The sequence below is a fragment of the Quercus suber genome, unplaced genomic scaffold (assembly GCF_002906115.3).
Source record: "Quercus suber isolate HL8 unplaced genomic scaffold, Cork oak 2.0 scaffold_369, whole genome shotgun sequence".
NCBI classification, from domain to species: domain Eukaryota; kingdom Viridiplantae; phylum Streptophyta; class Magnoliopsida; order Fagales; family Fagaceae; genus Quercus; species Quercus suber.
The window spans coordinates 671,470-736,241 of record NW_027069821.1 but is presented as its reverse complement, the minus strand read 5'-3'; the positions used below and the strand labels follow the sequence as shown (position 1 = coordinate 736,241).

General features: G+C 36.4%; 5 protein-coding genes across 11 annotated transcripts in view; 3 read left to right on the top strand and 2 right to left on the bottom strand.

Moving 5' to 3' along the window:
• Nucleotides 1-5,422: 5,422 nt before the first annotated feature.
• Nucleotides 5,423-14,785, top strand: LOC112028221 (protein GAMETE EXPRESSED 2). 4 transcript variants are annotated; one of them, XM_065760490.1, is made up of 16 exons: nucleotides 5,423-5,541; nucleotides 5,867-6,205; nucleotides 6,714-7,040; nucleotides 7,301-7,507; nucleotides 7,605-7,690; nucleotides 7,768-7,909; nucleotides 8,212-8,520; nucleotides 8,787-8,911; nucleotides 9,509-9,726; nucleotides 9,828-10,055; nucleotides 10,300-10,529; nucleotides 11,390-11,628; nucleotides 12,592-12,748; nucleotides 13,473-13,636; nucleotides 13,947-14,041; nucleotides 14,525-14,785. In XM_065760490.1, the coding sequence occupies exons 1-16, from the start codon at nucleotides 5,520-5,522 to the stop codon at nucleotides 14,694-14,696; spliced, it is 3,060 nt and encodes a 1,019-aa protein (XP_065616562.1). In that variant the 5' UTR covers nucleotides 5,423-5,519; the 3' UTR covers nucleotides 14,697-14,785. The 4 variants fall into 4 exon arrangements, with proteins under 4 accessions (XP_065616562.1, XP_065616563.1, XP_065616561.1 ...); XM_065760491.1 differs by having other exon boundaries at nucleotides 13,467-13,636; nucleotides 14,564-14,785; XM_065760489.1 differs by having other exon boundaries at nucleotides 13,467-13,636.
• Nucleotides 14,786-32,603: 17,818 nt separating this feature from the next.
• Nucleotides 32,604-37,652, top strand: LOC112028238 (probable acylpyruvase FAHD1, mitochondrial). 2 transcript variants are annotated; one of them, XM_024060911.2, is made up of 6 exons: nucleotides 32,610-32,987; nucleotides 34,319-34,371; nucleotides 34,960-35,022; nucleotides 35,532-35,582; nucleotides 35,688-35,805; nucleotides 37,280-37,652. In XM_024060911.2, exons 1-6 carry the CDS (start codon nucleotides 32,714-32,716, stop codon nucleotides 37,393-37,395), a joined length of 675 nt encoding a protein of 224 aa, XP_023916679.1. In that variant the 5' UTR covers nucleotides 32,610-32,713; the 3' UTR covers nucleotides 37,396-37,652. The 2 variants fall into 2 exon arrangements, with proteins under 2 accessions (XP_065616546.1, XP_023916679.1); XM_065760474.1 differs by lacking the exon at nucleotides 35,532-35,582 and having other exon boundaries at nucleotides 32,604-32,987.
• Nucleotides 37,653-39,442: 1,790 nt separating this feature from the next.
• Nucleotides 39,443-42,952, bottom strand: LOC112028236 (uncharacterized). 2 transcript variants are annotated; one of them, XM_024060909.2, is made up of 3 exons: nucleotides 42,338-42,950; nucleotides 40,649-40,890; nucleotides 39,443-39,971 (listed from the first exon to the last, which is right to left on the bottom strand). In XM_024060909.2, exons 1-3 carry the CDS (start codon nucleotides 42,806-42,808, stop codon nucleotides 39,725-39,727), a joined length of 960 nt encoding a protein of 319 aa, XP_023916677.1. In that variant the 5' UTR covers nucleotides 42,809-42,950; the 3' UTR covers nucleotides 39,443-39,724. The 2 variants fall into 2 exon arrangements, with proteins under 2 accessions (XP_023916677.1, XP_065616544.1); XM_065760472.1 differs by having other exon boundaries at nucleotides 39,788-39,971; nucleotides 40,553-40,890; nucleotides 42,338-42,952.
• A 14,769-nt stretch (nucleotides 42,953-57,721) lies between these two features.
• Nucleotides 57,722-61,138, top strand: LOC112028219 (probable acylpyruvase FAHD1, mitochondrial). Its single transcript, XM_024060886.2, has 6 exons — nucleotides 57,722-57,770; nucleotides 57,856-57,908; nucleotides 58,498-58,560; nucleotides 59,057-59,107; nucleotides 59,213-59,330; nucleotides 60,814-61,138. The coding sequence occupies exons 1-6, from the start codon at nucleotides 57,722-57,724 to the stop codon at nucleotides 60,927-60,929; spliced, it is 450 nt and encodes a 149-aa protein (XP_023916654.1). The 3' UTR covers nucleotides 60,930-61,138.
• Nucleotides 61,139-61,571: 433 nt separating this feature from the next.
• Nucleotides 61,572-64,772, bottom strand: part of LOC112028237 (uncharacterized) — a 3,721-nt gene continuing 520 nt past the window's right edge. The window contains exons 1-4 of one of the 2 annotated variants that reach the window (XM_065760471.1): nucleotides 64,497-64,772; nucleotides 63,747-63,842; nucleotides 62,699-62,940; nucleotides 61,572-62,050 (exon numbers count right to left, since the gene is read on the bottom strand). The exon at nucleotides 64,497-64,772 is cut by the window's right edge and continues 520 nt beyond it. In XM_065760471.1, coding sequence (XP_065616543.1) covers nucleotides 61,804-62,050; nucleotides 62,699-62,940; nucleotides 63,747-63,842; nucleotides 64,497-64,772 — 861 coding nt within the window. In that variant the 3' untranslated portion in view covers nucleotides 61,572-61,803. The remainder of the gene's footprint in view (nucleotides 62,051-62,698; nucleotides 62,941-63,746; nucleotides 63,843-64,496) is intronic. The other variant, XM_024060910.2, reaches the window with a different exon arrangement.

Sequence of the window (64,772 nt, the reverse complement as noted above, 5' to 3'; positions counted from 1 at the left end):
AAGTCAATTGTGGGTGAAGCATTTGTTTCATTTGAAGATACAAATCATTACCATTATTATTATGGTTGCTTGCTTATCATTTAGTGTGGCATGACATGAATATGATTGCCTATGGTTACCCAACGTATTTCTGTTTTTTCATTAATTGGCTGGTAGTGTTAAGTTCTCTATTGAAGTTTTTGTGAGATGCTCCATTCTAGACTATTGATTGTCGAGTCTAGTAGGAGATTTAAGCTAATACCATGTATCAGAGATGTCTATAGTTTGGAGTGATGCTTCTATATCCTCGATACCATTCCACATGATAATGTATCAAAATAATTGCTACATGCTTCGGTTCTAATTAATCAGTAGTTGTCACTGGACTTTGATGTCTCAGATTTTTTGTATCAGATTCTATGTGACTATGGAGGTGGAACCTTATGAAAATGGAGGTGGAAGAGCAATGGAGGAGAGAGAAACATGTAGTGGATGAGAAATGGAGAGTAGAGAAAAAATATACATATTTTTGGAATTAGAGATAGGTATGAAATGTTATAAATAAGGATAATAAATGAGATCCTTATCAGAATATCAGCATTAGTGAGTGAATTTTTTTTACCGTTGGATTTAGTTAATCCAATGGTTAGAAAAAATGTAACTCTAAACTAGGTGTAACTTGAACCCATCTCTTAAAAAAAAAAAAAGGTATAAAATGACTTTTTCTTTCTTTAATAATTATTGTAAAACTTGTAAAAGGATTTGAGCTTTATTAATACATGGATTTGAAATGAGTAAGTGTAAGATATCATTTCAAATTAATCTATAATATTGTAAGTGTTTTTATTGGATAAAAAATTTCAAAATTAACATCATCATGTGATGTTAAATCTATATTTTCAAATCTCTTGATTTTAAATCCTCAAATCCAAACTTCTTCCTACAAAGTAATGTATCTAACATAAGCTTTGACAAACGTTCTTTGTACAAAGTAATAAATCGATAGAATTAGCTTGTATGCTAGCTTATGACATATGCATGGTTTTAAAAACTGGACCACCCAGTCTGACCAGTTCAACCGGGAATTAAATATCAATCTAGTCCAATAAAGATGCCCAAAATTCGTTAAAATCGGACAAAACTGAAAGCTAATTTGGTTTTACCCCAATCCGGTTTTTAAAACCATGGGTGTATGCCTACACAACTAGGCTTTATGATCAAAATAAAACTATAAATTCGTCCAAAAAAAGAAAAAGAAAAAGAAAATAAAACCATAAAAGGCAGAAAAAGGAGAACAGAGCCAAATTTGCTCAGAAGCTCAATTTTACTTCCGGATCTAGCCACAGTCTAAATCCCCAAAAAGTTGCTACCTTCGCTGTTGAAACTCGAGAGGGAGATTAGTGACCACGCACCAGAAGCTAGAAACATATACATTTGTCATCATATGACTAATGGGGGACACGCAATATCCACAGCTTAAAAAGGAGCTTGTCTGGTAGATGCCGATATAATTTACTCTTGAGTATGGGGGACAAGCGTTGACGAGGGCCAGGTTATCCTAATCATATAATCAGATTCAATTTAGCTTGCCTTTATTTTCATTACTCGTGGGGGGGAGTGTAATTTGAACGTGCACAATCATAATTACAGACTAATAAATGTAAGATGCATGAGTGCAATAATAATAATAATGATGATGATTTGCTATATTGCTTATAATGTCCTTAGGGTATTTGTTAATAGATTATTTTAAAGATATTTTAATACCATTTTAATGAGAAATATAAAAAGTTATAATTTTTTTTTTGTTAGAAATAAAGTCTGATTGGAATGTGTAAATTTTAGACAATAAAATGGTTACTTAAGATGTGTAAAGTCTATAGGGGATATATCCCCATAATTGTACACATTTTTGCAATCTTATCTCATAAACTCTACAAGCATCCTAAGGTTTATATATGTGCATGCGCATGTTTTGTGTGTGTGTGTGTGTGTGTGTGTGTGTGTGTGTTTTGGCTCTGTCTATCACTTCAATTTTTGTAAGAATGAGATATAATGGTGTGTGTAGTTTTACCATAAGTTTGGGTCCGAGGACCATGCAAGACCTTGGCTCTGTCTACCACTTCAATTTTTGTAGGAATGAGATATAATGGTGTGTGTAGTTTTACCATAAGTTTGGGTCCGAGGACCATGCAAGACCTTGGCTCTATCTACCACTTCAATTTTTGTAGGAATGAGATATAATGGTGTGTGTAGTTTTACCATAGGTTTGGGTCCGAGGACCATGCAAGACCTTGGCTCTGTCTACCACTTCAATTTTTGTAGGAATGAGATATAATGGTGTGTGTAGTTTTACCATAGGTTTGGGTCCGAGGACCATGCAAGACCTTGGCTCTGTCTACCACTTCAACTTTTGAAGGAATGAGATATAATGGTGTGTGTAGTTTTACCATAGGTTTAGGTCCGAGGACCATGCAAGACCTTGGCTCTGTCTACCACTTCAACTTTTGTAAGAATGAGATATAATGGTGTGTGTAGTTTTACCATAGGTTTGGGTTCGAGGACCATGCAAGACCTTGGCTCTGTCTACCACTTCAATTTTTCCTACAAGTATAGGTTTGTCCTCAGATTGCTTTATTGGAAATGATTCCTCTTTGCGTCAGATTATGATCTTTACACATGGCATTGACCTCGCCTCCAACTCGTGGCCCCATCTTTTTCATTTATGAAGCGCCCTTTGTCTGTTCGTATTTCGCGCTTGACGCTCCGGTGCGCGAAACGCGCCTTCATTAATGTCCTCGTAAATTGACACGAGTCCAACCGTCCGTGGTCTCCTTGGAAATTGGCGACTTCATTACTGACCCAGCTGATAATACTCTTTTCGAACTCTGCATGAATTAATTCTCACCAAACCCCCATCCCCTCTATAAATTGAGGAGATGGTTTCTCCACAACCCATGAACCTTTCAACACAAACAGAACAACACACTTTCTTCCAACTTCCCATGCCCTTTTAACATCCCCGCCGGAGTTGTTCCGGGACCGACAAAAACCGGTATGGCCGCAGCCCCCACTGGGCTTTCGGTGCGGCAGAGTCTAGGCGTAACCCTGATGGTGCCCTTCGAGGTATCCCAGAGGGATGTTGTTAGAGAACCTAATGTCTTTCCCCGGAACACACCCCCGACGAGGAAGACGGGCGAATTCACCTCATGGGCGGTGCTCGAGTGTTGCCGTCTCCGACGGCCAACACTTGAGAGGAACGGAGAGAATCGAGGGAACATCATGGGGAGGGTATCCCGGAGCCCCTGCGTCTGTTCCTCTCTTTGTTCCAGCTCCGCCTAGCCGAGGAGGGAGTGGTTGGGGGCCTGAGGGCATAATTGTCCTTCACCTCCTCCACCGCGTGTCAAGCTCTCCCATTCTCTTGGTGCCAAATAAAAGCACGAGTTAACACTTCCCTCCGGCTAGCTTCTCCTTAGGGCGGCTCCACCTGGGCCTCTGATTGTATGACTAGCAGGTGGCTATTAACTCGTAAACTTGCTTGTAGAACAGGCCTACCTGAGCCTCTGATTGTAATATGTAATTTTTCTATGCATGAAATAATAATAATATCAAGATTTTTCTTTGTTTATTTTTGTTTTCCCCTCTTTTTTTTTTTTTTTACTGCCAGATCTTTCATATACCTTCTCTGTTTTTTTTTTTTTTTTTTTTTTTTTTTTTTTTTTTTTAATTTACTCTAAAACGAATACTTAGAACTTAGAACACTTATCTTCTTCAACCTACTGTAAAACGAATACTTAGAACTTAGAACACTTATCTTTTTCAACCTATTGTAAAACGAATACTTAGAACTTAGAACACTTATCTGGTGCGCCGGCCAGCACCCTAATCCTCCCCACAGACGGCGCCAATTGTAAGGACTCAATTTGGATTGACCCTGAGTGATGGGTTTTCAGCCCAATAAGCCCAAACAATAAATTTATAGAGAGTGGGCTGAGAGGTTTAGGTGCTGGCCGTCGATCACCATGCATGAACTTTCTTATAAAGAAGAAGAATGCTAAGAGTTTCTTTTCCAATGGGGGGATGCTCCTCGGCCTATGGCCAAGGAGGCCTTATTGTTCTCTCGCTTTTTCCCTTTTTTTTTTCTTTCTTCTTTTTTCCCCCCCCCCCACCTCTCGTTTACTTTACTAACTTTCCTTTTATAGTTTTCATCTTCCTATCCCCTCTTTCCATCTGTTGATCATCTATTTGCCTTCTTTTCTGGCCGTCCGTCCCATCAGAGGCCTTATCGGTACTCAAGTGGTTCACTCTGATCAATGTTATCCTGCCAAAGGGTTACCTCCCCATTAATGCGGCCAGGAGGAGTTAGTTGAATGCATTAAATGTGAGAATGACAGCTTACTTTGGGGTTAGTCTCTCCCCAAAATCACCTTCGTCAGGCCGAGGATAAGGTGGTCCTCGGTGTGGATTGGAAAAAAAGGCTTTCCCTCACCCTGGCCCTGAATAGCCTGTGCTCCTCGGCCTGGGCCTCGGGCCTGCTACATGATAGGCCGAGGTCATCAGGCCCATGGGCCCCACACCAAACATACTCTTAGTGTATATATATATATATCTTTTTTTAATACTATTTTTAATATAGTATACAAGTAAAATAAGTAGCAGGAAATAATATCCTACACGGAAGCATGAAAAATCAAAGAATTCAATTCATGATCTTTTGGCATCTAACCGTACGTTACTGACCCAGAAGAAAGTGAAGAACCATTCTATCTATTTGGCTCTTCTCAAAAAAAAAAAATCTATATATTTGTACGACCCTGGTCACACACGTTGTCTGCATAATCTTTTTATCTCGCGCACGGGTTCTTTCCACTACTGTAGTCTGTAACACGGTTTAATATTCATCCGCCTGTAGATTATAGGTTTTCTTTTTTTGTCGTGTGTCGCAGTTAGAAATAACCGCTCCTAACTGCAACTAACCGCCTAGAGAACCCAACAACAATGCGCTTCATGGAACTGCACGTTACAAAATTTAGTCATTCTTTGAACTCTCACTTTGTCTCTCAATTATGGCATTCCAAATGTACTTGCGTTTTGTCATTTCAGTTCTGGCTTTATTTTTTATCACAGTCTCTGGTTCTCACCTTGCAACTTCAGGTACTTATTCATAACTTTATCTTTGTTTCTTCATTTCTTTTCTCTTTCTTTTCTTGTAACCGTTTTGGTTTCATTTGTGGCCTGCAGATAAAGCATCACTGCCTAAATTTGCTTTCAGTTGGTTGGATGATAAAGATGCTTTCAGGGCTGGTGATACCGCAACAATAAAGATCAAAGTACTGGAACATGCTGACAAGATTGACAAAAATGCTTTTAATCCCACTCTCACTGTGAATGGAAAGACAGGGAATAGTTCTTTTGTATCTGGGGTTGTTTCGGATTTCGGGGGTGATTTTAATGATTGGAGAATTTACTTCACCCCTATCACTGCTGGTTTATTCAATGTGATTATTGAAGAGGTCCATTATGAAGTGCTAGATTCATCCATGCATTTCAAAGTTGAACCAGGTTTTTATTTATTTATTTATTATTATTATTTGTAGTCAGTCTTGAGAGTTGAATTGTTATTTGTTAATGTTAATTCTACTGTCTCTGAGTCTCTGTGTGTTCCTTTTCTTGAATTGCTTGATGCTAAATACTCAATCCTGTATGAAATACATATCATAGATAGTTCTTTCAGAAATGTTGTAATGTAGGGCAATGAGGATCACTCAGTGCCTGGTGCACTATTCATATAAATATTTATCAGTATTGCTATGTATTAATTAGTAAACTCATGTAATTCCTGGTGGTGTACAAGTGCCTAAACCAATTTTCTCTTGTCTAATTGAAGGCCAAATGCACTTATCTGTATGCGTCGCTTCATGGATGAATCTCGTTAATGAGTTTGAAGCAGGGACAAAAGCAATAGTTCTAATACTTCCAAAAGATGCATTTGGGAATAATATCTCTTCCACCAGTGAAGAGCCAAATTCACATAATTTTACTATGTCAGCACTTTATGCAAATGGTTCCATTGCAAGTGTCCCCAACATCACTTTCATGGGTTGGAATGAATTTGGTTATATCGTCATTGAGTTTATTGCAGTGCAAGCTGGAGACCTATTATTGCGTGTAGAAGGTGACAACGAAACTCTAAATGGCTCTCCACTTCCATTTAAGGTTAACCCAGGTGACGTATTGTTGCTTTAGTTACAAGCTTGTAAGTTTTGTTGGGAGGCACCAATTGTACATGTAGGACTTTGGATTTTTCCTTCGTTACTAATTATTCTTGTAGTTCTTTGCATTTCAAGTCCATCGTGCTGATGAAACCATGTATTCTTCATTTCAAGGTTGATTGTTATGAGTATTTTGGATTCCCATTCTTCTTCTCTGTTCAATAGAAATGCTACTTCCATAAATTTTGAGATACTTGTCGAATGGAATACTCTTTTAGCAGGGAAGTAAGGTTTTCGTAGATGTGGACATTCCATAACCTGAAGAAAATGTTCCTTATTGATGCTGGTGGCTTATATCAGTGTGTTCCTGATGTAAAAAACCAAAAATAGCTCTAAGACCAATAATGCAAGTCTTGCTAATTCATATAAATTTACCAAGAAATTTGACTCTATATTTTAAGATTTATTTTTTGTGTCATTATTTTTCATTCTACTAATATATTTTGCACTGGCTTTTACCAGGACCTCTGGAGATTTCCAATTGCATGGCGAAATGGAACTTTGAGCCAAACGGGTGGCAGTTATACTCTAAGATGGAAATCTTTATACACCAGATGGATCAATATGGGAACCTTGTTCCAGGATTGTATGAATTTGATGCTGAAGTTGTTGAAAAAGAGACAAATTTGTCTATACCTGTTGCAGATTTGCACTTTGAAGAAGTCATGGCAGGAATTCAGTTGTTTTCTTTTAGCAATTCTGAACCAGGGAACTTTTCGCTCACAGTATATGATAGCAAGCATAACAAAAGCATTTCCAATATGCCATATGCTTATACTGTCTTTGTAGGTGTGTGTTATCTACTTGCTAAATTTTTTCATTGAAAATATTTAGGCGCCAGTGATTGTCACTTCTTTTATTTTATTACCATGATATGATCTTGTGAGTTGTTTTGGCCCTCTCCATTCTTGCTTCCTCTTTTTCTTTGGTGGGGCCTTGAATCATAGTGGTGGTCCTGGTGGAGATGTTTGTTATGCTTTCCTATGTCTGTAAATGTCATTCTTTTGTTAATCAAGTGCTGTTGCCATTGTATGTTGGAAAATGAATAGGTTACAGCGATGGGTTGAAAAGTGTTGTAAATGGTTCTGGTTTAAACAATTCGGTTGCTGGGAAAATGGCAGAGTTCTCAGTCTATTTGAACGATTTTTATCAATATCCCTCTCCAGTTGAAGTAGAAAGGCTTCAAGTACAGATTGTAAGGCAAATTGATTCCTATTATGTATTGCCAAGCATATCCCCTCTGCATATCATCAATGGTATATGCTATTCAGAAACTTCTTAGTTGTTTGCTTCTTTTTTATTTTTAAATGATATTCTATTAATTTTACAAATATTTGCGCATCATTGAGTTAGGCAGTGAACCCACTAGAACATTAAGATATGGTGCCACCAGCCAGATAGAAATTGCTCCTTCACCATCTGTGGACCTGAGTAACACTGTAAGAATAATAATCTTATATTTCTTTTAAGCAGCTGTGCTTAAATATTCTGATATGTATACTGTTTCTGGATTTAGTCTGTTGGAAGCTCAAAAGTTCAGGCCAGTTCCTTTAATGTAGCTTATACACCTGATAAAAGTGGGATTTATGAAATTCGTGTATTTTGTGGAAATTTTCTACTGAATGGTGGTCATTCAATCACCAAGGAAGTAATAGCAGGTACCATTATTCAGATAATATAATATTTTCCCAGTTGTGCTCTCTCTCTCTCTCATTGAATCCAAAAAGTATCTCATTATTAGTGTCTCATTAAATCCCAAGTATTTCTATTTGTACCAACCCATTAAAATCATACAATGTTAAGTATTTGAAGCAACTACTTTCTTTAACCTGAGAAGGATAAAAAAGGTTTGTTACATAACTTATTATTTCTTTATATTGTTGTAAATGATCATTGCATGTACTTGTGTAACCTTTTAGTTTTCCAGTTCATTTCTGATTAATGGGCTCCTCATCTGCAGGGGAAGTTAATGTGTCTCTCTCAGGAGTTCTGAGATTCGCTCCCAAGGCACCAAAGCTAATAAAGAATGAAGTGGTAGTGCAACTCATGGATTCATTTCATAACCCTGTTTTGTCAGAACAATCAAGGCTGAAATTAGAGATTGCTTCTGTCAACAATTCTGGTTTCTCAAGTTGGATGTTTGTGGATAACAATGATGGAACATACACTGTAAATTATCTGGCTAAGGATGTTGGAACTTATGAGATGTGTGCTTCTTTTGATGGAAATCGTTTTCTACCCTGTCCCTTTGGGGTCAATATATACAGTAGTAAGCGAAATAGTAGTATAGAACTTATCTTAATAGTAAATTCAATATATCCCCTTAATGTGCACACACGCATGCAAACACACACACATTATGGTTTATGTTCTAGTGGTATCTGGGTTATATAAATGAGAATGGGATTTATGCTCCGTGTATTAAATTTGAGTCTTTAGTTTAATAGTTAATAGAGACACATTTGCACCTTTGCAATTGATAAATACACAGATACAGTTCTTTCTTTTCTAATTTTAAGTTCTTGTCTTTTGCAGGTGAATATTTTCCCATGGCCTACAATGATACAATGCCTGTTTGGGAGGATGAGTCCATTGCTTTTGATGCCTTAGCAAATGACTACTTTGCTGGCCACAATGCAAGTATTGTTCAATACACAAAAGTAAGATAAGGAGCTGAAGCAGTTTTTGCCTTTTAGTTACAACCTTCCCACCACCTCTCAATTCTCTGAAGGGTATTTATAATTATCTTAATGGTAGCTAGCCTATTAGGGTAACAAACAGATACTCATCTGCCTTCCTGGACTAGAATTTTCTTTGGTCTTTCTTCTTCATCGATAGAATCTTTTGATCACTTTATAAGGGCATAGTTTATGGTTCAGTTGCATTATAAAAAAGCAGAATCCTCTGATTGAATATGGAATTTATTATTCTAAGAGGGCTTTGTGCATAGTGCAGACACGTGTGATGATGAATCCTGTATGTTGATAGTTGACGTGTATGATGCTATGAGTTCAATATCCCTTATTCAATTTAGAGATTATAATGATCAAGCATATATATATATATATATATATATATATTCTATAGAAGAAATTTCTTGGAAAGCTGATCTACTTCTGAATGTTATATTTGGTCAGCCAGGTCATGGTTTTAGAGATTATAATGATCAAGCATATATATATATATATATATATATATATTCTATAGAAGAAATTTCTTGGAAAGCTGATCTACTTCTGAATGTTATATTTGGTCAGCCAGGTCATGGTTCACTCCTAAAGTATGGAAGGCTTCTTAGATACACTCCTTACAAAGATTATTATGGGAATGATTCTTTTTCTTACACAATGTCTGATATAAATGGAAATCTTGCTACTGCTGCTGTAAACATTTCTGTTCTTAGTATCCCACCCCAGTTTGTTTCCTCTCCAAGCCTACTACAAGCAACTGAAGATGTGTTGAGTCCCAGGTTTGGGTAAGGAGCTTTTTGTCCTGTAAACTTTTATTGATATGTTTGTTATTGTAAAATTTATTTTGGTCAATTATGTCCCACAATTTTTTTCTTGCTCTTTGTAGGGGTTTCTCTGGGTTTGAGATAAGATATTCAGATCAGATGGAGAACATCTCTGTTAATCTCAGTGCACAATCTGGGATTATCTTTTTGTGTCCAATGCTGATGCAATTTTGGCAGCCAATTTGGAGTGGACTTTCTGTAAATAGAGGGGGTGAAGAAGCGAAGGACTTGATTTTAGAAGGTTCTTTGGAAGTAATCAATTCTGCACTTCAGGCAATTCAGTATCTTGGGTACTTTTATTTTTCACTTTAATATTCTTTTGGGTTGAAAATTTTGCTTTCAGCATTTCATAGTGTTTTTTGGGTATTCATGATGCACGTTTTTATTTATTTATTTTGCATATTTGACCTTTGTAGACATTCAGGTTGTTTGGATATGCAAATTCATTAACCACTTGCAAAAACTCTTTCTTCTGTGTGTGCTCAACAATCGCATTAGTAACCTGAATATTTTTTCTCATTTATCTCTAATCAGAAATCAGAACTTCAGTGGAAATGATACGATTCAAGTGTCTACTAGGAACAAGAATGGAAAAAATGATTTGGATGTTCCAGTTTTTGTGGAGCCTATTAACGATCCTCCATTTATTCATGTTCCTGAAATTATTATCCTGAAGGGTAATGAAGATGAGACTCTGATTTATAACAGAGAACATGACAAGTTTGAGTTCTATATTGGGGATCCAGATCTTCTTAACTTCCCTGGTATGGTTTAAATATTGATTGTTAAGTACCATATGAGATATCAAACTTGTGCCATATCTAAAAGCATCATACTACAAAAATCAGAATATTATTACTATATGCCACAGTGATTGTAGTGTTAGCATAATAGTTTTCACTTAAGATGTTTAGTTATGAGATGTTGGTTTCAGACGGTCATCCTCTTATAAATTGGTGCGTTTGGAAAGATAATTTTCATAGAATTCAAATTAAAAGACATGTTACACTCATATGCAAAAATAGATTTGAGTGAAAAAAAGAGCTCTTAAAGGAGCTAATTCAAGCATAAAACTTTTCATTTTAGATGAATAATCTAACATATAATTCTTGCCTTAACACGAGGAATTTGCATGAATAAAATGGCAGATCATTAAATATGGTCGCATCTCAAAGTTTTGGCTATTGATAAATTTGTCTAGGGCATTAATAGAAAGTTTCTTTAGGGGCTTTCTCCCATAACTTAAACAACACACAACCTAAGTTTTAGATTTTTTTCTTCTTCTGTCATGTTCAAGATAGGTGTGAATTATGTAAACGGTAATGTTTTCCTCCAAACCAATTTGGAGGAATCTCCTCCAGCCACTAGATTTATGAGACTATTCACGTGTATTATTTAATATAATCACATGACTCAATAAAAAGTTATGCGACTAAAAGTACACATTGATGGTCTTTTTAACGGCCACGTAGTGGGTTTCCAAACCGGTTTGGAAGTAAGTTTTTTCATTATGTAAAACTTTGAACTTATCCATTATTTTTTTGATGGAATTTTTGCGTCATAAATTTTTAGTGGACTGTGGACTTCTAATAGCTGGACATTGTGCTGACGGTTTATGTTTCAGGTGGTGAGATGAACTTTATTGTCACATTTTCTGTGGAAGTTAGTGATGGATTTTTGGTCACTAGTTTACCAGCTGAGCTCATCAATACAACTGAACTGAAGCTAAAGAATATTTATCTTTGGCAACCTCTTCAGACGTATGTCACTATCTCAAAACATTTTACAGTCAAAGCTAATGGTATTAGATTCCGGGGCACAGTGAATGACTGCAACAATATTTTGAAACAGCTGTTCTATCATGTGAGTGAGCTTCTTGTTCTTTGGAGTTGGAAGTATTGTGCTCCTTCAAGTAGGAAATGTTACTGGAAGATAAAGCAGAAGTTTATACAATTTTCCTTTTTGTTCGATCAAATAAGCATTTTAGCCTCAACAAACACCCCCTTCTAGAACGGGCAGTGTTTATTACACAACATGTGTGCATCCACACACTGCCCAAAATGAACTAAATTGTGACTTAAAGTCATGAGTTCTGTTCATTTTAGCAGTGTGTGGATCCACACGTGTTTAACGGGTTTTTCCCTTCTGGAAAATCCAATATCAATAAAAACAACTACTACTACTATAATAATCACACACTCAGAGAGTATATTTTAATTTCAACCCTCTGGATCAGTGATGTGGATGCTGCCTTAATCACACACTCAGAGAGTATATTTTAATTTCAACCCTCTGGATCAGTGATGTGGATGCTGCCTTTTCCCTTCGCTTGTAAAAGTGCTTGAAATAACCAAACATAATTTACACGAGGAATTAGCTTACTTTCAAACCATAACCATGAAGTAAAACATATTTCTTTGACACTTCAAGAGACCCTCTGTTTTCTTATGTTTCATAGTGCTAGCTCAAAAGGAGGGAAAGCTATTGCTTATTTGCATGTCAATAAGACCGCTTAGGCATGTTATAATCAATTAGAATTAAGCTTGAGGGGAACATGTTGATGTGTTGGATAGAAAGTAGTTATTCTTTACTAGTCAATTATTCACATAGTATTTGTTAGTATAATGAAGCCCAGCTATACGGTTTTGAACATGATTAGTATCATAAAAGCATCAAGTTGTGTTGTAACTCTTCAAATTCAATGTATATCTTTCCATGTAGGTTCAAAGTACAAATAGCTCTTAAAATTTTGTGAAAATAGTTGTATTGCATGTAGGAATAATATACTGCACCATAATAATGTGTAATTGAGTCTCTCTTGTATAGGGTGGAGGACATGGTGCTGTTTTAACACTGACATTAAATGATATGGGAAACTATGGGTGTTATCCAGATTGTTCTGAAAGGGTATCATTGCCATTATATACTGAGGCTGCTGTAAATCTAATAAGAAGAAGGCCAATGAGTTCATTGGTAGCTCATTGTAAGTTACAATCAACTTATCCCGAGTTATCATCATTGTTTCTTTAAGATATCATTCTCTTAGGCCTTGTCTTTATTATTTTTTTGGATAGTTGCTTCAGAATTGGAATGTGGTAGAGCTGGCCTGTCTGAGTTTAAAGTCACGGCTATGTTACCTCTGCTTGTTTTTGTGTCTTTACATTGCTCAGCATGAGTTCAAATCCTCTGTCTCATCAATTATGCTCCACTTCATGTTCCACCAATAAAATTTGGACAACTAACCTTTTTCATTAAATGAGATATCTCATTAAATAAGACAACTAGCCTCTCTTATTAAAGTCAGAATTATCTCATTTAATGAAAGAGGCTAGTTGTCCAAGTTTTATTAGTGGAGCATGAAGTGGAGCACAATTGATGAGACAGAGGATTTGGACTCGCTCAGCATCTATCTTTCCTTTTAAAGTTATGTTGATTTTTATTTCCTTTGATTCTTTTTTTCCAAGTGTCTTTAATGAATTAATGTATTGGGAAAGGCATTTCCAACTCTGTGAATGACGGTTACTATTTTGACCAAGATTCAGTTACCCTTGTAATTTATGAGGGCAGCACCAAATAAAACAAGACAAGTGCATGGCCTTTCAGATCATTCATTGTCACCTTAGTCATTAGCATGGAAGCAGCTGAGTCACATCTATATATATATCTAACTGGTTGATAATCCCATATCTGTCTCTGTGGAGGTACAGCCCTAGGATCAGCTATAGTTGTGGAATCTTTCATGGTGTTCTCTCTTGGGGTGTTGCTTCTATTTTTTACATGCAAATGTGCAATTCTTCTTGTAAATGAAAGAAGCAGCCGACATATGAAGACTTCTGAGCTATCTATTGTTCAAAGTTCCCATGAACAAGCTGTAAGTATGCTTTATTTTTTTTTTCCCTAGTTTTGTTTTCATAATAGAGCACATTTTGTTTCATAAATTGTTATTTTTTGTTGCGGAATATTATGAATGCTTCTTATGAGAGTATCTTTTGATAGGATCATATCAAAAGTTTAAATGGGAAAACACACACACTTACTCACTCACACAGAAGTAATGTTATGACAGACTTGCTAGTTGCAACAAAATAATATTTATGATAAATTAAATATCTCATATCATTGGGTCATAACTTGTACTGAAAGTAAATTTTATTTGTCATATTTTGCTTATTTATGTGCAGCCAAGTACAACTCTATCAGAGGATGCAGTTTACTACACTGGGTGGTGTTCAAGTCCCTTCTTGCTTGGCAGCCAATTGTCCAACTTTCGCAAGCGGTAACTATTTCAAGTTTAAAAATGTGATTGCCATACCCATATGATTGATATTTTGGAAATTGGGGGAACAGAAAAGCTAGGTGAAATTTGATAAACTCTTCAAATTCATTATATGAACTTTCTGAGCAGGGAAACTGGTTATATTTCATTTTCAACAGCATTTAATCCTTTTGCAAAAATAGATACTGTGAAAAGAATTGTAAAGATTATGAAACATATAACTTCCAAGTTCTCACTGGAACTTTGAATAGATTTCCTTTTCTCCTATGTTGACCTTTCTCAGCCTTTTGGCTAAGATTATGTATTGACCAAAATAACCAACCAAATGAGATGTTATGAGCTTAGGATGAATGGATTGGATTGGATTGGATTGAAGGATGTTTCTGAGTTTATTCTTTTATTCAGCTTTGGTGGTAATATCTGTGTGCAAATTATGGATAGTTTTGGATGGATCTGTGAGTTTCTTCTTTTTCTTTATTTCAGCTTCATTAAAAAACATTATTGCTGTGTGCAACTTTTCAGCTCCAGCCGTCTATCTGGGAAAGGAGAATCTAGCAACGCAGCATTTGGCTCTTCTAAATCTTTTGGGGATCAAAGTCAGCAGACTTCTTTCATGCCACTTGCCATTGAGAAGGGACAAAGTGAAACAGCTTGATATGTTGTAAAAATTTAATCCATGACTTTGTATAACCTTTTCAAATGACTTTGTATATTTCTTGTTTTTAATGTACTTTTCAATTTTCATTTATCTGCTCTTTGTTTATATATTGCTAGATTAAGCTTACTTACCGATTGTGTCAAGTCCCTGGAAGTTCTTAAAATGGAAAGAAAATGTTGTAATGAATGTGTTTCAAAGTTTCAAACAGCTTTGATTTATGTCATATGCCTATGACACAAGCTATACCCAAATGTTGATTGTGGCAGTTCCAGCTTGCATCCTCTGTACTTTGCAAACCCTCTTAATTATTTTCCATTCTTTCAAACCATAATGCTTTTGAGAAAATAAGGATTTTTAGGACTAAGAATGGGTTGTGTTTGTGTCCAAATAATAATAATAATAATAATAAAATAATTATTTAAGTTATTTAAGTATTTTTTTTAAATTAATATTAATCAAACAATAAGTTATTTTAAATGATGCATCTTATGAATGTTTTCATTTAAATTTTTAATAGTAAAAAGAACATTTTTGTTATTAACTAAAAATTTTACAAAGTGACATAATTGGTTAGTTCCACATCAATAACACAATAAACTAATTCTTAATTTTTTTTTCCAGTGATACTATAGTTAGTACAAATTTTACTACATATAATTTTTACAAATCTATATATAATATCTAAAAACAAAGCTTAACATTTATTGTTACCATTTACTGTGCTCCATTTTGGTCCAATTAGGCCAAATTCAGTCCACCTCCTTCCATTTGGTCCAATTCGGCCCACTTGGTCCACTTTGGTCTAATTGGACCTTAAGTTGATTATTTATGTATGTTGCCTTTTCAATTTTGAGTTCCAAAGTTCATTCTTCCTAAATTTTTGGTCTAAAATATACAAAAAAATAAGCATTAGAAATTAGAGATAAAATGATAAATATTCAAAAGATTATCTTAAAATTCAAGTTTTCATAATATATGCATTATACTTATATTTGGAAAGGAAGAAAAAAAAAGGGTACAATTCTAAATCCATATATATACATACATACATATATATATATATATATATATATTAATAGGCAAAGTTAAGAGAAAATTCAATTAGAATTTGAAATTAGAATCTAATTTTGCACAATATGTCTAAATTTATATGGGGATCATATCATAGTTATCCACTTAAGTTTGTGCTATGTGTTTATTTAAGTTTTTTAATCTTTGTGTTAAGTGAGTTAATGAGTGCAAAATACTAAGAATCTAATATTAATGAACTAAAAAAAAAAAAAAAAAAAACCAATCACATATACTCAATAAAATCACCACACACCACCGCACACCTTTGGTGGGGGGCAAGAGCTAGGGTTCAAGTCTCTAGAAGGGAGCTTCACATACATATACACATAGATTAGGCTAGAGTAGAATTTCTATCTTGTATAAAAAAATAAATAAATAAAATCATAGCACAATAAAGATCACCACATGTTCTATCTTATTAAAAATTAGAGAAAAAAATTTATCAAAAGTAGTATTAAATTTAGATAAGAATTTTAAATTTGACTAATTACGTTTACTTTAAAAAAAATAATTTAACTAATTTCACACACATATACACATAGATTAGGCTAGAGTAGAGTTTCTATCTTGTATATATAAAAAAAAAATCACCACACAATAAAGTTCACCCCACGTTCTATCTTATTAAAAGTTAGAGAAAAAAATTATCAAAAGTAGTATTAAATTTAGGTAAGAATTTTAAATTTGACTAATTACGTTTACTTTTAAAAAAAAAAAATTTAACTAATTTTACACACATATACACATAGATTAAGTTAGAGTAGAGTTTCTATTTTGTATATATAAAAAAAAAAAATCACCACACAATAAAAATCACCACACGTTCTATCTTATTAAAAATTAGAGAAAAAAATTATCAAAAGTAGTATTAAATTTAGGTAAGAATTTTAAATTTGACTTGTGGGGATAAAGGCTTGTTGAGGTTCAAAAAAAAAAATTGCTCACAGTCTAAGGCCCAAAGAAATAAGCATGTTGGGCCAATTTCATGAAAATAAAGTTAGAGAAATAAAGGGCTGGGATCCAACGATCCATGAGAGAAAAAAGAATTTAAAATACAAGAAAGGCCCAACTGGTTAGGATCAACAGACCAAAAGGAGTCCAATAAGAAAAGCTGGGCCGGAATCCCAGAAAGTCACTAAAGTCCGAGGATTTCTGGAACGAACAACACAGTATAAGAAGAAATTAAAGCAGGATAAAAGACAAGGAGCATGTGGGTCTCATGCGCCCAGGCAGACAGTGGAATCAGGAAGGTACAGAAGCAGAAAATGCATGAGCTGTGTCCCGAGGTCCGCAAAATGAGAAAAGGCATAAAAGGAGGTAGCTGAAAGGGAGCTTTCAACCCAGCAGTAAAAAAAGACTAACTATTCAAGAAAATGACAAAAAATGAAGTGCAACCAAAAGCTGGGAGGGTGAAAGAAAGGACTGAAGAGCAGCGGCCTGAGGGGAGCTCGAAATAGAAAAACAGCTATGGGACTTTCAGCTTGGTCGCACCAAAAGGAAGAAGCTATGAGGAGGGAAACAACCAGTCCCTGAACAAATTGGCATAGTGCAAGCTCTTAGGGGCAAAAGGGAGAAATCACTGGTACTCCCGGAACCCTAGAAGCTACACTATAAAAGAAGGAGGAAGTCCTAGCTAACGGGCATTCAGAAAGGAAGCGACTCATTGATTTTTCATCTACACACATCGCCATTTTTGGATTTTTAGAAAAGATACAAGAGCCATAAAAGGACTCTGTAAAATTAAGAAAAAAACAGAGGAATCGCTCCCGGTATCCCCTAGACAGCCACTATAGCACGTACTCGGATTCAAAAGATTCAAACTTTGCAAGTCTTTGAAGCTCGAATAGCTATCAAAGTCTGTAATTTTTGAACTTTGTTGAACCTTGTATCACGTCTTAGTGAGCATTGTAATCATAATTAAATAAATTTATAAAACGTCTCTCATTGATTCAAGGATCCTTAACCCCTTTTTCTTTTTGCCATATTTTATCTGTTGCACATTTCCTTGCTGTTTGAATTGTCATTCAATACGAATATTTTCGTTTGTTAGTTTATTTGTGTTGTAGGAAGCTTGTTTTGTGCACCACTTAGTTCTTAAACAGCCTGTTAGCTGCGGTGAACTAAACCCAGTCCACTAAGAACAATTATTTGGCCCAAGATCTTTGGGCCACTGTGCCGAGAAAAAAAAGGCACTCTCACATTTTGGCGACTTCACTAGGGACTGGGAAAAGAAAAGGGAAGAAAACAATCCCTTCGCAAAGCATGCCTCCAAGACCAAGGAATAGCAAAGGTGCTAATATGCCACCCGCGGCCTTTGAGCCGGTGGGAGAAAATGAAGTGGCCTCCAGACAAAGAGTGAGGTGCCCCTAACAAAATAAGAGGTAGTGTCAGAACAAAGAAACGCCAGGCAGGAGCCAGACCCTATGGCTCAGATGACTGCAATGTTGAAAAACTTGCAACAAGAAGTTCGCCTTCTCAAAGAAGGCAAGACACAGGAAGTTAGGGACAACGCCCCCCTCGTGGGCAACCAAGACAGGACCCAACCAGAAGGAGGGTCAGCGGTGGGAAGAGGAACCAACCCCCAGTACCTAACACTGGCAGATGTCAGTGCCTTCTTGGACCAATAAAGGGAAAAACTTTTGGGGATCCCCAAGCAATTTTCTCGGGATCCCCCATTCCCACCAGAACTCCTTGGCAAGCCATACCCCAAGGGATATGAACCACCAAAGTTCCATCCTTTTGATGGAAGGAATGGAAGCGCAGTAGAACACGTGAGTAGGTTCGTCCACATTATGGGCCCCTATGCAGGAAACCGAGAGCTGTGTCTAAGAGAGTTTGCTAAGTCCTTAGTGGACAGAGCATACACTTGGTACACCACACTGAAACCTAGGTCCATTAAGACCTGGGACGAAATGATGGAGAGATTTTGTGCAAAATATTACCGTGGTGAGGACAAGGTCACTTTTTAAAGCCTTTAGATGGTAAGGCAGAGGCTTGGAGAGTATCCTGTCTAGTTCATCAAAAGATTTGAAGATGTGTCCCTAGATTGTTATGGGGACCATGAAGAAAAAGAACTCGTAGAGACTTGCATATCTAACATGCTTTTCGATTACAAACTCAACCTTGAAAATTTATGTATCACATAGTTCGCTGACCTATTACAGAGAACTAGAAGGACATCACAAACTATGAGGACAAAGAGGATGCCAGCGTCCCAAGCCATGACAGCATCGGTGAGAGAAAAAAGGAAGAGGCCTGATGGAAAAATGTTCGAGGAACCACCGGTGATCTCATGTACCGCAGAAGAGTTAAACCATGTCTTGGACAAATGGATCAGGGATGGAGTGGTTAGGCCATTCACTGTGTCCAAACCACTAATCGAGGAAGAAAGAAAAAATCCTTTGTTTTGCAAGATTCATAATTATGTCAAGCATTCCACCAAGGATTGCTGGACCCTCCACAGGCTCTTTCACAAGAAGTTAAGAGAAGCCCTGGAGCTCACCCAGAAGGAGCCAGAAGTACAAAGGAATCCCTTGCCTAACCACAAAGGAAAAGGGGTGGTGGCTGTAGTAATCCATAGAAACCCAACAGAAGCAGAAGAGCCAAAAGGATCCTTCCACCCGAACACAGTCAGGACCCTCTAGAAGAATCTCAAGTTTAGATCATTATTCAACTAGCTGGGATTTGGACCAGAAGCAAGAAAAGTGGCCACAGAATCTCTCATGACTATAGCAGTAGATTCAAGAATGGAATGTTTCATAGCAGAATCATATGCTGGTCGAGCTTTCTTGGAGACAACCAATGCCATAACTTTCACTGATGAAGACATGGAGGTTGAGCATCTAGACCACCGTAGACCCCATTATCTAATAGCCACCATAAATGGTGTCCAAATCAGAAGAGCATTGGTGGACATAGGGGCATCACTCAACCTCATAGCCCTGAGTACCTTGGAAGCCGTGGGCCTAGCTGGAAGGAGGATCCTAGGGGCTCCTATGGAGATAACCGGATTTGGAGGATCAGCAAAATCAACCAAGGGATATATACAGTTGGCCCTAAGAGTGGGGCCAATAGTAGCCTTGACCAGATTTCATGTAATCAACTCAGAGGTGTCCTACCATGTACTGTTGGGACGACCATGGCTCCATAAACACCGCCTTATACCATCCACATACCATCAGTGTGTTAAGGGGAGATTGAACGAGAGGCCTGTAAGGATCCCTACCAACCATAACCCCTTCAGCCAAGGAGAAGTAAACTTTGTAGAAACAATGTTCTATGATGAGTTAGAACTTGACGATGAGAGTCCCATGCCAGGGACCCTAGGAGCACCTATCTTGGAAAAAGAAGAAGGAGGAGGTACCCATGACTTAAGAGACCTCTTGAAGAGAAAAAGGCAAAAGAAGGAGCCCAGCACCTTAGGATCTCGGGAATGCGTAGTAGTACGGGAACCCGAGAGAAGATTAATTTACCACTTGTGAAGGCGCGCAGGGCCTGAGTGCATCATGCAGGAGGGTCCCGGACCACCAGAATGTATGGTAGCTCAAGAGGAAGTCCTAGAGGAACCAGTTAAAGAGACACAAATCCAGTCTGAGGAAGAATTGGAGGAAATAAACTTGGGAGCTGAGTTAGGATCCCAGAAGCCTGTTTTCATTAGTAGCCAGTTGATAGCACAAGAAAGGGAGCCACTGGTAGCCTTACTCAAAGAATACATAGATGTGTTCGCATGGACCTATGATGAGATGCTTGATCTAGATCCTGGGCTGGTGACCCATGCTCTTAATGTAGACCTAGGAGTCAAACTAGTAGTCCAACCAGCTAGGGTCTTTCACACTGATGTAGAAGCTCAGATAACCCAAGAGGTCAAGAAGCTACTAGCAGTTGGTTTTATCAAGCCCATTCAGCATCCCAAATGGCTTTCCAACATAGTACCTGTGAAGAAAAAGAACGGCCAAATTTGTTGCTGTGTGGACTTCCGCAATCTAAACAAGGCATGTCCAAAAGATGAGTTCCCTCTGCCTAATATTGACCTCCTTGTGGACTCAGTTGTGGGAAGTTCTATGTTCTCATTCATGGATGGGTATAGTGGGTACAACTAGATTTGCATGGCTGCCAAGGATGCTGAGAAGACAGTATTCAAGACCCCAATTAGGAATTTTTATTACACTGTGATGCCATTCGTCCTTAAAAATGCAGGAGCCACGTACCAGTGAACCATGACAGCCATCTTCCACGACATGATGCATAAGGAAATGGAAGACTATATGGATGATATTGTGGTCAAATAAAAAACTAGGACAGGACACTTCCAGGTACTTGAACAAGTTTTCAAAAGATGCAAAGAATACAAACTACGCATGAACTCTATGAAATGTGCCTTTGAAGTATCTGCGGGAAAGTTCCTCGGGTTCCTGATACATCACAGAGGCATAAGTGTAGATCCAGCCAAAGCTGCAGCCATTGCCACCATGAAAAGACCAACAACAGTGAGGGAGCTCAAAAACTTTCTAGGAAGGGTCTCTTACATCAGGAGATTTGTGCCAGGACTGGCTTCAGTCACAGGTAGCTTATCCAAACTATTAAAGAAAGGAATTGAGTTCACTTAGGAAACGGAACAACAGGAAGCCTTCCAAAGGATTTAGCAGATTATAAATCATTTACCCTTGTTACTGTACTTAGCATCAAATGCCCAAGCAATAGGAGCCCTGTTGGCGCAAGAAGATGATGATGGGAATGAGCAACTTGTTTACTATGTAAGCAGGACACTCAAGGATGCCGAGACCAGGTATCCCAGGATAGAAAAAGCTTGTCTAGTGGTTATTTACGCATCCTAGAGGTTGAAGAGGTATTTCTCAGCTCACCAAATCCTTTTAGTGACTAAGTCACACCCCATAAAAGCAATCCTGCATCAGCCCCTCCTAGCAAGAAGAATAGCACAGTGGCTGGTCCTGCTTTCTCAATACGACATAGGCCTCAGGACCCCCAAGGCTATCAAAAGTCAAGCCATAGCTGACCTCCTAGCACAGTTCCCAGGGAAAGAGGAAAACTCACTAAGTGAAGAGATCTCAGGTGAGGTAGCAGTAGCAGAAATACCAGGAAAGAAATGGACAATGAGATTTGATAGGTCAGCTACAACAACCTCAAATGGAGTGAAAATTGTACTAAGCTGCGAGGATGGGGACACCATACCTCTGTCTTTCAAGCTTGGGTTCTCCTGTTCCAATAATGCAGCTGAGTATGAGGCATACTTGACTGGGCTAACTATAGCACTCAGTATAGGGGTAAAACACATGAGAGTACTGGGAGATTCTAATCTTGTAGTTTCTCAGGTGAAAGGTGACTTTGCACTAAGGGAACAAAGTTTAGCAGCCTACAGGACTTGGGCACAAAGGCTGGAGCAGGAATTCCAGACCTTTAGCATAGAGTACACGCAGAGAAGCGAAAACAGGTTTACAGATGCGCTTGCCACCCTAGGGTCCCAAGTACTATTCAAGGGAAAAGACACTCTGGTCAAAATAGGAAGGTAGGAGCATTCCATCTTAAAAATCCTTCAAAAGATATCCCCCAGAGAGTCCAAGCAATGGGACTGAAGGAGCGAAGTGAAAGAAAAAAATGAAAGAAACAGGATCCGGAGGGAGTGTCAAGGAGCTGAGGGACTACGCTCTAATAGAAGGAGAACTATACAGGAGACTGCCCGGAAGGATCCTATCCAGATTTATTACAGAAGATTGGAGGACTCCCTTCATGGAATACTTGGCTCAAGGGATCCTACCGACTGACAGGGCACTGGCCCACCAGCTCAAGAAACTCACAGTCAGATACTTCTTGCAAAACGGGATCCTATTCAAAAAGGGGTACAGTGGGGATCCCCTAAGATGCCTGTGGCCAAGGGAAGCTAGGGAAGTAGTCAGGGAAGTCCATTTTGGTGATTGTAGAAGTCACCCAGGAAAAAGGAGGCTCTATAAATAGTTACTACTGTTGGGATACTACTAGCCAACAATGAAAAGGGACTCCGAGGAGTTAGTCAAACCCTGCCACGCATGTCAAGTCCTTGGAGATGCAATCCATACTCACCCAAATATGTTACAGGATATGACAACGCCATGGCCTTTCCACACTTGGAGGCTTGATCTCATAGGGCCTATAAATCCCCTATCCAGTGGTTACATATGGATCTTAGCAGCTACTGAGTACTTTACAAAATGGGTAGAGGCCATCCCCTTGAAAAAGGCCACTAGAGCAGCTGTAGCAAACTTCATTCGAGAGCATATCATTACAAGGTTTGGGATCCCCAGGAGGTTGATCAGTGACAATGGAACCCCATTCATAAATAAATACATGAAGGGGTTGATTGAGGCTTACTACATCAAGCATGGAAGATCTACACCGTACTACCCACAAGGAAATGGCCAGGCAAAGGCCACTAATAAGGTGATATTGAAGATCCTTAAAAAGATGAAGTAGGAGTATGGAGGGAAATGGAGTGACCACTTGGCAGATGTACTTTGGGCATGTAGGAGCTTTGTGAAGACAGCCACGAGATTCTCACCATTCTCCCTGGTCTATGGGACAAAAGCCATCAGCCTAATAGAATTAATTGTTCCCACACCAAGAGTAGTACTTGAAGAAAGTCAGGAGGACACCGAAGACACAAACAATGAAAGGAGATTAGCAGACCTTGAAGGGGTAGAGGAAGAAAGAGAGCTAGCCAAGAGAAAAGCCAGAAGTACCAACAAAGAATGACTAGGGCATATGCATAAGCAATACGCCCAAGAACTTTCACTAAAGGGCAGCTGGTACTAAGGACAGCAGAGCATATGAGAAGAAACCTACTAGGACCTTCCAAATTTGCCCCAAAGTGGGAAGGACCCTACATCATTAGAGAGGCCCACGATAGTGGGTATTACTACCTTACAACGGAAGATGGGACAATCCTGACAGAGCCCATAAATGAAAAGTGGCTAAAGCAGTACTATGCATAAGAGGGGAGAGGTCTCAGTACACTGGAATCCTTTTTGCCGACTCTCCAACCTATTAAGTGTTTCTTTTTATATATATATATATATATATTATGAATTATCGCTTAAGTAATTTTGTTTAGGAACCCATGACACCCTATGATCTTTACTATCTTTGTTAGATTTGCTGTGTTCCTTGAATGATATTTATGTTTTAAATTCAATGAAATTTCTCTTTATCTCTCAGCTATTGAATCCTAAGTATTGCAAAGTCCTAACACGAGCGGAATTAGGGGAGGATACCTGGAAAAATCTTCTTGATACATGACCCAGATCATCCCACAGATAACTGCAAGCAGTTAAGTCTCAAATACATGGTCTAGGATCCCAGGCAAATACCGAGGATACCTAGCCCAGTACTTGATAAAAAAAAAACTCGCCAAGTTCATGAGCTGGGACAAAAAATCGCCCAATGTACCCAGTTTAGTACTTGCGCAACCAAGAAGAAAGGGGTGGGTACCTGTTTGGAACCTGCAGCAAAACTTGTGGGAATCACGGACCAGGACTCAGTGTAAAAAAAAAAAAAAAAAGAAAGACAAAAAGATCCACATGCCATTAAGAAAGATTAGAAGCAACCCTGAAGCACAAATACTTAGAAGCAATCCTGAAGCACAAATACATGGAAGTAGTCTCAAAGCACAAATATAGATCTATGTAAAAAAAAAAAAAAAGCCATAAGCAATGTCCAAACAAAGAGATATAAAACTTATACAATCCCAAATTGTTCATACACATCCAAACCAGCTAAAAAAAAAAGAGGCTAGGAAATAAGGCCAGCTAACAAAGAGCCATTTGAGGAAAGAGTAGGGACAGCCGAAGAAGAAAGAACCCTTTGCCTTTTAATCTTCAAATCTTGCAAAGTCTTGTGAGCACGAGCTAAAGCTTCCTCAGCAACAACAATCTTAGAATCAATACCCTTGAGGCTTGCCTTTGGAATAGTGTGTAGGCTAATGATCGCAGGTACTCTAGCAAAAAGGACAGGTTGAACTTGGCTTCTAAGAGATCCTACACCACTCCCCTCCATTCCAAGAGCTTTTCCTCAGATAAAGAGTCTAGCGAAGAATCTCTCAAGGAAATTAACACGGCACACAGCAGCTCCATAAAAATGTTCCCCCAAAATACACCTCATTTGAAACCAATGGTAAAATCTCCATAACTTTTAAACAACCCTTCTAGCAGTGGCAGGCCTTCCACAGGCACAGAGCCCCGCAAAAAGTTGCCATAGGTGGCCCGAAGTGGTAAAAGTGACTAGTAGGGAAGTTGTTGAACTCTAGAAGATCAAAGTGAGCCAGAAAGGTGGGGAGCCTTGAAGCCGGATCTAAAACAACCACCCCTGGAGCCTCCCCTATTGTTGCATCACCACCTGAAGGGGCTGAGGAACCTTCAACCCTCTGGGCAGTATGAAGACTAACAACCTGAGTAGATCCTACACCCTTTTCAGGAATCACAAGTTTAGGATTTTTGACACCAGTATCAACTCCTGCAAAAAAGAGAGAGGAAAAGGGGGGGGGGGGCAGACTTAGTTCCTTTTTTTTTTAAAAAAAAAAGGGGAAGAAAGAGAAAGAAAGAAGATAAAAGAGGGTAGAGGATAAACCAGTATCGGCCTCTTGGGGCGGAACTTCCTCCTCTTGCTCCTCTGACTTCTTAGAGGACTCTGAGAAAGAGCACATAGCAAGTTGGAGAAAAGGTGAGGAAGTCTCAACAAGATGACTAAAAGAGGGCAAGGATATAGGGGGCTTCGCCATAACAAAAAAAAAAAAAAAGAGACAGAAGAAGGGCACAAAAAAAAGGGGGGAGGAAGCATAGCCAGAACGATCAACACCCACCTTCATAATCCTTTGATTCTAAAGAAGAAGCAGCACCAGAGGCAGATTTCACAATGGCTCGGCCTGAAAAAAAAAAAAAGGGAAAGAAAGAACTCAAAGAGGGGAGAAAGAAAAAAAAAAGGGAGATACAAAAAAAGAAATACAATTAAACGCTATTATAAAAGAATAAGGCTTACCTGTTTGCCCAGATGGAGACGCGCCTCCCAAAGTCCTTGTACTTAACCCCGCCTAAAGGAACACAGTCCCGATAGGACTGGGAGTTTGCCCAGATTGGGGACCCTGGGATGCGAGAAGCTCAGGAACCTCAGGATCCTGGGTAGCCTAGACATCCTGCATTGGCTACCTAGCCTCCCCAGCAATGCCACCATCGGGAGTCTTCTCTTCCGTACCTTGAGATGCAGCTGCAACCATTTCCTCTTCCAAAATCTCACCAACCTTGGAGGAAGAGACCTCCATCTAAGAAAAGGGGGAGGGGCAACATGAACAACAAAAAGCATAAAGGCATTACAAGTACACAGTGCTAAAAAAAATGGATAAAAACAAACAGCAGAAGGCACGGATGAAGAAAAAAACCATACCACATCTTCACCAGAAGAAGGACTTCTACCTTTCATAGGATCCAACTTACGCTTGGACTGTAGAAAAGACAACCACTCATCAGTTCCAAAAAAAAAAAAGAACAACAAACTACAATATAAAAGAGAAAAGAAGTAAAGAGGCCTTGCCCTTCTCTCTCTCTCAACAGGGTCTCCGGGTCTCTGTTGTTTACTACGGGTACGTCCAGAGGGTCCTAGAGAAGCATGGACTGAAGAACTTACGGGATCCTAGGGAAAAGAAGACTCTACCTTAATCTTCACCTGACTCCTTATAACCAAGGGTTGCTCAATTTCTTTTTCCTTAGCAAGCACCAACTATTTCTGGGATTTCTCAGTCTTCTTCTTTTTTGTCTTAGGGCTAGTGCCCTCTACATTCTCCTTAACTGCAGCCTCCTTCAATTTTTCCTGCTTAATTGCTCTTCCTTTACTTATGACAATGGGAGTACCGGCACTTATGGCCTTTACTGCCCCCTTCTTAATTGGTACCCTGACAGAAGCACCAACAATAAAGTCACACCTCAACCAGGTTTCTGGGAAATCCTACGTATAAGTCACCTAACCTTCCCTGGAAGCATGCCATTCTACGAAACCAGTTTTACTACTTATTGCAGCAGAAACAATACCAGCGGTAGGTAGGGACAGACACTTGTTGGGTGTCGGAGCAGAAAAAATGCCAGGGTTGAGGACTCTCCCAATTGTGTCAGAACCAACATAGTCAACAAAGGACTTTTGCACCCTTCTCCAATAGTCAGCATAACCACTGGAGGCAAAAATCCTCTTTGAAAGTTGGGCACTACGAACTGAGAACTCCTTCGTGACCAATAAGAGAAGGCCTGAAGTCTCATAAAAAGATCCAAGGAAGGAAGAGATAGATGGTACTATATCATTAAACACTGGAGGGATATCCTGATCGAAACCAAACTGCCGAAGTACTCGATGCGCCGAGTAATGGGTGTACCATGGGCCACTTGAGGAAAGCACAGGAAGTCAAGAAGGACTAATGCAGGCCAGGTAGGCTAAGCTACCTTCATCACCACGACGTAAATCGAAAGTATTTCCTGTAGAAGTCAGAAAAGGAGATAACACAGAATCACAAACAAAACCGGGGCCAAACTCTTGGGGAGAACGCCAATGTAAATGACCTACTTGATCAAATAATTCAACCAAGTTAAGGTTGCCACCTTTCAGACTCAACCAATAGAAAATAATAGGGTGGCTGTCAGTTGAGCTGCCACAAAACCCTTTAACCACATCAGGGGATCCCTAAAACTTATCTTTTACAAACTTTAAATTCCTACATCTTGCTAAAGTAACCGAAGAATGATCCTACATAAATATCTAGAGAATGGCGCAATGGAGAGAAGAAGTAATTACATAACAAGAGTCACCCTCGGCTTCATCTCCATGAAGCTGATCCAATTGAGAATAGACATGACCCAAAAACATGGGGCTAGAGGATATTGAGCGTCCTGAGCCAACTTAATCGCCAATGGAAAAAGAGTAGACTTGATTCCATACTTAGGGAACTTACTGAACAGAAACTTGCTAAGCCAGAATGCGAGGAACTTGGCTCGCCTAACTTCCTTATCTTTCTCGCGCGAAAGATTCATAACCCACCTACCCATCCTGGTCGGTTTCCCACAAGGAGAAGCAGTACGTCCACCAAAGTGAGCAAATAACTTTTCTTCCACCTTAAGATCATCATCAGAAAGATTAATATCAAAGGGGTTTTCATCCTTAGGCATCGGAAGGAGGAAATTGTTGACCACATCCTCTAAGGTGACAGTTAGTTCACCAACAGAAAAAGAGAAAGTGTGCAGAGCAGGACACCAACGGCGCACCAAATGCCTAAGATCTTTGGCATCTCTAAAACCCTCAAGATTCCTGGAAATAGCCACTGCCTTCAGGACATCGGCGCACTCCAAGCGGCCCACAAACTCCTCGTCAGAAAGTTCATTATCCACCCAGATGGGCCAGCCTTGGATCTTTCCGGCGACAAAATCGAAAAAGATGGGGACTGCCTCTTGAAGTCCTTGCTTGATCTGGAGATCAAAAATCTCCCTAGGGTCTGGAACTTGAGCAGAATCAACAAAGCCCGCTTGACCAGAGAATACCTAGGCATGAGTGGATGGAGAGGTCTCGCCATGGGACACCTGAGGGAAGAATAAGCTAGGAGTGTACTAGGGGTCTCGTAAAGGAAAAGTAGGACGCCCAATGACAGACTCATCTTACGCAGAATTAGAGGAACCTTCACCTTCAAAGGGGCTAGGAGTACGCTCCTTTCTTTTTCGAGAAGAAGAAGAAGTCATTGAAACAATGGGTATCTTAAAAGAAGAAAGCAGGTAGTATCAAGACTGATCGAAAGAAAGAAAAAAGAGACTAGGAATAAAAGATTCAGGCAGACAAAAAAAAAAAGGGCAATGTGAAAAGTCTAGAATGAAGACATAAAAGAGCAGTTAGAGAAGACAATATGTAAAAAGACACGCCAGTTGCTAGAAATTTAATTTAAAGAGGGAAGAGTTATCAGCAGTTATTAATGGGAGTTATGGGAAACGTAAAAGTAGGTGGTGGAAGTTCCTTTTCGTAACTCAACTGCCACGTCCCACAAAAAAAGGAGGAGTTATGAGAGAAAGAAGCAAAAGGGGAGCCAGGATACCAAAGGACAAAAGAAAAAGAGAAGGATCAAGATCCCCAAAAAGAATAATCAAAATAAAAGAATCCTATAGAAACTCAACTACTCACGCATAGGCTGCAGGCTACCTATGAGCTCGGGGGGCTAAATGTTGAGGTTCAAAAAAAATTGTCCACAGTCTAAGGCCTAAAGAAATAAGCATGTTAGGCCAATTTCATGAAAACAACGTTAGAGAAATAAAGGGTTAGGATCCAACGGTCCATGAAAGAAAAAGAATTTAAAATACAAGAAAGGCCCAACTGGTTAGGATCAACAGACCAAAAGGAGTCCAATAAGAAAAGCTAGGCCGAGATCCCAGAAAGTCACCAAAGTCCTGGGATTTCTGGAACGAACAACACAGTATAAGAAGAAATTAAAGCAGGATAAAAGACAAGGAGCATGCGGGTCTTATCCGCCCAGGCAGACAGTGGAATCAAGAAGGTACAAAAGCAGAAAATGCATGAGCTGTGTCCCGAGGTCCCCAGAATGAGAAAAGGCATAAAAGGAGGTAGCTGAAAGGGAGCTTTCAACCCAACAGTAAAAAAAGACTAACTATTCAAGAAAATGACAAAAAATGAAGTGCAACCAAAAGCTGGGAGGGTGAAAGAAAGGATTGAAGAGCAGCGGCCTGAGGGGAGCTCGAAATAGAAAAACAGCTATGGGACTTTCAGCTTGGTCACACCAAAAGGAAGAAGCTATGAGGAAAAGGGAAACGACCAGTCCCTGAACAAACTGGCACAGCGCAAGCTCTTAGGGGAAAAAGGGAGAAATCACTGGTACTCCTGGAACCTTAGAAGCTGCACTATAAAAAGAAGGAGAAAGTCCTAGCTAACGGGCATTCAGAAATGAAGCGACTCATTGATTTTTCATCTACACACATCGCCATTTTCAGATTTTTAGAAAAGATACAAGAGCCATAAAAGGACTTTGTAAAGTTAAGGGAAAAACAGAGGAATCGCTCTCGGTATCCCCTAGACAGCCACTAAAGCACTTACTCGGATTCAAAAGATTCAAACTTTGCAAGTCTTTGAAGCTCGAATAGCTATCAAAGTCTGTAATTTTTGAACTTGGTTGAACCTTGTATCATGTCTTAGTGAGCACTGTAATCATAATTAAATAAATTTATAAAACGTCTCTCATTGATTCAAGGATCCCTAACCCCTTTTTCTTTTTGCCATATTTTATATGTTGCACATTTCCTTGCTGTTTGAATTGCCATTCAATATGAATATTTCCGTTTGTTAGTTTATTTGTGTTGTAGGAAGCTTGCTATGTGTACTACTTAGTTCTTAAACAGCCTGTTAGCTGCGGTGAACTAAGTCCAGTCCACCAAGAACAATTATTTGACCCAGGATCTTTGGGCCACTGTGCTGAGAAAAAAAAGGCACTCTTACAAGGCCCAAATTCACATATTGGGCCTTGAGCCTTATATGAGGATAGGGGTCCGTCCGAGAAGGAGTAAATAATTGGAAAAGATCCTGAAGTGGAAAATCACGTAAGGAAATGATAAAGAAATATCGTCCGAAGAGATTATCCTTCTCGGATATGAAGAATACTGTTAAGCAAATACCTGGGCGGCTTGGACAATCTTCTAGGAAGTTCCAACGATAAGGATGAACTTCATGCACATGTAAAGATGATAAGAACAGAGAAATATCTAAGGGAAAAGCTGCTACCACCGCATTAGATGTATTGCAGCAACTTTTCTGGCTGTATTTATGTGGAGAAGACCCTGAACAGTGCATTCTCAGCTACCGCCACTCATGGAGAGCTAAAGAAGATATCTGATGGGACAGATACTCAAGTGAATGCTTAGATGAAGAACACGTGTACGATGAAGATAGACAAAAAGAAAACTATATAAATGTAAAGGACCTTTCATGAGAGGGGGATCAGAAAAAAGAGAGAGGAAGAGAGAATGAAGGTTTACTGTAACTCTAAGAACTATATAAACGAAAGTTTGTCTCCTCGGACAACAATTCATTCAAGGTTCAAGTTTGTTCTTGCAATTATTTACCGGTTGAACCTTTGTTAGATGTTGTTTAGTTCACTATCAGCCCAATTTTTTCACCCACTCTTTACAAATTCATTGTGTTGGGCTCATATTCCATATCTCTGGGGTTTGGGCCACAAATATAGACCTTACATGACTAATTACGTTTACTTTTTTTTTAAAAATAATTTAACTAATTTTACACACATATACACATAGATTAGGCTAGAGTAGAATTTCTATCTTGTATAAAAAAATAAAATAAAATAAAATAAAATCACCACACAATAAAGATCACCATACGTTTTATCTTATTAAAAATTAGAGAAAAAAATTATCAAAAGTAGTATTAAATTTAGGTAAGAATTTTAAATTTGACTAATTACGTTTACTTTTTAAAAAAAATAATTCAACTAATTATTTTATATTTTTATGATAAAAATTTTGCTTAATTTTAAATATATTCATATGTATTCGTGTGTTACATGCTATTTTTTTTAAAATAATTTGACTAATTATTTATATTTTTATAATAAAAATTATGTTTAATTTTAAATGTACTTATATGTTTACTTGAATTACATGCTAGTTTATATAATAATTTATTTCTTGAAATTAGAGTGTACTTAAAAAAATATTTTTAAATATATTCAAATTAGTCAACTGATATTACATTTTTTCACGAGTAAGTATGTCACTAATTACCTTAAAATAGGAAGGTTATTTTAAGATTTGTACAACAAAATTACCTTAAAATAAATCCCTAACTCCGGAGGCCAATGGAGCAGCCAAGATAAGATCTATGTACACAATATATTCTTTTTTTTTGGTAAAAGAGGGATGTCTATAAGCAAAAGGAAGCACTCTTTGGGAGTACCTGTTTGCAAAAGTTATCACACATAATTTTTTATTTATTTTTTATTTTTTATTTTTATTTTTGAGAATCAAAACCCGAAAGAAATTCTCATACATAATTACATGATACACCTTTCTCAAAAAAAAAAAAAAAAAAAACATAATACAAATATGTTTACAGTATATTGCACTCTTAGAGATTTTATTGATAAGTTGTGAATGTGATTGAGGGTTGACTCATGATTCCATTATTAATAACTTCCTACCAAAAGAAATATATTGTATCCATCGCATTACTTAAAAAAAGTGTTGTGATAAATTTATAATAAAAATTCTTGTATAAATTAGAAATTACAACCCTAAAGTTTGAGGGTTATTAGATTTTACATCCTGAAATTTCAAAATTTAGATTTTACCTCCTGAAGTTGGGTGATGTTTGGATTTGACACCTAATGTTTTAGAATTTGTATTTTATCCCATATAATTTAGAAGTGTTTGAATTTTACTTCTTAAAGTTTTGGAGTGTTTAGATTTTGCACTCTAAAGTTTCAAAATTTGTAGGTGTAAAATCCAAACAACCGTAAACTTTAAGGGGTAAAATCTAAGTTCTGAAACGTTAGGATGTAAAATCTAAACACTCCAAGTTTCAAGGAGTAAAATCTAAATTTTAAAATTTTAAGGTGTAAAATCTAATTATCTCCAAATTTTAGGAGTGTAATTTGTAATTTAACCAAAACCTTTCAGCGGCAAGTAACTGGGAAAAATCTTAGTTCACCGATGACACTTTTTTTACCAGCAATAATTATCGGTAATATATAATTTGTTAAAAAAATATTGTGCAGTAAAAACAAAAATTGGTGTGCTCATTAGTCTACATAAGGGGATCGGATCAGAGTGCGTACGTTGGTATCTAAAGTCTAACGAAAGGAGATTTCTGAACAAAACAAAGGGCAAAAAAAAAAAAAAAAAAAAAAAAAAGGAACAATGGGATCAATGGCACTTCAGAAGCTATTTAGCGCTGGGACTAAGATCGTAGCTGTCGGAAGAAACTACGTTGCTCATGCAAAAGAACTCGGCAACGCTGTCCCAAAAGAGCCTGTCTTGTTTCTCAAACCCACCTCCTCTTACTTGGGTGTTGGAGGAACAATCGAAATCCCACACCCTTTGGAGTCTCTGCATCATGAGGTGGAGCTCGCTGTTGTTATTGGCAAGAAAGCTCGCGATGTTCCCGAAGCCTCTGCCATGGACTACATTGCCGGTTCGTATAATTTCATTAACAAACTCTCGTTAAACTTCATTTTTCGAATTGGGTTTTTCATTCTATAAAATTTCTCTTCTATTTTTTCCCAAGATTTGTTTCGTTCAGCCTAATACAGGGACTAAAAGAGATTTTAGTCCTCGGTGTTGTTTGAAGTAATTACTTTTTGTTGGGTATCACAATTTGAATTTGACTCCCAATAACCGCTCTAAAAACAGGCCGGGTGCGAGGTTGAATGTCTTTAAAGATTTGAGTATTTCTGACTGTCTTTCTCATCACCAATAAGTTTTGAGGTGGAGTGACACAGCATATGGTCCGACACTTTTTAGTCCCTATGACAGACTTAAATGATCAATTTTAGTTCCTGAAAAAAAAAAAAAATCCTTTAAATGATTGATTTTATTCCCTAACAAACTTAAAAGTGATTGTTTTTTTGTCCCTATAGGGGTGATGATGTATTGGTTTTTAGTTTGGTCACATCGTCTGCAGGACTAAAAATGATCACTTTAAACTTTAGGGATTAAAATGGCTTGTGGACTATACTTTAGGACCAACATTGCATTTAAGTCTTTCATTTTCTATACATTTTCATGAAATTCCCTCACTTATATTAACATTCTTCTATATGTGTGTTTTAGAATTGCTGAGACATAAGTCTGATACTGTGTTAGAACTGTTGATGGGAGAGGGAGAGAGAGAGAGAGAGAGAGAGAATGCAGCGAATTTAACATAGTTCTGTCTAATGACCTATGTCGATAGTGGAAGTTCCTTAGTGTCTACTTCTTTACTATAGAGATTGTGTGCAAATTATATCTAATTCAATATATATAAGATGCGGTCCTGTGGAAGTGTCATGGTGTTGCCATCTTCTCATTCCTGTGTGGGCAACAGAAGTGTCATTTAATTAAGAGCAAATTAGCCTGTTTCTTCCATTCATAATCAATATAATACAATGTGGTTGTCCCTTTAGACTCTGTGTATATTTCCCTTAGAAATTGTTTTACTTCTGGCTTTTGGTCAAAATTGTCACTGTCATGGGGTGCTTAATTTGGAACAAACATTTGAACTAGAGTGTTTCAAGAGATCATAAAATTTGGATACTTTTTATGATAAACCGGGGTGATGTCTTCCATATCCTTCAATGATCCCCTACTAGATGATGAATTAAGAGGCAACAAAGACATCTGATTTCTGATGACCTTTAAGTACTCATTAAATTCAGTTGTTAGATCCCCATTTTTTCAAAAGTTCTCCAAAGTAGTCTTCTTGATGAACCATTATACTTTATATAATTACTATGATAATTTTTGAAATGTGTTTTGGTGTCTTAGGTTATGCTCTGGCACTGGATATGACTGCCAGGGAAATTCAAGCTTCTGCGAAGGTACGTTTCTCTCTTTTAAATCTTAATTTTTCATGTACGATGAGATATTTAATTGAAAATGTCTTTATTCCTTTACTTTTTTTTAACATTCTTCTGTGTTGTTTTTAGTGTTAGTAATTCTCTTTTGTGTTGTTTTTTGTAACAAAACTTGGTAATTTCCCAATCCGTGCTGCCTTATTACATCGTCTCCCTTTTTGTATGTTTAAGAATAAGAAAGTTGTCTCATTTTTCATATGCATGAAGTGACCACGATTACTGGAGTGATGTTTTGCCTGAAGCATGTTATTTAAGAAGTAAGGTATTGTGAATGTAAACTTTGAAGAAATTTTGGCAAGTTTTCATATTTATATATATATATATATATTTTTTCTGATTCTGCTGATTAAAAATGCAAATTTGTCATAGGTGGTGTGTGCATGCTTAAGAAATTGAGAATATGGTGAATTTGATGTCTAACGTTGTATTTTTATAACTGGATTAACTCATACAGTTTTACCATGTATTCAATTCTGTATTGCATTCAGATACAAGTTTGTCACTGTTATGTTTTTTGTTAATGTGGTTTCTTTTTTGTGCTATATATGCCAGTCTGCAGGTCTTCCATGGACAGTAGCTAAAGGGCAGGACACCTTCACACCAATTGGTTCTGTCGTAAGAAATCAATAGTACTTTTTCCATGCTTCTCATTCTGCTAAAATTGTCAATATTGAATCAGAAATTTATTTCAGATCAAACAGGTGCACTCATCTCACACATGGGAGAAGTTACTGATACTAACAAATATGAATTGGCAGTGGAAGGGGGAAATCTATGAAATAATTTTTGTAAATTTTATGATTTCTTTGTAAGTAGTTGAGGAAGAATGAGGGGGCATTTCTGTTGGCAAATAGAAATCTCTACCATCAACCCTGCTTCTATGTATTCATGGTAGTTTAGGTTTTACCATGTATAATCTCCACCATTTCTTCTAGATCAAAAATCAAAGGAATGAAATAGCTATAAATTATAGCAGTTACTTACCTGTTAATTTATCAGCTTGAGCATTTATTTTCCTTTTCAACTATGTCTTGAGGCATACTTGAAAGCTCTTGGTACCTGTCTGATCAATCACACTAAAATTTTATGTGGTTCTTATTTGATTCTCCAAAATATTTATGCAGCTTCCCAAGGAATCAGTGCCAGATCCTGACAACTTAGAACTGTGGTTAAAGGTTCGAAACCTCTGTGCTTAAAGTTTCCTATATACTTACAGAATGCTTGTTCATAGTATGGCCATTCCAAATTGAGTGAGGTTGACTGGATTTGCTTCACCACAGGTTGATGGAGAAATGCGACAGAAAGGCTCAACCAAGGATATGATATTTAAGATCCCGTTTCTCATTAGCCACATAAGTTCCATCATGACACTTCTGGAAGGAGATGTCATTCTAACAGGTACTGCCTATTTATTGTTTCTGGTACAATTACTGAAGTGTAAATACTTAACAACAACAAAGTCTTAGTCCCAAATTTTTTGGAATCGTCTATGGATTCTCAACAAATTAGTTAGGATTGGCCACATGTTTCTTTTCTCAATTCTATTCTATCTGAAATCATACTCTTTGTTACTTCCCAAATTAACATGTACTTTTTTATTACTTCTACTAAGGTTATTTTTCGCCTTCTACTACCTTTTTTCGTTTCCTCAACTTGGATTAACTGATTCAACTCACTCTTTCTTACCGGTTGTTTCATCGCTCTCCTTTGAACACTACCAAACCATCTCAAGTGACTCGCCTCTGAAATATAAATAATTAAGCATTGTGAAAATTTGTTTTCCTAAATGTAATTGGAATATTGACAGATAGGCAAAAGTCTTATAAGCAAGATTAGTGACAGCTTGTCCCCATTCATACTGGAGTTTTAATTTCTTCTAATGCCAAAAGTGTGCCTATGGGCATAATATATCATCCTTATGTGGGGCAGTAGTCCACACTAGATTACTCAATTAGGTAAGTTATTGCTAAGATTCTTAACCCTTTCTAAGGGAACTAGGAGATCTTTATATGCTAATGGTCATGCCTGTGGTTCTAACTTTCTACACATGAGGTCCATTGCTGACTTCTATAGTACATATACTATGTGTTCAATCATTAGTTTTAGTCGGGATGCTTAAGCTGGCGCAGTAAGTGATCACTGTGTTTCTTGTCAAATGGCCTACCAAAGAAATAGGGCCTCTATATCATATCATTCTTGGAAGGGCTTAATTTTGAAATTCAGAGTAACCTCATTGTAGTTTATTGATACTGGAGAAGTCCATTTAGAAACCATGTGAAATGATTTTGTTTTGTTTTGGGTTTTTTTCTTCGTGCGTGTGTTCTTTGTGAAGTAATACTATTGAGTGACTCATCTGTATATGACAATTTTATACCAAGTTCTACATTAAAACAGAATGCATTTCATCTTTAGTTTCTCAATTGGGTGACAACCACCTTTGAAATTTTCCAAAAAGTAACTTGTCTTTTTGGTGTTTCTATTCTAACTTATAAAAGAAAAAAATGCAATAGTTCTCATTAAGTTGGTCCTATGTCCATAATGTTTTATTCCTTAAAAAGCAGCAGTTGTTTGTTAACAAACTCCTGCCTTGGCATAGCTGTTTGTTGTCGTAACTTGTTAGCCAGTAATGCATTAGAATATTATAGCTGGTTTACTAAAATGATGCCATACATTATTGTTGCTAATCTTCTCTTTTTATATTTTATTTTCATGTGAATGAAAATTTTCAGTAAAGCACCAACAAATGCCAGCAAACAAACAAACCAACCGATCATGTTTAAAACCTAGTAGCTATAATCGTCCACAGTTATCAACCTTTGTAAGACAAGAATGAAGATAATGACGTCCTGTGTTATTTAAACTGTTTGTGCAGGTACTCCCCCAGGTGTTGGCCCTGTGAAAGCAGGTCAAAAGATAACTGCTGGCATAACTGACCTTGTGGAGGTTTACTTCAGTGTTGGAAAACGGCCAAAGCCAAAGAGTTCTTAAATTTAGTCCCTCCAGACTTGGTGTGAGGGTGGACTCAGTTGTTAGAATGGTCTCCGTTTGCATGAAAACTTTTGCAAGTCCTAGCAGCTATTAGTTAGTGTGGTTTCTGCTCAGATGAAGGCTTTCCCCCCCTCCTTTTTGGAGGTGTTAAAAGGAGGTGTTCACAGGGAATTTCATGTAAGAAACACTAATTTTATTCCAGTTTCAAAAGAACGAACAAGTTTAAATGAATAAATGGCTAAGAGCTTTATAGCTTAGTTGGCGCCTTTTGGTGTTTTCAACGGAGACGTCGAGGGTTTAAATCTCCACTTTCCCATTTGTAAATATCCAATTATAAAATAAGAAAAAAAAAGTGAAAAGATTTATTATGGAGAGCATTCTCATGTTATAGAATACTGACTATTACCCTACTCGTACAATTGACGTAGTGGATGGTCGGGGAATTATTTTTATAGGTACTTAACATATTTGTTTATATATAGTTTTTAAAACCTCAATTCTATCTTAGTAGAATTATATTTTACCCACTTTCAGTAAGCAAGCAAATTATTTATTCCAAACACTCATGCCTATGCGGCCAAAACTGTTGGCTTTGATATGTACCTCGGCCTGGGTCCAAATCAACAACCTTGGCAGATGGGAAAAGTTTGGCTATATACATGTTTGGAACTATCTTAGTATCATACTCCAATATGTTACACTTTAATTGAAGAGACTGTTCATGTGTGGTTTTAGGAACATGAATTTTTTAATAAGTTATGTGACTTGTTTAAATAATACACATAAATAGTTGTATAAGATTCGTCTTATAATTTGCTATGTAATGGGTTGGAAAAGATAGCTTTGAACATGTTTAGATTCAAACTTTGTCAAAGTTTTCAGGGCTTGCCATTATGTGCTTGCCATTAATACACGTTGGAATATAATTTTCAAAGCATCAATAATGTTGGAAGATGCTTACCATTACTAAATTTTTACACAGAATATTGTATAAGTTGCCAATAGGATTGTGATCATTTTCTATATTCATATGTATAATGTCTAAAAAAAGTTGAAGCATAATATTTATTGTTGTTATATTCATTTTTAGCCATATAAGCGTAACATTTTGGTTCACTTTGATACTTCGGTCTATTTCAATCCAATTCGGTCCACTCTAGTCCACTTAGATACATTAGATTCATTTTAGTCCAATTCGTTCCATTCAGTCCACTTAGATTCATTCGGTCCATTTTAGACTAATGGGCCTTAAATTAATTCTTTTTATAGATTTCATTTTTTCAGTTTTGGGTACAAATATTTTTTTTTTCTTCTTAACTTTTGAGTTAAAAATTATGAAATTCTATTTTATTTGTGCCAAGTTCTTTAGTTTTGGGCTGAAAAATACAAACAAAATAGGTATTAGAAATTAGAGGTATAAACCCAAAAAAAATAAAAATGATAAATATTCAAAAGATTGCCTTGAAATTCAAGTTTCAATAATATAGACACTATGCTTATATTTGGAAAAAAAAAAATTTTACAATTCTAAAATTATATAATAATTTAAACTTAATGTAATGTGTTACATGCGTTTCATGGAATGAGAGTTTACTTTTTTTTTTTTTTTTTTTAATTAGTATTCTTGGATATATTCAATATAATAATTTAAACTTAATGTAATGTGTTACATGCGTTTCATGGAATGAGAGTTTACTTTTTTTTTTTTTTTTTTTAATTAGTATTCTTGGATATATTCAAATGAGTTAACTAGTTATGGTATATTTTTTTAAAAATCCTTTTAATAACATCTTCTCCATTTATATAAAACAATATTATAATTATGTAATTTAAATCTTTTTAGTAAATTACGTTTTTCATATATATATATATATATATATCATTATGTGTTATTGTTAAATGCAAAAAAAAATACATTATATATTCCATTACATAAAACTTATAAAGATATTAAATACTTTTAAATAACACATCCACTATCTAACCTATTTTACACTATATTCTTATAAAATAGTTATTACATTTGCGTAGATTTGCAACTAGTAAATAATAAAAGAGGTATAGTTTATTAACTGTTCCAGCATCAAGCAAACCAAAGCTTTGATATGCATGTAAGTAGGGCTGAAATAGTTCAAGGGAAAACATCAAAACACACACGTTTACATTGAAATATAGAAATTGCAAATTGAAGGACATATCACACTCCACTTAGCAGCGAAATGATAACAAAATAAGGACACTCATAGGCATAGCCACACAATTCCAGCCAGGGGAGGAGAAAAAACACAAGATGCTCATATACACAACATGAAGGGGTTCAAAAAGCTAATCAGAACTTCTGAAAGAAGTCATAAATGTGTTTGTTGATCTCATCAGGCTTTTCCTCAGGGAGAAAGTGACCAACATCTTCCAATTCAATTACCTCCTCCAGGAGTGGGACATCTCTCTTGAACCCACCCTTATGTACGTAATCCTTGGTGCCTACAGTGTTATAGGACAGGTCAAGGTTACCCGCAATGAACTTAGCTGGCACTTTTATTTGGGCCCCAGTCCAGGGGGCAGTGAGTTCCCAATTTCTGCAAGGAAAAGAACAAGGAAACAGTAATGAGCATGTGAAACCAAACAATGGGGAAAGCCTTTAATAATGAGCATATAAGAGAAAACAATAAGATGCATTGCATTTTCTTTTTTCTCTACCCTGAATGTGCAATATGCCAATATGTATAGATTTGTAACTTCTAAGCAAAACAATGTTTTCTTTTTAAGTAAAAACTTAAAACCCATGATTTTTCTGGACTAGATTTAGAGAGTGCAAGAGGTCTTTGTTGACAAAATAATTTATGTACACAACCTATTTCACAAACTTGCACAGGTTACAAGAGTTGATTGGTAAATAAAAATATGATAGTAATAGCAACCCCGTATTCCAAACAGTTGCTGCTTGCTGACAAGTTGTCAAAAAAATTATGTAATATTTTGTGTGCTAACATTGCTTATGTTGATAACAATGAGAAATTCGAATTGAATACCTAAACAATTGAAGCTCATTGTTTTAACCAAGGCATCTTGTGGCGACAAAAACATTGGTTGAGACTTGAAAGTGAAAGGAATTGACACAAACAAGGTCCTTAAGGACGAGTATGAAGTCTATTCTCACCAACTTTAAAGGATTATCAGGCTGGCTACTGTCAAATTATTTATATATCAGCATGATTTAGAAAGAAAGTTCAGCCAAAGTCTGAAGATAGCATACAGGTCCAAATCTCGGTAGTAGTTCACACCACCAGTGAAGCCTGTCTTCTCAAATTTGCTGGCATAATAGTCAATGTCTTCCTCTGACAACCAAGAGGGCAAAACAATTGGAGCACCTGGTGGATGTCCAAACCCTTTACCTTTAGGTAAAAAAAGTGGACCTGGATTGCGGAGTGTTAGGAATTCCTTGAGAACTGTTGCAGTACCAAGCTGGGCAAACTCAGCTTCTATATCTCCAGGTTCCTGCAATATAATAATAAAACAACATGTCCATTAGATTAGCTTATTTTGTTTAACTTGTTTATTGAACAAAGTACACCTGTATCTTGAATTTTTATTTTTTAAGTGATGCTTTAAAAAGCTGTGCCTCCAATCCCTTTTTTAATGAAAATAAAGTAAACCAAACAAAGTCGCTAGAAAAACACAAATTTTCCTGCATGATGTAAAATTGGGCGTCCCACAAATGATTTTAAAGAGAAAATATTCATGCATAAAGATTCAGACATCCAACAAGAGATTTATATAAGATGTCTCCAATGGGACAAGAAGATTTACATATATTTCTGTTTTGTATGCTAGGCCAATTTTTATAACATCATTTCAAAATGCAATTAGAACACCAGAATTGAACTAAAATACTAATTAACCCCAGTGACCTCACTCATTGAACAGGCATAAGACAAAGAACTATTAAAATATCCAAAGCTAAAGTGTCTAGTGTCTACTATTGGTTGGTCTCCTTCACGCAAGACTTAATGTTGAATGAGCATCCCCTAGAAAGTTTTCCAACTAATGCAGATCAACATTATCTTACCCCCTAAACAAACTTATTATTGTATAGAAGCTCTTGTGAATAAAAATAGGAGTACAAAAATATGACAAAAAGTACAAGATAACTGGGAATTCGATCATGTGACATCTGGAGGTGGAAGGAAAGAACTGCGATTGAAGATGTTTGGACATTTTAAGATCTATATACAAGATCATGACTAACTGCATAACCAATTACCAAAGCACATTCAAAAACTGAAAAAATAAGATTTATTCGTGAAACTAGCTGATAAGAGTAAGCTTCTGACTATATTATCTACTGAAGAATAAACAGAGCTGTAAAGGAGTTTGTACAGTACTTTCACTGGAAACAAACAGAGCCAACGAGATTTACTTTTCTTCATACATACATTTTAAAACGGATAAAAGAAAATTACTACCAAGTTTTGGGAAAAAAGTGTAATTCAAGATAAATGAAGCATCATTGTGCCTAAATGACAATCAACAGGAATGCTGAAGAGAAAGTATTTAATAAACCAAAAGAACCATGTAGCAGGAAAAAAAAAACAAAAAACAAAAAACCCACCTAAATTTCTCTTCTTTTACCACTTTTTTTTCTTTGAAAGCTCTTCTTTTACCATTAAATTCAAGCAAAATACTCAAACCCACCAACCAAAAACCAAATAAACTGAAAAAATATAGATCACAAGTATCACTCTCTATATGTCATGGATATAATGTCATACCAACCACATATTATGAGAAAAATAATAGCATAACATAATTATTGACTGGGTTAATTAGAGAATACAAGTTACTATAGTCAAACCTAGATAGCATTTCCACTGCGGGCAATCAAGAAAATTACCAAGAACCCACACAGAGATAAAACTAACAAAGATGACAGGAAACAAAGAACCTGAAATCTGCACTTGTAATAGTCATTTCCATAAATTGCTCTCAAGGAGTCAAGGGGTTTCATTTTGGGGTTCCTGGGTTCAAAAACCACGCTTATGTTAAACAAAGCCTTGACACGGTCGGGTCTAAACAGGCATAGAAACCAAGCAATGCGAGCACCCCAGTCATGGCCAACCACAAAGACCTTATCTTGATCAGGTGCCACAACATCTAGTAGGGCAATAAGGTCTCCCACCACATGAAAGCAGGTGTAGCTGCTGATAGAAGGTGGTGCATCCGTGTCACCAAAGCCACGGAGGTCAGGAGCCACGGCTCGATAGCCTTGTGAGGCTAAGGCTATGATCTGGTGCCTCCATGTGTACCAAAGCTCAGGGAAACCATGAATGAAAAGAATCACTGGGCCTTGGCCTTTCTCAGCTATGTGCATATTTATGCCATTCACATTCACTGTTCTATGCTCTATGCCCTCCATCTCTCCCTCTCTGCTTTGTTTGTGATTGTGAGTACCTGACTGTAAAGCCTATATATAGATTTTGTATAGGCGGAACCCACAGTGTGGGGGGTTCCGCCTCCTTCTGAGATAGCGCATGTATGCCGGGATCAGGATATACCACCTCATATAGATAAGGGAGAAAATGAGCTTTGCTCTTTTTTTTTTTTAAATATCTAAAAATATTTAGCGATATGTTTGTATTTAAAATACTTAGAAAGATCTAGCGATATTTTTAAAAATATTTAAAGATATTCAGTGATATATCTCTGTTTTTAAAATATCTGAAAGTATCCAATGATATGTCATTGTTTTGAAACTATATAAAAGTAAGTTTCTGTTTTGAAACTTAATTTTCTTAAAATTAAGTTTCAATGTAAAACTCAATTGGTAGAAAATCGAGTTATCAACAATCAAACTTAAAAAAAAAAAAAAAAAAAAATTATGGAACTCGAGTTCCTTGAATAGTACTCGAGTTCATACCATTTAAGGAACTCGAGTTCCATGAACTCGAGTTCTACATTGAAACTCGATTTTAAGAAAATCAAATTTTAAATAGGAACATATCGCTATATAATTTCAAAATAAGAATATTGTGCTAGATATTTTAAAAAATAATGGCAAAAGCCCATTTTCTCCAAAAAGAGAATAGAGAAAGTTTTATTACATGAAATAATTTAATTTCCTCTTGCAAAATTTGGAAAGTATTGATTAAAAAAAAAAAATTTACCCATCATTGAAGAAGAAAAGTATACTCTATCCATATTTAAGGAAGAAAAATCATAGAGGATTAAAAAAATAAATAAAAAGTCTTGAAATATAACCAGAGATGAGACAATTATAACAATAAAATGAATAGTTTTAAATTGAAAAATTTGTCATTCATCGAATTAAGAAATTTAAAACCTATTTTTTTTGTAGAAATTGTATGAATAACAACGGTTAAAAAGTTGAAACAGTGTGAATAATTCCAATAACATAATAACATGTAGATACTTTTTTTATAAGGAAAATAACATGTAGATACTAGATAGAAATTTATACATATTATTTCTAAATTAAAGGGTGTTTGGAACACTACAAAATTGGTTCAATTCTGATATATGCTAAACCAAAAAATAAAACTAAATCCCGTAAATAAAAAACTAAATCAAAATTAAACCGGTTTTTTTTCATCATGTTTTTATTATAATCTTAAATTTTTTTTAATCACTTTAAATTTTATATTATTTGAGTTATAAGACCTTGTTGCCATATACAATGTACATATTTTATTTAAAATAAACAAAAAATAAGGGAAAAAAAGAATATTTTAAACATTTTCTTCTTCAAACCATATATATGGTTTACCAGCTATCAAAGACAATGACCGATGCCAAATCCTTTGGAAACTGTGATCACAGAAAATGACAACTGCAAATATCGAATACTCTGGAGGAGAGAGCAATAAGCAATGTACTAATTTTAGGGAGTCCAATAAGAGAGGGCACTAGGGGAGAAAGGACCGAGGGAGACTGGGAGAGTATAATAATTTATTGAAAAAGATATGGACACGATATATATATATATATATATTATGATTTTTCTCATAACTTGAAAATATGATAAGTTTATTTAATTATTTATAAATTTAATAATTGCAATTGAGGGGGCTTAAATCCTAAATGTTTCAATTGAAAATATTAAAAAAATTTCTATTGAGCTACACGACTCTTGGTTAAAAATGATAATGAATGAATTAATTAAATATATAAGTTATAATTAGAATAACATCAATCTCACATGTACTCTTTACTAATATAATTTTTAATATGCATCAACCAACTGTCCTAAAGTTTTTTTTAAAAATGACAATCATAAAAAAAAGATAGAAACAATGGCGAAGTTATTGTCAACTATACTACAAAATGTTATAATTTAACCCAACATTGAATTATTGATCAAAATAATAATTAATAACTTTTTAAATTATTACTATATATATATATATATCTAAAAGTTGAAGCGTAGTATTTATTGTCACTGCATTTTTGTTGAATCATATTAGTGGCAACGTTATCCACCTATTTCCATCAATTTCACTATTTATTTATTTATATTTTGGATAAAACAACCAGAAAACAGAGCATTACAAAGTTAGGTGCTGAGACCATTGGTAGTGCATGGGAGCATTGGAGGCCATAACAGCCATATTATGTTCATTAACAAGCATAAAAGCAGGGATCCAACGGAAGGAAAAGCACATACCCCGTTGCTTTAAGGACTCTAAATTAGCAAACAAGGTTTTTCCTTCCCAATCCAAAGCTTGGCCTGAATTAAACAACTGAACCAAAAAATTACAATTGCTTAAAACCAAAATCTGGTTGAACTGAAGCCTAAAAGCTGTTACAGCTGCTTCTTTAAGGCCTTCAAGCAAAACACCTGGGATTGATCTAGTTGCACTGCTACTAAACCCGTAGAGCACCACTGCACCCTACCTGGTCCTAGCCTCATAAGCAAAAGCAACTCTCTTCTTTCTTCTTTGTCTGACCCCAGAAATCTTGAGGATGATGCTCCACTAGCTGCCCATGAAGACCTTGAGCCATAATTTTCTGCCTAGATATCCTATGATCAGTACTGTGATGATTTTGAAAGATCTCTTGGTACCTCTATTGTCAAGAAGATCAGTGTGAACAGGGTGCTTTGACTCATATTTGATGATGAGGCATTGTTTTGGCATCCAAGCATTTTACCCCTTTCTCTTCCTTTTATTTGAGCTCTTCTTGTCTCCATCTTCTTGCTATAAATTTGCTATACACACTTATTCTATACATATTTACCCACACAAAAAAAGTTATTACTCTCTCTCTCTCTCACATTTTTTTTGGGGTGGATTTTTTATTTTTTTGTATCTCTACTTTATTAGGTTAATGAATTTTTGTGTTATTTAGAACTCAACTTTGGGTTGATGCAATTTGGTTGTGTGTTTTTAAGTTGATATCTTCTTCTTCTTCTTCTTCTTCTTTTTTTCTTTTCTCTTATTTGATTGTTAAAGATAGTGTATAAAAATATAATTTTATCAACCACATTCTTATAAAATTTAATCTCTTAAGGCTTTAGCCCCAATGCTATTTTGACTTAGTTTGATGGTTAAAGTTTATTATCTAATGAAAATTTGAAATTAATGTGTATATTCTATCAAAATTTTATATATTTAATTGTGATTATTCATAAATGTAATTGTGTAGTATAGTAAGAAACTTAACGTGACCAATATCATGAAAATTCCAAGAAAAAATCATTTTAGTGCTTTTAAAAGCCCTAATCAAACTAATGTTCTATAGGTTTAATAACCCAAGCTAATATCAACAGTACTATTACAATTGACAATTCCCGTGCGTAAGCACAGGGTTATATATTAGTATATATCAATAGGTAAAACTAAGAGAAAATTCAATTAAATTTCAAATAAGAATTCAATTAGAGTTTAATATTGCACCACATGTCCTATTTAATCTAAGTTTTTAAATTTTTGTACCAAGTGAGTAAATTTTGTATAAAAATTGGATTTCAATTAGGATTTAATTTTGCGCCACATGTCCAATCTCATCTAAATATTTAATTTTTGTGTCAAATGAGTTAATTTAGTGTAAAAAAGAGGAATCCAATATAAATAAACCATTAAAAATATATAATCATATATCTAACTTTATATATAAAATTAAAGGAAGAGAGAGTTTGAATGATTTTATATATATATATATATATATATTTTTTTTTTTTTTTGTAAATTTATAAGTCATTTAAGAAATATACCATGACTATGTACTGTCAATTATTAATTAGGTAATATATATATATATATATGTATTGCTTTTTTAAACCCAAGTTTAGAGAAAATTAAATTAGAATCAAAATTGGATTTTGCTTTTGTTAGCTTTCCATACTAATTAAATTGTTTAGATTTTTTTTTTATTCTTTCTTTGAATTAATGAGCATATTTTTTATACTATTTCCATTCAGATATTTTGTATGCGAAGATATTGAACGTAACAAACTATAATTTAGCTGAACAATCTCATGCACCTATTTTCATTCAATTTAGGAGATACTATTTGACCAATTTATTATTTTATTTTGTGTTATATTTAGTACAATTTCATATACAATAATTGTAAGTTGATATTGTATATGTAATATCCAATAGTGATTTTGTATATGTAATGGCAATGTAATGAGAAGCTTGGCATAACTAATATCATGAAAATTGTAAAGATTGCTCGAACTATGTCCTATATGTTTAATAACCCAAACTAACATCAATAGCATCATTAGAATTCATCATTCACATGGGTTACATACTAGTTACACTAACACACAAAGCTAATATCTTAAACAATCTTCCTTTTAGCTTAAGATAGAAGGCTTGACACGACCTTGATTTTGGAATATAAACTTGTGAAGATGTCTTGAATGATACGTCTATAGTGACTATAAATGACTAGATTGGATGAATGATGGATCGAGTTCAATGAAGAAAGTTCCAACTATAGTAGTGGTCAATGATGAAAAATGAATGTCGGAAGATAGCTACAATGAGGGCTTGGGAAATATCGACAAATTACAACTTCATGATGAAGCACATACGCAGTGGTGGAGCTAGCCAATTTCCACAATCCAACCTCTGCTTCTAGATGCAGAAAAGCAGGGTTCTCATGACAAATAAAGCTACGACACAAAAAATAAAAGTAAAAATTACTACAATTAATTTATAGTGACTACAAATGACTAGATTGGATGAATGCATAGGCGGCGCTAGATGTATTTCAGGGGTTCATTCTTTTTTATAAAAAAATATTATATATATATATATAATATTTTTTACCTGTTTAATTTATCATTAAAAATATATTTGTGCATTTTGGCTTAAATCTTGCACACCCTGATCACATATTCACTTTTTGTCCCCCTCAAATCACTAACTTTATAACTAAAAATTATTATAACATAATAACAATACACATACATGTTTCAAACCCTATGTATTTCCTGATTATTAAATTATATTAAGTTATATTATATTTACATTATACATGCGCATATTCACACACATCACAATTCACACAAATTACTTTATAACAAAAAATAATAATAATAATGCACATATTAGACACATACGCACAACTAACAAACACTCACTCTTTTCTCTTAGAATCAAAGATATCGAGATAGTCAAATAGAGAATAGAGATGAGATGAGATTCATGAGAGAGATTCAAGCATTTGATTAGTTAAGTAGACACTTAGTGTATTATTGATGTATGGATGTGTGTGGTTGTGTGAGTCAATAATTCATGTAGTGCAAGTGGGATGAGTTTTGCCATTTAGTTTAAAATATTTTTATAAAAACAATGACAAATAGATAGTGACAATTGCATAAAAATGTTATACAAACTCAATAAAATAAAATGGCTATATCTACCCACATTGACAATAGAAAATAACAATTGATAATGAATTATCATGTAATGATTTCGAAATATGAGAACTCAGAATGATATTATAACATTTTATGTATTTACGACTTTTTGTTTTGTCAATAACTAAATAATTTAAATTTTCTTTTTATTAAATTTTGTTTAATCTAACTTTCTAAATGACCCCTAAAAAAAATTACTAGAGCCACCACTGGATGAATGAATATAAACTTATGAAGATATCGTGAATGATACGTTTATAGTGACTATAAATGACTAGATTGAATGAATGATGGATTGAGTTCAATGGAAAAAGTTCCAACTATAGTAGTAGTCAATGATGAAAAATGAATGTCAGAAGGTTAGCTACAATGAGGGCTTGGGAAATATCAACAAATTACAACTTCATGATGAAGCACATACATAGTGGTGGAGCTAGCCAAAAATAAAATTAGACAATTAATTTTTTCTTTGTGTATGTATTAATTATATCCATACTAATAGTAATGTACATACAATTTATTAATCAAAACCCAAATGTGTATTATTTTTGAACTAACATGTAGCTCATGCAAATGCATGGATGTATTTAAAATTAAACACAATTTTTATTATAAAAATATAAATAATTAGTCAAATTATTATTTAAAAAATAGCATGTAACACATGCATTGATGCATACATATAGTTACACTTAAAATTAGACATAATTTTTATCATAAAAATATAGATAATTGGTCAAATTATTTTTAAAAAAAAAAGCAAATGTAGTTAGTCACATATTAAAATTCTTACCTAAATTTAATAATGCTTATGATCATTTGTTTTCTAATTTTAATAAGATAGAAAGTGTGGTAATTTTTGTTGTGTGGTGATTTTTATTGAGTATATGTAATTTTTTTTTAAAATTGCATAGCTCATTAATATTAGATTCTTAATATTTTACACTCATCAACTCACTTGGCACAAAGATTAAAAACTTAGGTGGACACATGACACAAATTTAAGTGAATAATTATAGTGTGGTCCCTGCATAAATTTAGACAATATTCATTATCAAAATATAAATAATTAGTTAAATTATTTTAAAAAATAGAATGTAACACATGTAGACATATTTTTAAATTAAATACAATTTTTATCATAAAATATAAATAATTAGTCAAATTATATGTATATTTAAAAAGTATACGTAATTAGTCACATATTATAATTCTTATCCAAATTTAATACTACTAGTGGGGGCATTTTTTGCTTCAAGGAAACTCATGTGTACTTCTAGGCAATTTTTGCTTGTCCCACATTGAAAGAATTTCCTCCATCTTTCTACCTTATAAGGGATGAGCCAATGGTTGAACAATACCACTAGTTTGGAACCATATTAGTGGTACTCTTCAACAATTGGCTCATCCCTTATAAAGTAGAAAGAGGGAGGAAATTCTTCCAATGTGGGACAAGTAAAAATTGCCTAGGAGTACACATGAGTTTCCTTGAAGCAAAAATGCCCCCACATAAATACTTTAGGAAACATGGCGCAAAATTGGAACTTTAATTTGGAATTCTAATTTGAGTTTCTCTTAATTTCACCTATTATTATTATTATTATTATTATTATTATATAGATATAGATATATAGACTAGCTAGTAATCCCATGCATGTGCGTGGATATACTTAAAAGATATATAGTATAATTCTTACATATATAATTTAAATATTATTGATAGTCATTCTTATAGTTTTTTTACTAGTGGTACTCTTCAACCATTGGCTCATCCCTTATAAGGTAGAAAGAGGGAGGAAATTCTTCCAATGTGGGACAAGCAAAAATTGCCTAGGAGTACACATGAGTTTCCTTGAAGCAAAAAATGCCCCCACATAAATAATTTAGGAAACATGGTGCAAAATTGGAACTTTAATTTGAAATTCTAATTTGAGTTTCTCTTAACTTCACCTATTATTATTATTATTATTATTGTGCGGGTCGCAAATGAGGCCTATGGGCTCAGCCCCACTTGGGCTCACAACTTATTTGTTTGTTGGGCTGAATTTCCTACTATGGGTCGTTCTCCAACTAAAGACTCAATGAGATCACTTTTCTCTTCCTCGGCAACACACTACTTCCTCTTCCTCTCCTCAGATATTCTCTCCATTTCACTTTCCTATTGCCACTATTCTTTACCCTCCTTTCAACCAACCCCTCTCTCTTATCCTCCCCTCCTATTTATAGTTCTCAGCTCAGACGTAGGTTATCAATGCTCTCATAGTTTGTGCCACAGAGGGTCTAGTAAGATTTTCTCTAAGTGGGAGGTCAGGTATGGGTGGCTTTGGGACTTGGTTCCCACCCCCGTCGGCAGCTCGGCAGAGTCGGTGCGCGCTTAGTGCTATGGAGGGTCCAATCAGGGGGATGGTAAGTGAGAATCTAGGCTTGGGTGGCTTTGGGACTTGGTGCCCACTTCAGTTTAGAGCTAGGCAGTGGCGCTTAGAGGGACTTCTCTGAGCAAAACAAAGATGATGCGCTGTTCAGTGACCCTTCCGAACATGCTCGGTAAAAATATGCCGAGCATAACTTTAGTAGTGAAGCTCGGGCCCCCGGACTGCGATAGTGAGGGTTGGGCCTTAGGGCGAATGAGAATTGGGCCCAATTACTGTGCGTTCGGAGCGGAGGCTAGGGGCTGAGTGGGCCCAACAGTTTGGATCCCGCACAATTATTATTATTATTATTATTATTATTATTATTATTATATAGACTAGCTAGTAATCCCATGCATGTGCATGGATATACTTAAAAGATATATAGTATAATTCTTATATATATAATTTAAATATTATTGATAGTCATTCCTATAGTTTTTTTTTTATTTTATTTTAATTTTTAAAAAGTTTTGTAAGAATATTATTAGGCAAAAAATGTAAATTGTCCATTTTTAAATATTTTTATGTTCATTAATTCTAGAGTCTTTGATTTTTATATACAATAACTCACTTGAATGAATATTTATGATATGGTCCCACATTTGATTCCAAAATTAAGAAATAAGACCCTCCCTAAATATAAATATTTTAGGACACATGGTGCAAAATTGAACTTCAATTATAGAATCTAATTAGATTTTCTCTAATTTTTACCTATTATATATATATATATATCTATATCTATAATGGCTTATAAAATTTGAATTGTTTTTAGTTATACAAAAAAAAGGGCTTATAAATATAAAATCATTCAAACTCTCGCTTCCTCTAATTTTATATATAGTGTTAAATATATGATTATATTTTTATGATTTATTTATATTGGATTTCTCGTTTTCTACACTAAATTAACTCATTTGGCACAAAAATTAAAAAACTTCAATTAGATGGGATACATGTCGTAAAATTAAGTTCTAATTAAAATCCAATTTTTACACTAAATTAACTAACTTGGCACAAAATTTAAAATTTTTGATTAGATAGAACACGTGGTGCAAAATTAGACTCTAATTGAATTCCAATTTGAAATCTAATTGAATTTTCTCTCAGCTTTACTGATTAATATATATATATATATATATGACTTATAAACTTGAATTGTTTTTAGTTCTATAACAAAAAGCTCATAAATATAAAATCATTCAAAAATTATGTTTTTTATGGTTTACTTGTATTGGACTCTTCGTTTTTTTACATTAGATTAACTCACTTGGCACAAAAATTAAAAAACTTATATTAGTTGGGACACGTGGCACACAATTAGACTTTAATTGAATTCCAATTTGAAATCTAATTGTATTTTCTCTCAGTTTTATCTAATAATAATAATAATAATAATATTATGGGGCGGAAAATCGGGTAGTCTTGGCCCACTCCAAGCCAGGCCTAAATGGCCCACGCCGAGGATGCTAGATGGATCCGAGGACAAAAGCGCGAAGACCATCCTCTGAGGAGCATATCCGAGGATGACCCTGTCCTCGGGCATCCGAGACCTCGGAAAAACACGAGGACCACCCCACCAAAGGAATCCTTAATATCCGAGGGAANTGCACCGGCAGGCGAAACGAGCGATCGTTCTTAAGTGGTCCTTTTATAGGAAGTCGGTGGCGACGCATAAAAAAAAAAAAAAAAAAAAAAATCCAGAAAAGTAGAAGATTCAACAGAAAGAAAAGAAACATGATGTTATTTCATTAAACAAAAAAAGTACAAAATACAAACAGAGGCTCAGGCAGGCGTGTTTTACAACTATCTTTACAAGCTAATTCTACAAACGGAGGCCTAGGTAGGCCTGTTCTAAAACTAGCTAGGGGAAAGGAGGCTGAGGCTGGCCTGCTTCAAGGCCACCAACAACTCCTTGTTCGGTGCGGCGGAGCTTGAACAAAGAGAGGAGCAGACGCAGGTGCTCCGGGAATCCCTTCACCATGATGTTCCCTTGATTCTCTCCAATCCTCACGAGCGCTGGCCGCTGGAGACGGCAACACTCGGGCACCAGCCATGACATGAGTTCGCGCGTCTCCTCCGGCAGGGGTGCTCCCTGGGGAGGAGCGTTAGGTACTTCAGGGACGCCCCTCCTGGCCACTGTGCAAGGCACTGTCACTATTACGCCTAGACTCTGCCGCGCCGGAAGCCCAGTGGGGGTTGCGGCTACAACGGCTCTTGGCCCGAGTGTCCTCATACCCGCCCAAAGCCGCCCCATGCCTACCAACTCCAGTCACAATCCTGGCGGGGTTATTGAAGGGGCTAGGGGAGTCGAAGGGACATGTTTCTAGTTGCGTGGGGAAGTTCATGGAGTGTGGAGAAACCTTCCCCCCAGAAAGCCCTATATAGGGGATGAAGATTGGTGGGAATTAACTCGCAGAGAATTCGAAAGGAGACTTATCAGCAGTGCTAATCACGAAGCTACCAAATCCCAAGGGAACCGTAGACCGCTGGATTTGTGTCAATTCACGAGGATATTAATGAAGGCGCGTCTCGCGCACCGAAACGTCAAGCTCGGAGCGCGAACGACCAAGGGATGCCTTGTAAATGAAAAAGATGGGGACTTGAATTGAAGGCGAGGTCAACGCCACGCGTAAAATCATAGTCCGAACCACCCCTGCCCAAAGCGTTGTGGAGTTAACAGTCCGACCCAAGGAGGAATCGTCTCCAATAAAGCGGTCTGAGGACAAACCCCTACTTACAGAAGAAGGAAAGTGTTAGACAGAACCAAGGCATTGCATGGTTCTCGGACCCAAGCCTATGGGGAAACTAATCACTCAACTATACCTAGGTACTAGACAGAACCAAGGTATTGCATGGTCCTCGGACTCAAACCTATGAGGAAACTAGATACTTACAGAAGAAGGGAAGTGTTAGACAGAACCAAGGCATTGCATGGTCCTCGGACCCAAGCCTATAGGGAAACTAATCACTCAACTATACCTGGGTACTAGACAGAACCAAGGTATTGCATGGTCCTCGGACTCAAACCTATACTTACAGAAGAAGGGAAGTGTTAAACAGAACCAAGGCATTGCATGGTCCTCGGACCCAAGCCTATGGAGAAACTAATCACTCAACTATACCTGGGTACTAGATAGAACCAAGGTATTGCATGGTCCTCGGACTCAAGCCTATGGGGAAACTAGATACTTACAGAAGAATGAAAGTGTCAGACAGAATCAAGGCATTGCATAGTCCTCGGACTCAAGCCTATGGGGAAACTAATCACTCAACTATACCTGGGTATTAGACAGAACCAAGGTATTGCATGGTCCTCGGACTCAAACCTATGGGGAAACTAGATACTTACAGAAGAATGAAAGTGTCAGACAGAACCAAGGTATTGCATGGTCCTTGGACTCAAGCCTATAGAGAAACTAATCACTCAACTATACCCGGGAACTAGACAGAACCAAGGTATTGCATGGTCCTCAGACTCAAACCTATGGGGAAACTAGATACTTACAGAAGAATGAAAGTGTCAGACAGAACCAAGGCATTGCATGGTCCTCGGACCCAAGCCTATGGGGAAACTAATCACTCAACTATACCTGGGTACTAGACAGAACCAAGGTATTGCATGGTCCTTGGACTCAAACCTATGGGGAAACTAGATACTTACAGAAGAATGAAAGTGTCAGACAGAACCAAGGCATTGCATGGTCCTCGGACTCAAGCCTATGGGGAAACTAATCACTCAACTATACCTGGGTACTAGACAGAACCAAGGTATTGCATGGTCCTCGGACTCAAACCTATAGGGAAACTAGATACTTACAGAAGAATGAAAGTGTCAGACAGAACCAAGGCATTGCATGGTCCTCGGACTCAAGCCTATAGGGAAACTAATCACTTAACTATACCTGGGTACTAGACAGAACCAAGGTATTGCATGGTCCTCGGACTCAAACTTATGGGGAAACTAGATACTTACAGAAGAATAAAAGTGTCAGACAGAACCAAGGCATTGCATGGTCCTCAGACCCAAGCCTATGGGGAAACTAACCACTCAGCTATACCTGGGTACTAGACAGAACCAAGGCATTGCATGTTCCCCAGACTTAGGCCTACGGGGAGACTAACTACAAAATATCTCAAGTTAGGAAAGGATCAGGCCCCACCTAACCCTTGAGACGTAACAGGGCTGCCCATGCATACGTTCTTTCCCCTTATCATTGTTGCTGGCGCAATTGGCCGACGTATTTCTTAAACCTACCCATCCCAGTTGACACCTAAAGGAACTAAGAAAGAACAGGTGAAGGAAAAGAAAGGGCAAAGAGAAAGAGAGCTCAAAGAGGGATAGAGCGACTTATTGGAAAGAGGAGGAGCCCCTCGGACAGGCTTTTTATGCTGGAGATGTAAGTGAGAGTGTGGCTGAACTTAGGAAGGACACACGAGAATTCTTGATTATGAATGAGGAACAGGGAGAAGTGGTTCGTGTGGGTATTTATACCCCAAATTGAAGAGCCATGCGGGTTTTCCCGCCCATAAATGCGAGACAAACCTCCACCGTTGGATTGGTAACGCCTCATTAGACGTGGGGAGCATAAAGCCGCCTGAATTTAATAACGGGCACGTTACGCGCTCCGAAACGTCAGGCACGTGCCTTGGGCAGATGAATGGACCCCAGTGCTGACGGGGGGTAAGGCCGAGGATGTCAAAATTCTTCTCCCCGCCCGTGGATGCGTGCAGCAAGATTTTGAGGGGCTATTGTGGGGCCGAAAAATCGGGTAGCCTTGGCCCACTCCAAGCCAGGCCCAAATGGCCTATTCCGAGGATGCTAGATGGGTCCGAGGGCGAAAGCGCGAAGACCATCCTCCGAGGAGCATATTCGAGGATGACCCTGTCCTCGGGCGTCCGAGACCTCGGAAAAACGCGGGGACCACCCCACCAAAGGAATCCTTAATATCTGAGGAGGAGAGAACCCAATGCCGCGCGTCGGCGACAGGAGCGCAGCGAAGGAGCAAGCCTTAGGTGAGCAGTCACCTCCGCATTGAATGCGCTCATCTAACCCCCCCTGGCCGCATTAATGGGGATGTAACCTCTTGGCAGGGCAACATCGATCATGGTGAGCCACTTGAGTACGGATAAGACCTCTGATGGGACAGAGGGTCAGAGCGAAGGCCAATGGATGATCAACAGAAGGAAGGAGAAGATAAGGAAAAGAAGCAGGATATAAGAAGAAAAACAAAGGAATTATGAGGGAGAGACTTAGAGGTAGTGAGTTTCAGGGAGAGACTTAGAGGTAGTGAGTTTCAGGGAGAGGGGCCTCCTCGGACAGGTGCCGAGGAGCCACCCTCAGCTGTAAACTGGGCTCACTCCCCTTCAATGAAGAAGAAGCGATTTGTATTCCGTTGCTAGTTTGTTAGGGCCTAAACCTTCGGCCCACTCTCTAAAAATGTATTGTTGGGAGAACTTTTCTGAATCTGAGCCCCTACAAATATTATTATTATTATTATTATATAGATTTTTTGTTTGATTAACATAATGAAGTTTGGAATAAAATTGCATACTTCCAAACTAAATGTAAATTTTTTTTTTTGGATGCGTAGCTTTGAATGTTTATGATTATTTTAAAATATTTACAATTAAAGTGTCCATTTGGAATAACCTAAATTTATTAGCTTAAAAAATTAGATAAATTATAACCACACATTAAAAAAAAATTATGTGTTGAAAAATTATACATTACCTGACAAGTAAAGCTACGACACAAAAAATAAAAATAAAAATTACTACAATTAATTTTACAACATTCTCAAATTAACTTATCATCTTGGAGGTTCATACATGAAATGTACACGTATTAATTAGAATTGATAAAGACTGTAATCAAGTTTGTCCAAAACAAGAGTGGCACAATCTTAGCTTGTGGATGTCAGATTCTTAAAAAAAAAAAAAAACAATTGTAGCTCATTCGCACAATTTAGCTTGTGGATGCCCCTTACTTTAGGTGATCAGAAGCTTAGAGTAGGCGTTGGGCCTGGGGTTGGTGTGGTTGCGTTTGTTGTTAGGCCAGACCTGATGGTTGGGATGGGCTTAAACATGCAAATTTGTTGAATTTTTAATAGACCCGGCTCAATATTAGCCGAAATTGATTCGAAGAACCCAAGCCCATCTAATGTGTCAGACTTCAGCAACTCATAAATCAAACACTCAAAGAGTCAAGACCATCCACCCATCCATCCTAGCCTAAAATACTAGGTCGATCATCTTATTATTTTCCCCAGTGCAAAATATTTGTTACTGTTTGGTTGCTTGGCCCCATTGAAATTGGGCTATGCAGCTATTCTATTCTGCCGCATTGATTACAAAGAAATTAAACTTCAGCAACTCATAAATTCCTTGCAAGTGTCTGGACTATCAGATTTATGAATATAGAAAATGAGTAATGAGACGAGCTATGCATTTTTGAGGGAGGCGGAATAATAAAAATGAGATAAGCTTGCTCAATTGTTGGTTAGAGTAGATCAATTTAATATACAGGTTTGCACGTTCCCATATGAATCTTTTTCAAGGAGTTAAATTGGATTAAAATTTGTCATAGTTCTGTCTAATGGGAGAGAGAGAGAGAGAGTGCAGCGAATTTAACATAGTTCTGTCTAATGACCTATGTCAATAGCGGAAGTTCCTTAGTGTATACTACTTTACTATAGCGATTGTGTGCAAATTATATCTAATTCAATATATATAAGATGTGGTCCTGTGGAAGTGTCATGGTGTTGCCATCTTCTCATTCCTGTGTGGGCAATAGAAGTGTCATTTAATTCAGAGCAAATTAGCCTGTTTCTTCCATTCATAATCAATATAATACGATGTGGGTGTCCCTTTAGACTCTGTGTATATTTCCCTTAGAAATTGTTTTACTTCTAGCTTTTGGTCAAAATTGTCACTGTCATGGGGTGCTTAATTTGGAACAAATATTTGAACTTGAGTGTTTCAAGAGATCATAAAATTTGGATACTTTTTATGATAAACCGGGGTGATGTCTTCCATATCCTTCAATGATCCCCTACTAGATGATGAATTAAGAGGCAACAAAGACATCTGATTTCTGATGACCTTTAAGTACTCATTAAATTCAGTTGTTAGTATAGATTCTGTGTTTTGGTGTCTTAGGTTATGCTCTGGCACTGGATATGACTGCCAGGGAAATTCAAGCTTCTGTGAAGGTATGTTTCTCTCTTTTAAATCTTAATTTTTCATGTACGATGAGATATTCAATTGAAAATGTCTTTATTCCTTTACTTTTTTTTTAACATTCTTCTGTGTTGTTTTTAGCGTTAGTAATTCTCTTTTGTGTTGTTTTTTGTAACAAAACTTGGTAATTTCCAAATCAATGCTGCCTTATTACATTGTCTCCCTTTTTGTATGTTTAAGAATAAGAAAGTTGTCTCATTTTTCATATGCATAAAGCCATAAAGTGACCATGATTACTGGAGTGATGTTTTGCCTGAAGCATGTTATTTAAGAAGTAAGGTATTGTGAAGGTAAACTTTGAAGAAATTTTGGCATGTTTTCATATATATATATATATATATATTCTGATTCTGCTGATTAAAAATGCAAATTTGTCATAGGTGGTGTGCGCGCTTAAGAAATTGAGAATATGGTGAATTTGATGTCTAACGTTGTATTTTTATTACTGGATTAACTCATACAGTTTAACCATGTATTCAATTCTGTCTTGCATTCAGATACAAGTTTGTCACAGTTATGTTTTTTGATAATGTGGTTTCTTTTTCATGCTATATATGCCAGTCTGCTGGTCTTCCATGCACAGTAGCTAAAGGACAGGACACCTTCACACCAATCGGTTCAGTTGTGAGAAATTGACTGTAGTTTTTCCGTGCTTCTCATTCTGCTAAAATTGTCTCTATTGAATCAGAAATTAATTTCAGATCAAACAAGTGCACTCAGCACACACATATGAGAAGTTACTGATACTAAGAAATATGGATTGGGAGTGGAAGGGGGAAATCTATGAAATAATTTTCGTAAATTTTGTGATTTCTTTGTAAGTAGTTGAGGACGAATAAGGAGGCATATCTGTCGGCAAATAGAAATCTCTACCATCAACCCCGCTTCTCTCTATTCATAGTAGTTTAGGTTTTACCATGTATAATCTGCACCATTTCTTCTAGATCAAAAATCAAAGGAAAGAAATAGCAGTTACTTGCCTGTTAATTCATCAGTTTGAGCATTTATTTTCCTTTTCTACTTTGTCTTGAGGCATCCTCGAAAGCTCTTGGTACTTGTCTGATCAATCACACTGAAATTTTATGTGGTTCGTATTTGATTCTCCAAAATATTTATGCAGCTTCCCAAGGAAACAGTGCCAGATCCTGACAACTTAGAACTGTGGTTAAAGGTTTGAAACCTCTGTGCTTAAAGTTTCTTAAATACTTACAGAATGCTTGTTCATAGTATGGTCATTCCAAATTGAGTGAGGTTGACTGGATTTGCTTCACCACAGGTTGATGGAGAAATGCGACAGAAAGGCTCAACCAAGGATATGATATTTAGGATCCCGTTTCTCATTAGCCACATAAGTTCAATCATTACACTTCTGGAAGGAGATGTCATTCTAACAGGTACTGCCTATTTATTGTTTCCAGTACAATTACTGAAGTGTAAATTTTTAACAACAACAAAGCCTTGGTCACAAATTTTTTGGAATCGTCTATGGATTCTCAACAAATTACTGAATTAGTTAGGATTGGCCACATGTATTCTTTTTTCAATTCTATTCTATTTGAAGTCATACTCTTTGTTACTTCCCAAATTAACATGTACTTTTTTTATTACTTCTACTAAGGTTATTTTTGGTAGTCTACTACCTTTTTTCATTCCCTCAACTTGGATTAACTGATTCACCTCACTCTTTTTTATTGGTTCTATAATCACTCTCATTTGAACACAACCAAACCATCTCAAGTGACTCGCCTTTGAAATATAAATAAGTAAGCATTGTGAAAATTCGTTTTCCGAAATGTAATTGGGATATTGACAGATAGACAAAAGTCTTATAAGCAAGATTAGTGACAGCTTGTCCCCATTCATACTTGAGTTTTAATTTCTTCTTATGCCAAAAGTGTGCCTATGGGCATAATTTATCATCTATATGTGGGGCGGTAGTCCACATTAGACTACTCAATTAGGCAAGTTATTGCTAAGATTCTTAACCCTTTCTAGCGGAACTTGGAAATCTTTATATGCTAAAGGTCATGCCTGTGGTTCTAACTTTCTACATATGAGGTCCATTGCTGACTTCTATAGTACATATACTATGTGTTCAATCATTAGTTTTAGTTGGGATGCTTAAGCTGGCTCAGTAAGTGATCACTGTGTTTCTTGTCAAATGGCCTACCAAAGAAATAGGGCTTCTATATCATATCATTCTTGGAAGGGCTTAATTTTGAAATTCAGAGTAACCTCATTGTAGTTTATTGATACTGGAGAAGTCCATTTAGAAACCATGTGAAATGATTTTTTTTTTTTTTGTTTTTTTCTTCGTGCGTGTGTTCTTTGCGAAGAAATACTAGTGAGTGACACATCTGTATATGACAATTTTATACAAGTTCTACATTAAAACAGAATGCATTTCATATTTAGTTTCTCATTTGGATGACAACCACCTTTGAAATTTTTCAAAAAGTAACTCGTCTTTTTGGTGTTTCTATTCTAACTTATGCTAGAAAAAAATGCAATAATTCTCATTGAGTTGGTCCTATGTCCATAATGTTTTATTCCTTAAAAAGCAGCAGTTGTTTGTAAACACCCTCCTTCATTGGGATAGCTATTTGTTGTTGTAACTTGTAAGCCAGTAATGCACTAGAATATTATAGCTGGTTTACTAAAATGATGCCATACATTATTGTTGCTAATCTTCTCTTTTTATATTTTATTTTCATGTGAATAAAAATTTTCGGTTAAGCACCAACAAATGCCAGCAAACAAACAAACCAACTGATCATGTTTAAAGCCTAGTAGCTATAATTGTCCATAGTTATCAACCTCTGTAAAACAAGAATGAAGATAATGATGTCCCCTGTGTTATTTAAACTGTTTGTGCAGGTACTCCCCCAGGTGTTGGCCCTGTGAAAGCAGGTCAAAAGATACCTGCTGGCATAACTGACCTTGTGGAGGTTTACTTCAGTGTTGGAAGACGCCCGAAGCCAAAGAGTTCTTAAATTTAGTCCCTCCAGACTTGGTGTGAGGGTGGACACATTTGTTAGAATGGCCTCCGTTTGCATGAAAACTTTTGCAAGTCCCAGAATCCATTAGTTAGTGTGGTTTCTGCTCAGATGAAGGCTTTCCCCCCCCCTCCTTTTTGGAGGTGGAGGTGTTAAAAGGAGGTGTTTACAGGGAATTCCATATAAAAAACACTAATTTTATTCTAGTTTCAAAAGAACGAACAAGTTAAAATGAATGGCTAAAAGCTTTGTAGCTTAATTGACACCTTTTAATATTTCCAATGAAGATGTCGAGGATTTAAATCTCCACTTTCCCATTTGTAATTGTCCCATTATAAAATAAGAAAAAAAAAAAAAAAAAAAAGTGAAATGCTTTATTATGGAGAACATTTTCATGAGATAGAATACTGACTATTACCCTACTCTTACAATTGACGTGGTGGATAGTCGGGGAATTATTTTTATGGGTACTTTAACATATTTGCTTATATATAGTTTTAAAAACCTTAATTATATTTTAGTAGAATTATATTTTATCCACTTTCAGTAAACAAGCAAGTTATTTATTCCAAACACTCATGCCTCCTAATGTGGACAAAAGTGTTAGCTTTGATATGTATCTTCTCCTGGGTCCAAATCAACATCAAAAAAACCAAAGCTTTATGCATGTAAGTAGGGCTGAAATAGTTCAAGGGTAAACATCAAAACACACACGTTTACATTGAAATATGGAAATTGCAAATTGAAGGACATGTCACACTCCTCATCACAAAAATAAGGACACTCATAGGCACAGCCACACAACCAGCCAGGAGAGGAGAAAAAACACAAGATGCACATAGACACAGCAAGAAGGGGGTCAAAAAGCTAATCAGAACTTCTGAAAGTAGTCATAAATGTGTGTGTTGATCTCATCAGGCTTTTCCTCATGGAGAAAGTGACCAACATCTTCCAATACAATTACCTCCTCCAGGAGTGGGACATCTCTCTTGAACCCACCCTTATGTATGTAATCCTTGGTGCCTATAGAATTATAGGTCAGGTCAAGGTCACCCACAATAAACTTAACTGGGACTTTTATTTGGGCCCCAGTCCAGGGGGCAGTGAGTTCCCAATTTCTGCAAGGAAACAGTAATGAGCATGTGAAACCAAACAATGGTGAAAGCCTTTAATAATGAGCATATAAGAGAAAACAATAAGATGCACTGGCAGCATTGCATTTTCTTTTCTCTATACCCTGAATGTGCAATATGCCAATATGCATAGATTTGTAAGCAAAACAATGTTTTCTTTTTAAGTAAAAACTTAAAACCCATGATTTTTCTGGACTAGATGTAGAGAGTGCAAGGGGTCTTTGTTGACAAAGTAAATCTATGGACACAACCTATTTCACAAACTTGCACAGGTGACAAGTGGTGATTGGTAAATGAAAATATGATAGTAATTATAACTTCATATTCCAAATAATTGCTGCTTGCCAACTAGTTGTCAAAAAAATTATGTAATATTTGGTGTCCTAACATTGCTTTTGTTGTAACAATGAGAGATTTGAGTTGAATACCTAAACAATTGAAGCTCATTGTATTAACCAAAGCATCTTGTGGCAACAAAAACATTGGTTGAGACTTGAAAGTGATAGGAATTAGGATGAGTATGAAATCTATTCTCACCAACTTTAAAGGATTATCAGGCTAGTTACTGTCAAATTATTTATATATCAGCATGATTTAGAAAGAAAGTTCAGCCAAAGTTTGAAGATAGCATACAGGTCCAAATCTCGGTAGTAGTTCACACCACCAGTGAAGCCTGTCTTCTCAAATTTGCTGGCATAATAGTTAATGTCTTCCTCTGACAACCAAGAGGGCAAGACAATTGGAGCACCTGGTGGATGTCCAAACCCTTCACCTTTTGGTAAAAAAAGTGGACCTGGATTGCGGTATGTTAGGAATTCCTTGAGAACTGTTGCAGTACCAAGCTGGGCAAATTCAGCTTCTATCTCTCCAGGCTCCTGCAATATAATAAAATAAAATGTCCATTAGATTAGCTTATTTTCCTTGGCTTATTTTGTTTAACTTGTTTATTGAACAAAGCACACTTGTATCTTGAATTTTTTATTTTTTATTTTTTTTAAGTGATGCTTTAAAAAGTTGTGCATCCGTTCCCATTTTAATGAAAATAAGGTAAACCAAATAGGGTTGCTAGAAAAACACAAATTTTCCTGTATGATGTATAATTGGGCATCCCACCAATGATTTTAAAGAGAAAATATTTATGCATAAAGATTCAGACATCCAACAAGAGATATTTATATAAGATGTCTCCAATGGGACAAGAAGATTTACATATATTTTTGTTTTGTATGCAAAATGCGATTAGTACTCAGAATTGACTAATAATTTCATCACAGAGATACCCTCATGGGATCAAGAGTATAGTTTTATATGAACTAATAATCATCCATTGTCAACCTGATTAAAACACTAATTAAACCCCAGTGACCTCACTCATTGAACCAATTTTTATATGCTGTACCCGGCATATATGCCGGGTACCTCACATAGAGGGGGGCCCCACCTCCTTGTGAGGTACCCGGCATAAATGCCGGAAAGAACTATTAAAATATCCAAAGCTAAAGTGTCTACTATTGGTTGGTCTCCTTCACGCAAAACTTCATGTGGAAACAGCATTCCCTAGAAAGTTTTCCAACTAATGCAGATCAACACTATCTTACCCGCTAAACAAACTTATTATTGTATAGAAGCTCCCGTAAATAAAATTATGAGTACAAATATATGACAAAAAGTAGAAGATTACTGGGAATTCGATCATGCGACATCTTGAGGTGGATGAAAAGAACTGCGATTGAAGATCTTTGGACATTTTAAGATCTATATACAAGATCATGACTAACTGCATAACCAATTACCAAAGCACATTCAAAAACTGAAAAATTAGATTTATTCGTGAAACTAGCTGATAAGAGTAAGCTTCAGACTATATTATCTACTGAAGAATAAACAGAGCTGTAAAGGAGTTTGCACAGTACTTTCACTGGAAACAAACAGAGCCAACGAGATTTACTTTTCTTCATACATACATCTTCAAACGGATAAAAGAAAATTACTACCAAGTTTTGGGGAAAAAAGTGTAATTCAAGATAATTGAAGCATCATTGTGCCTAAATGACAATCAACAGGAATGCTGAAGAGAAAGTATTTAATAAACCAAAAGAAACATGTAGCAGGGAAAAAAAAAAACCCACCTAAAATTCTCTTCTTTTACCATTAAATTCAAGCAAAATACTCAAACCCACCAACCAAAAACCAAATAAACTAAAAAATATAGATCACAAGGATCACTCTCTATATGTCATGGACATAGTGTCATACCAACCACATATTAGAAGAAAAATAATAAATATCTGATACATAAGATAATTATTCACCGGACTAATTAGAGAATACAAGTCAAACCCAGGTAGCATTTCCACTATGGGCAATTAAGAATATTACCAAGAACCCACACAGAGATAAAAACTAACAAAGATGACAGGAAAGAAAGAACCTGAAATCTGCACATGTAATAGGCATTTCCATAAATCGCTGTCAAGGAGTCAAGGGGTTTCCTTTTAGGGTTCCTGGGGCTTAAAACCACGCTCATGTTAACCAAAGCCTTGACACGGTCGGGTCTAAACAGGCATAGATACCAAGCAATGAGAGCACCCCAGTCATGGCCAACCACAAAGACCTTATCTTGATCAGGTGCCACAGCATCTAGTAGGGCAATAAGGTCTCCCACCACATGAAAGCAGGTGTAGCTGGTGATAGAAGGTGGTGCATC

Excerpts from the sequence above, each read along its gene's own strand:
- LOC112028238 (XM_024060911.2), top strand. The coding sequence starts at position 32,714 with ATGGGATCAATGGCACTTCAGAAGCTATTTAGCGCTGGGACTAAGATC. Across the intron at positions 32,988-34,318 it reads TGCCATGGACTACATTGCCG|GTTATGCTCTGGCACTGGAT; the intron begins GTTCGTATAATT and ends TTGGTGTCTTAG. Across the intron at positions 35,583-35,687 it reads ACTTAGAACTGTGGTTAAAG|GTTGATGGAGAAATGCGACA; the intron begins GTTCGAAACCTC and ends GCTTCACCACAG.
- LOC112028236 (XM_024060909.2), bottom strand. The coding sequence starts at position 42,808 with ATGGAGGGCATAGAGCATAGAACAGTGAATGTGAATGGCATAAATATG. Across the intron at positions 40,891-42,337 it reads ATTACAAGTGCAGATTTCAG|GAACCTGGAGATATAGAAGC; the intron begins GTTCTTTGTTTC and ends ATTATATTGCAG. Across the intron at positions 39,972-40,648 it reads TACTACCGAGATTTGGACCT|AAATTGGGAACTCACTGCCC; the intron begins GTATGCTATCTT and ends TTTTCCTTGCAG.
- LOC112028219 (XM_024060886.2), top strand. The coding sequence starts at position 57,722 with ATGTCTTCCATATCCTTCAATGATCCCCTACTAGATGATGAATTAAGA. Across the intron at positions 57,771-57,855 it reads ACTAGATGATGAATTAAGAG|GTTATGCTCTGGCACTGGAT; the intron begins GCAACAAAGACA and ends TTGGTGTCTTAG. Across the intron at positions 59,331-60,813 it reads AGGAGATGTCATTCTAACAG|GTACTCCCCCAGGTGTTGGC; the intron begins GTACTGCCTATT and ends CTGTTTGTGCAG.
- LOC112028221 (XM_065760489.1), top strand. The coding sequence starts at position 5,520 with ATGCATTTCAAAGTTGAACCAG. Across the intron at positions 7,691-7,767 it reads CTGTGGACCTGAGTAACACT|TCTGTTGGAAGCTCAAAAGT; the intron begins GTAAGAATAATA and ends TTCTGGATTTAG. Across the intron at positions 13,637-13,946 it reads AAAGTTCCCATGAACAAGCT|CCAAGTACAACTCTATCAGA; the intron begins GTAAGTATGCTT and ends ATTTATGTGCAG.